The sequence below is a fragment of the Polypterus senegalus genome, chromosome 3, assembly GCF_016835505.1.
Source record: "Polypterus senegalus isolate Bchr_013 chromosome 3, ASM1683550v1, whole genome shotgun sequence".
In the NCBI taxonomy this organism is placed as follows: domain Eukaryota; kingdom Metazoa; phylum Chordata; class Cladistia; order Polypteriformes; family Polypteridae; genus Polypterus; species Polypterus senegalus.
Window position 1 is genome coordinate 251,680,255 of NC_053156.1, and position 72,089 is coordinate 251,752,343.

Consider the following 72,089-nt stretch of genomic DNA (forward strand, 5'->3'; position numbering starts at 1 on the left):
GGAATCTTTCTTCTAGCAACAAAACCTTGTGACATGGCAAGTAGGCCACAAAATGATGGCACACAAATTAAAAAAAAAAATAGCGATTCAGTAAATACAAAAGATGAACTTCACAAAATAGTAACTTGCCCTAAAAATTACATACAAATCTAATCAGATACAAAATACCAATAATTTCTAAATCTCTAATATTTAAAATCACAAAAACCCATAAAAGAAAACAGGAAAACATTAATTTTAAAGGAAAGAAATCTTGAAAATTTCATGACAGAAAAATAATAAGACATCAAGGACAACTGGCAACAATGTACTATAAAAATAGAGGTCTAGCAGGGCCTGCGTCAGGGGAAACACAAAGAAGCATAATCGAGACAGGCTGGCACTTAAATATTTTGCTGGTTGGGTCAGACACTGGATACATTTTACAGAGACTTATATGGTATATGAATTTAAACTGTGCAGACAGAGCAAGAGAGTATTCTTTGTAGAATGACTTTTAATTTTTTATCTATAAATATTTTCTATTTTCTCCCATTGTTGCTTTAGAAAAAATAAGGGTGAACTTTCTTAGTTAACAGTGGTGTCATCTATAACATTGTCTCTATAGTAGGCATAAATGATAAAGATGAAAACTAAGGTTTTTGCAATTAATAAAGTCTTGAATTTGCAAATAATGGAAACATGTTTTTGTAATAAGTTGCAGGCAGTGTGGCACAGTGAGCAAGTCACTTCACCCACCTGTATTCCAATTTGAAAAAGAAATGTAACCAATTGTCACTTTGGATAAAGGGGTCGGCCAAATAAATGTAAATGGTATTTCTCATAGAGTTGCTTAAATGACACTGAATTGACCTCATTGTATGAGAAGTCTATGAGAATCTTGATAGCATGACTATGCAAAGAAGATCAAATTAAAATTATTCCAGTGAAGGCGGAAACATGATTTTGGTTTAGGTGTATATCAATGCCAAAAAATTTTTTAAAGTGTAGTCCACACTAATACCAGATTCTCTGTGAGCTTTAAACCACTCCGATTTCCTTGCAGGTATCACAGTCTGTGGAAGAAGATGCTACATTTCATTCTCATAATAACCCATAACCCATACCAGTACAGACGAAGCAGTATATGAAAAACTTCAGAATGTCATGTGGTAGACAGGAGGACAGCTGAAAGCTGTGTAGCAACAACGCTTCACTGATCTAGACTGAAAGCAGTGATTACTTCAAGCAGATTTTTTTCTTAGGCCAAATGAATAAAGAGCTCTATCTGAAGTTTGAAAAATACTTTTCTGTATAAAAATGGACTTTCATATTTTCCTAACTAGAAATGAGAACTGGGAGCATGGCAGATTGTATTAAGATCCTATAGTGTAAATGTTCAAAACAGTGCTTCCTGGCAGTGCATTTCCAACAGCTACCATTCTAGCACCAGCTCTGGAAGTCATTACCTCCATACTTGAAGTCAGAAATGTAATAAAAAATTATTTGAGGAAATGTCAGAAATAATGCAATGTTTGAGCAGATGTAAAAGAAACATGAAAAAAGGAAATGGTAGATATGGCACTTTTAGGAGTGTTAAGCAAAATCCCAAAAGTCTATTTTACTATGCAAATAAACACTGGCATACATGAAAATAAGGAAGGCAACACAGAACACTGGCAGACAGGCAAGAGCACTCAAATGACACAGTGTTAGCAGAAATATTTAACAAGGGTTTCACAAAGGCATTTACAAGGGGAGGCTGCAGTCATGCTTCGAAACAGGGCAGCGTAACCCATATCAGACATATCAGGTTCACTAAAGAGCAGGTTTGTATAGAATTTGGGACATTGATAGGGGATAAATTAACAGGGCCTCATGGTTTACTACGTCAAAGGAAACTAGAGAATTTATACTTCATGTACTCCTCTTTAATGGGCCTACAATTGGTCAATTAAAAGATCTGAAGTCACCAGACATTGTAAAATAGAAAAGGACTGTCTAAATAAAAAAGGGTGAAGGGTTTAACCAGCAAATTACATGCCAGTGAGGATAACTTCATTGTTGGTAATTATAATTGAGGAACTGATCAGAGATAAATTGGATATATATCCAACTGCCAACATTTTTACTCAAGAGAACTACTACTCTATTAGCAAATGTCACTTCTACCCAATCTGAGTTTTGATTATTTAACAGGTGCAGTAGATAGGAGATAAATTGTGCTAAATATATATAAAATGGCTCAGCAGCTAAAAAGAAACCAGATATCAGAGTGTAGCGTATTGCATGAAGCATCTTTATTTTTGTATCTGGTAATTGTATGCTTCAAAGATTGGAATTAAATTTAATTTTTTCCCTTCCATTTATAAACATCTTACAAAGACTACTGAACTTAAGATACTGATGTTTACTGATGACACAAACTAGCAGTCTAGGAGGCAATTATAAAGAAGCATCAAACCAGTGAGTTAACAGTGTAACATCAAGACCTATTTGAGAACATTATGGATAATATGTGTGGACAGAATTAATCTCTAATCTCTAATATCTAATCACCTCGACCTGAATGTCAATCACAATCTGCGACAGCTGAGGAGGATCAATGTTAGGAGGAGAGAGTGGCATGAAACTGAGCCATGCGGAATGGTGATCAGATTTTAGAAATTGAAGAATGGGCACATTACAGGGAGCTCCATGAACTTTGGGATTATTAGTGAGAGTTGGTGCTCCCTAAGTGCACAATAGCAGGCTTAACAGTAAGTTGCCGTCTCCCAAGGTCACAACATGAGGAGGCTGATAAGGGTTCTGGTTGCTTCAGGTTCAATGAACTGCCCTGTGAAGGAGTCCTTACACCAACACTGTGGTGTGTGTGCTGTTATTTTTCCATGAACAGGTCATTATAATATTTTATATTAAAGTGTGAAAGTTTATAGATGTACAGATTTAATCTAGAGTAGTCTGATAATTAAAACTAAAAGAAGTGTACAGTTTGAGTTAAGGAGGCCCCACCACTTGCCAGTACTACTATAGACAATCTAATCCAAGATGATGCACCAAGCCACCAGTACTTAAAATAAAGAATAACAAACTGTCAAAGCATAAAAGGCAATTTAGTCACGTGTATAGAAGAGCTTGTTATGCAAAGAAAGTTCCACATTTTGGGATTATAAATCTGCAGAAATAGCAGTGTATAGTTGTATAGTCATGGGGCATGGGGCTCTACTTTAAGGGAGGTTTGTGTGACTCAGGCCTTACCTACCTTGGAGAAAGCAGCCATAATGAAAACAACAGGGAATACAGATAAATAAACAGATGCCCCCAGGATGAAATTTATATACACACACACACATTTAAAAAGAAGGAAAAGAAAACAGTGAGGCATAACACAGGCATCTTGCTGTAGGTATAAGGGAGCCCCAGTAGTGTTTCTTGACGCACTTTTGCTGAATAATTCTTTGGCTGAATTTGGTGGGCTACTCTTGAAGTGATGCTACCAACCCAGCACACTACAGTATACAAGAGTGTAGTAGCCATCGCAGAGTTTTAGAAGGTGAGAAAGATATCACTTCCCACAATTAAGAATGCAGTCTGCTAAGGAAGAAAAGCCTGATCTGCCCTTTCCTATATAGCTCCATTGTGTTATGAGACCAGTCCAACCTGTCATTGTTGTGGACTCCCAAGTACCTGTAGATGTGCACCATTTCTACAATCATTCCCTGAATATTGACAGGACATAGAGGCTCTTTCGTGAATTGAAAACCAATAACCAGTACCCTGTTTTTGCTGATGTTAATGTGCAGGCAATTCTCTTTTGCACCAAGAAAAAAACTACTCCATTTCTGTCTTCTCCATACTCTGTTTTATCCCCTTTATGAGTACACCCTAAGAGTGCAGAATCATCTGAGAATTTTTGCAAGTGACATAACTTATTGTTATATTTATAGGAACTAGTGTTTATCATCATTTATGGTTAAATATGTGGAAGGGCCATTAAGATATCTACTAGCAGGTTATATTACAAAAACAGAGGAATATATGAGTTAAGCCTATAGTTTTGTCTTGCGTTTATTTTCCATTTTTCTTATTTATTCCCACTTCATTTCCTTGTTTTATGTTTACCTTGTGTTTGTTGTTTCCTCTGTGTACCTTGCCTTTTTTCTTGTTTATCTAAGTAGTTTATAACCCTTAGGAGGAGGCCTCACAAAATCCAGCATTGTGCTTCTAAGAAGGAGTGTTCCATTGCTGTAATTTCAGGAAGGGCCATGGCTGTTGTAAGAGCCCCTGAATCTAATGCCTCATCTCCAGGAGTAGTTCCAGTTTTGCTACCTGCATTTGTGGCAAAGAGCACTTGTAATTATTGTTTTTTTACTAGCTGCTTTTTGTACACCTTTTGGTCTTTTGTTCGGTATCTTGAATCCACACTTTGGGAGGGAGTTGATATTAAGAGTATGGTTTTGTCTTGAGTTTATTTTTCATTTTTAGTTATTTATTGTAATTTATTTAGGATTTATTGTCACTCCCTTGACTATTATTCATGTTTAAATTTGTTTTTGTTTTTTTTTTTCCTGGTTCTCTGCGCTATGTCTTGTTTGCTTGCAGAGGTAGAGCCTCTAAATTTACAGCTCTCAGGTTCTGTGGTCATTAGGGCTGCATACACCTAACGGGTTGTGAAGGACAGCCGGGTCCCATGCCCGGCAGGGACGCCCCTGCTGCTTATGTTTCGGGGGAGCCACCATGGGCAGTCCAATACCTCCCCTGGGACACTTGGTGGCAGCCTCACTGGCCGACAGTGATTCCCCAACCACCTGCAGGGTACCATGGGAGATGGAGTCCTCTAGGCCCGGGGTGGCTGCTAGGGGGGGCTATCTGCTTCCAACAGCCCGGTTGGACGAGTCTTCAGCCCCACCCAGAAGTGCAATTAGGACCAGGTGGTCAATCACCTGGAACGCTTCCGGGTGGCCTATAAAAGGGCCCAGCCACCACCACTCAAGGAGGCAGAGTTGAGAGAAAGAAGACTGTTATATATCCGTATTTTCTGTGTGCGTTTTAACACAAACAAATTCCAAAGGGTGATGAACAACAGGAACACTTTATTTTACAAACTGAACCAACCGCAAACGCTATTATCCTTCTCACACACGTGCCTCTCTATTGCTTCTTTCACACACACTGCTCTAAACTCCACACCCCCTTATTTATATTACACATGTGCACATAACCATTCCCTTTACCATATAATAACATTTACAAATGAAGATGTATACATAACACTCCTCCCCCTTAAGTTTAACAGGTAATTTATTTATTTTTTTTAAACACATTCTATATTCTATACACATTCCATCTCAAATTTTACACACAGGTATTATACAGACAGAATACAGGATGAAAACTGTCGCCCCCAGTCCTTAACCCACAGTTCAAGGAATTATTTTGCCCTTATCCTGAGAACTGAATTCCTATCAAAACCTCAATGTATTAAGTCAGCTTCTTAACAACTGAGTCTTTGTGGAGGCCTTCTCTCCCTAAATGGACAGCGCTTCTCTTTTTAAAATGTAGACGAATCTGCTTCTTCCATTTCAGGAATTGGTGCATTCCCTTCATCTAAATGAACACTGTCCAGAGGGGTGTTCTTAGTGTTGTGTACCTTGGAAGCATCTATCATAACTGAGCTGCTTTGGATATTTTGAGTTCCTGAGGTAACTGCTTTTGGTCCATCTAATGAAAGTGGTGAACTTAAAATCATGGGTTCCACGTTTCCACTATTTACCACACTGGCTTCAGCTTTCCGTAGATGATCCAAGTGGACTCGTCTAAGTTATCCATTTACGTTGACTACAAAATTCCTTGGCCCTTGTTTTCTGCAAACATTTCCTCTAATCCATTTTTCTTTCTCCCCTTTCCAGTTTTTTTACCCAAACTGCACCATTCTCTGAGATGTGACGTTCCATACATCTGGAAATGTCATGAATGTGTTTTTCATGGTTTTGTTTATCTGTTATTGTTTGTTCCATGTTTGGCTTTAGCAGGGAGAGTCTAGTTCTAATTTCTCTTTTTAAAAACAGTTCTGCAGGTGAATGACCCGTGACTGAATGATGAGTGCTTCTATACATTATCAGAAAGTTTGCTAAACAGTGTGATAGAGATAAAGATCTGTGTGTCTTGGCACCTTCCAACACATCCTTTTCAAGTGCCCTTTTCAAAATTTGTACACTTTGTTCAGCTGCACCATTTGTAGCTGCATGGTATGGAGGAATCAAAGTGTGTTTAAATGCCATTTGATTGTATAAATCTCCTAAATTCTTCTGATACAAACTTTGGTCCATTGTCCGATACCAGCTCTTCCGGAATTCCATATGTTGCAAATAATATTCTCAAAGTTTCAATTGTCAGGGTTGTTGTTAGCCTAGTCACAGGGAAAACCTCAAGCCACTTAGAATGGCTATCAATAAGGACTAGAATATACTGCTGGTCTTTCTCAGCAAAGTCCACATGAACTCTCTGCCATACTCTAGTAGGCCATTTCCAATAGTGCAAAGGGGTAGGTGGTGGCTGGTTACGTACTGCACAACATGCATCACATTGATTTACTTTTTTTTCAATTTTAACTGTCCATATTTTCGTGCCAAAGCTTTCATTCTGCAAATTCCCAGGTGTGATTCATGCAATTCTTTAAGTAACTGCTCACGATACTTAGGTGGTATAATTACTCTGCGACCCCAAAGTACACATCCTTGCTCAGTTGAGAGTTGATGCCTCCGAATAAAAAAAGGTTGCAACAGCAAATTTTGCACCTTATCTGGCCACCCATTTAAAGTTAAATCAAGCACTTTAGATAATATTGGATCATGTTTGGTTTCTTTTGCAATATCAATAGCTTTTACAGGAAGCTCATTTGTGTTAGACAATGTCCAAATGTCTGCAGTTTCTGCATCTACGTTTTCCCTTTGCTGCTGAGGTAATCTTGACAAAGCATCAGCATTGCTATGTTCTGCAGATTTTCTGTACTGAATGTCATAGTTATATGCAGACAGAATGACAGACCACCTCTGCATTCTAGCAGCAGCTAAGGTAGGTACTGCTATTTTAGGACCTAGAATCGACAACAGAGGTTTGTGGTCGGTGAGCAATGTGAACCTTCGGCCATATAAATATTTGTGAAATTTTTTTACCCCAAAAATCAAAGCTAATGCCTCTTTTTTGATTTGGGCATAGTTTTTCTCACTAGAGCTTAATGTTCTTGATGCAAAGGCTATAGGCCTCTCTTCGCCATTTTCTACATGTGATATCACAGCTCCCACACCATATGGTGAGGCGTCACATGCTAAAAATAAGGGCTTTTGGGTATCATAATGGGCCAGTACTCTACTAGTGGCCAGCATTTCTTTACATTGATTGAAGGCTGCTTTGCACTTTGAAGACCAGTCCCATGTCTTATTTTGTAACAACTCATGAAGTAGCTGTAATACTGTAGACAATCTAGCCAGAAACCTTCCATAATAATTGAGTAGGCCTAAAAATGATCTTAGCTCTCCAATATTTTTGGGTTCAGGAGCTTCAAGGATGGCACTCACCTTTTCTTTTGTTGGGTGCAAGCCATCCTTGTCAATTCGGTGCCCCAAATACTCCACACTTTCTTGCATAAAACTACACTTTGCCTGTTTCACTCTAATTCCATATTGTTCCAGCCTTGACAACACTACATCCAAAATCTGTAAATGCTGCTGCTCTGTTTTAGCAATAATTAGGATGTCATCCAGAAAACATGTGACATGTTCTAATCCTTGTAAAATCTGGTCCATTACCAACTGAAAAATGGCAGGTGCGCTGGAAACTCCATATGACAATCTGTTGTAGCAGTATAAACACTAATGGGTGTTGACCACCAGGTATTGTTTTGACTTCTCATCCAGCTCTAACTGTTGGTAAGCATGCGACAAGTCTAATTTGGTAAACAGCCTACCCCCAGCAAGAGTAGCAAACAAATCTTCTGCTGTAGGCAGTGGGTACTGTTCCTCTTCTATACCTTGATTTACTATAATTTTATAGTCACCACATATTCTGAGTGACTGATCACTTTTTGGTACCACTACGATTGGGGCAGCCCAATCGCTTCTTTCAATTTTAGAAATTATTCCAGCCTCCTCTAATCTATCCAGTTCAAGTTCAACAGCTTGTTTAAGTGAATATGGCACAGGCCTTGCTTTATGGAACTTAGGACTAATATCCGGCTTCATTTTAATTTGTGCTTTGAAATTTTTGATTGTCCCTAGCCCTACTTCAAATATCTTTTTGTGTTTAACCAAAACCTCCTTTAGTGACAGTGGTTCAAGACTTTTAATTTGAAAAAGACTGGCCCAGTCTAATTTAAGAACTTTCAACCAATTTCGCCCCAGCAGCGCTGCCTTACTTCCTTTAGTAACAACTACCGGAAGCACTGCTGACTGCTTCTTGTATTTTACTTCCACATCTGTCTTACGTATCAGCTCAATTCTTTCTCCTGAATATATTCTTAAATCCATAAACATTTCTTCTAGTTGCTTATGTGGCATAAACGTTTTACACCATGTCTCTGATATTATAGAAACAGTGGCTCCAGTATCCACTTGCATTACTATGTTTTTTCCTTCCAGCATCACTTCTACTTGTATTTCTTCAACTTTTTCACAAGCTGTGAACACCGTACAGACTCCTAAGTCACTGTCACTAAGATCAATTTCTTCCTCTTTAGAAAACAGTTTGCTGCACCTTTATTCTCGGTTTTGTTTCTGCACACGCGGGCGCAATGACCTGTTTTAGAGCAGGAGAAGCATTTTTCGTTTTTGAACTTACACGTCTGAGCATCATGCTTGCCCCCACAGCGATAACATTTGTTGTCCTTATTAAAGTCCTCTCCTCCCCTTCCGTAGAAACTTAATACCGTTTTCTTTTTAAATGACATGGGGCGATATTCTTTTTGAGAAGACTGTTGTCCCGAGCGATACACTTTCCGAACCAACTCCGTTTGCAAAGTGAATTTGCAAGCCAGTTCCTTCGAGTTTTTAGCAGCAAGTTCCATAGCCAGCACCGTTTTACAAGCCTTATGAAAAGTTAAGACTACTTGCGAGAAACGTTCTTTCTGTATTTCTTCGCTGTATATGCCACATACTAGCTTATCTCACAGCGCCTTTTCCAGAAAAGTCCTGAAATTACAACTCGCTGAGAACTGTTTCAAGGCCACAACATATTCTGCGATACTTTCCTCTTCGCGCTGGTTTCGTTTATAAAAGCGGAACCGCTCCGCTATAATCAAAGGCTGTGGTTTGTAATGTGCTAACAGCGCTTCTTTCAGCTCCGAGTACATCTTTGTACTTGGAGTAGCTGGCACGAATAAATTCTTTAACAAGCCGTAGGTCTTTGCGCCTATAATAGACAGAAAAGCACAGACCTTCTTATCCTCTGGCATGTCGTTTGCTGTCATCCAGAGCTCCAACCGTTCCAGTTAAGAACTCAAGTCCTCCTTGGATTCTTCGTATTCATATATTTTTCCTATTTGAGCCATTGTTGCTTTTGCGTTGAGTTTGCTGGACCCGTCTAATCGCCAATTTGTTATATATCCGTATTATCTGTATACGTTTTAACACAAACAAATTCCAAAGGGTGATGAACAACAGGAACACTTTATTTTACAAACTGAACCAACCGCAAACGCTATTACCCTTCTCACACACGTGCCTCTCTATTGCTTCTTTCACACACACTGCTCTAAACTCCACACCCCCTTATTTATATTACACATGCGCAAATAACTATTTCCTTTACCATATAATAACATTTACAAATGAAGATGTATACATAACAGAGACGAAGCTTGAGGAGGAGTGGCGGTAAAGGAACAGTGTTTTGATTGGGGTTTGTTGTGCTTTTGGACTGTGTATTGCCTGTGAGTCATGGGGAAGACATGCGCCCACGGGTGAAGATACATAAAAACCTTTAGTTATTTCATACGTGCCTCAGTGTCCATCTGTGTCAGGTCAGGCGCAATAAAGCGCCTTTGTTACAGGGTATTTAAAGAACTTTACTGTGGCATGGTTCTCGTAACTGTGTTTCTCAGCTCCATTCTGTGTTTCCCTGCTGTAGGTCTTGTGGCTTTTGACAATTTTGATTAAGCATTTTTCTGGCTCTTTATTTTAATCTTTTAGTTTTCGATTGCAGACTCTTGGCTTTTTGGCTATTTTTTTAAGTTAATTTCAGTTTAAGTGCTCAGTTTTTCTTCTCTTCTTATTTTTACATTTTTGAATTTTTCTTGTTTATTTAATAAATCAATACAATTAGTGTATGGGTAAGTTGTTTAAGTGTTTTTTGGGTTCAAAGCACTATAAGACTATAAAATGCATTGACAAGACTGTGCAGTACATTAAGTTACTGCACTATCCTTGCTGATTAAGGAAATGCAATGTCAAAAATGAAAATAATATTTTAAAGACTGCAGGCTCGAAAAAGTAAAAAGGAGAGGGAACCTAAGTTATGTAAACAATATCAACTGCCCTGTACTGTCCTTCATAAAACAAGGACATACATTTTATCCTTCCAGTTAAATCTGAGGAATCACAAATTATAGATACAAAGATTACAGAACATTTTCACTCAGGGGATTACCAACTTCTGGACACATCTTTTGTACAGTCTATAAAGAGGGTAGACAGTCTGAATAATTACAGAGTGAGAAGCAGGACATAGAACCAACTCATAGTGCTAAGCTAGGGTCAAAACAAAAAGTCAAAAAAGAGAAACTTCAAAGCCAAGTCATAAACCAAAATTCACAGTAAAAAAACAGAGCTTTGTTTCAAAATACCAATAACCAAAGTTCAAAAATAAGAATTATGCTAATTTTGGTCCAATCTAGGATACTAGTAAATATTTTAGGGTGATCTTTATACCTGCACATCAAGTATGAGACAAGTGGCACGGTCTCAGTGCTTCATGGGAAAACTCCATGGAAACATTTGGCACAACCCAATAAATAGCCATGCAGTCCTCAAAACAAAAATAGTGTTGAAAAAGAAGCTAAAAATGTAAAACTTCTAAACTGAAGCTTTAAACAGAATTCAGATTTCAGAATGTGATTCATTGAGTGTTAAAACCATTAAAGCAATGCCAAGCTTAACACTGCTGCTTCAGGGACACCCATAAAAACACCCTCAATGCATAACAGCAAGCTTTTACTTTTAATGTTTTGTTTAACAAATAGTTGGAAAAGGACTTGATTCCTTTCCAGCTCGGTTAATTGAAGGTACTGAATATCTATTGTCTAACAGTCTTTTTTGGTGTATTATTTTGATGTTATTGAAACATAATCACTCATCTACCAATTTATGACTCGAAGAATTGACAATTGTCCAATCTTCCTCCTCTGCTTTACAGTATATTTCATATGCTCTAGCAATGTGATGGCTACACTATCTTCAAAAAACAATCTTTGCCCATGCACAGTGACCACTTGAGCCATACTTTGTTTCATCAACAGTAGGGAGAGTCCTATCACTTTTTGTCTTGTCACACATGGGCGATTAGGAAGCAGTCAAAGAGCCTTAAGGTGAGTAAAACATTGCGAGATAAGGGGTTGTCACGTGGTACTTACCCGAACTCTTTTCTCTCATCAACAGAAAACAAGAAGAAAAATAATACCGCAACTTCTGGGTTCCAAAATGCCCGTGATGACGTCACTTCTGGCCACCACCGATGACGTCACTTCCGGCCCCCACAAATCACCTCACTTCCGGCTCAGCAGAAAAACGTTGTTTCCAGATCCTGTGGCAACATCACCACATTGCCAACCGTTTCCTGTCACATGTGTTTTGCTTCCTATATAACCGCCATTTTGAAAACAGTAAATTGTTCATTGTACTTTTTCAAGAGCTTTGAATCATTGCATTTTCTTATTGTCTGACGACAATATACGGAGACGGTCCCCAAATCTTTATTTTTGTACTTTGTGACGTTTATTTGACCACAATTGGCGTAGTCGGCAGGATTGTTGTTCCAATATGTCTGAGGAACAGGACCTAAATACAGTTCTCTCCACCATAATGGGAGATCTACAAACTTTAAAAATTGAAATGGGAGAGACGAGGACCCAGTTAGCAGAATCGGAGGCTCGTGCTGCAGCAAGAATACAGATGGAGATCGCTCAGTCACCACCCATTGCTCTGACAACTTTAACGGAATCGGATGACATTGAAAACATTTTTTGATCTTAGAACATACCGCTAAGCGGAACGCATGGCTGAGGTCGGAGTGGGCGTACCAACTGGCTCCCTACCTGAAAGGAATGGCACAGAGGGCTTATTATGATTTAACCGAGGAGCAGGCTGCTGATTATGACGCTCTAAAAACAGAAGTATTCAAGCGCTACAGCATATCCCCGGAGCAGCAGGCAAGAGAATGGAGGGATTGGCAGTTTGACCCAGAGAGGCCACTAAGAACCCAGGGCTTCGAAGCCTGGGGAAAGGTCTGTCGTTGGCTACGGCCCGACATAAATGATTCCCATTATATGGCCGAGCTACTTGCGTGTGAGACCTTTGTGCACGCCCTCCCTGAACATACTGCCCAGCAGGTCCGGAAGCATACCTTCGAGGATATGGATACTCTAATAAAGATCACGGAGCATCATTAGGTGGCTTGCAAATAGGGGCGATCAGAGCGGTTCTCTCGCCGAACCCAACAGGTACGTGGGGCAGCTCCTGAGCCCCCCCGACAAGCTCCCGAACCTGCCGTCCGTAGAAGGGACAGACCAGCTAATCCCCGCTGTTTCAAGTGTGGGGAGATTGGACATCTGTCCCCGAAACTGTACATATGAGCCCATGGATTGTTCGTTGGTGAAGGGAGAAAGGTTTTGTGCCACAGTGAATAACCCTTTGTTTCTTCCTTATACAGGTTCAGTTATTATAAATGGCAGAAAGGTATGGGCTGTGTTTGATTCTGGGAGTAACATTTCTATCGTTGCTGCCCGTTTCGTTTTACCGCATTGGTGGACTAAGATCAAAACTAGTCTTAAATGTATTCACGGGGATATCCGGTATTATAACACAGCCAGATGTGTAGTGACAGTAAATAGTATCCTGATGAGCATGGCTATGGCTGTATTACCGGATCCTCCGTTTCCAGTCATACTTGGTAGAGATTGGAGTGAAATTCCCAGTGGTAAAAACGTAACTGTACTGAAGAAACATGTAGGCTTAGTAATGGAAAATATTGATCCGACTGCCTTCATGCCATGTCCCACAGTAGCACGGGCTGATACTAGCACCCAATGTGAAAAAATTAATGTCCCATCGCCCTCTGCGGGAGCTAATACAGTTAACGTGGAGGACGTGGAGGCAGAAGCCCCTCCCTTTGATGTCACGCAACACCTTCATCATTTAAAAGAGTACAGTGGAACTATGATTCCTTAAAATTTGCCAGGAATGCTAGTGTCCACCGAGGGTTATACAACTTTGGATCCCATGCCACCTACGCCGTTCTTTATTATTAAAAATGAATTATTATATAGAGTGGCAGATCACGGGGGTTAAGTGCGAGCATCGTTGTTAATCCCATGCACTTTTCGGTGAAAAGTGTGTGAATTAGCACATGCTCACCTTCTAGGAGCCCATTTAGGCTCCGAAAAAACTTTAGAGAGGATAAAACTCAGATTTTATTGGCCGGGAATAAATGAAGAGGTATGGCGATTTTGCACTTCTTGTCCGGAGTGTCAACTTCGCCAGATTCCAAGAAGGACTCGAGCTCCTCTTGTTCCCCTTCCCCTTATTGATATTCCATTTGAAAGAGTCGGAATCGATCTCGTAGGACCCTTGGAACCCTTGTTAAAAGGATTTAAATATATTTTGGTATTAGTTCATTATGCCACTCGCTTTCCAGAAGCTGTTCCATTGCGCTCAGTTAATACTAAAAACAATGCACGGGAGTTAGTAGGGATATTCGTCATGTTGGGATCCCCAAAGAAGTTTTAACAGACCAACGGACTCCTTTCACGTCGGAGACATTCAGGGAAATCGCTAAATTACTCCGTATAAAACATCTGAAAACGTCAGTCTATCATTCCCAAACTGATGGGCTGGTAAAACGTTTTAATCAAACCTTAAAACAGATGTTACGTAAAGTAGTTACTGAGGATGGAAGAAATTGGGATCAGTTACTTCCCCTTGTTTTGTTTGCTTACCGGGAAGTCCCTCAGGCCTCTAAAGGATTCTCTCCTTTTGAATTATTGTATGGGAGACAACCCAGAGGGCTTTTGGATATGTTAAAAGAAGGATGGCTCCAGGAGGCAAAGAAAGTGGAAGTGGAGTTGGAAATTAGACAAATGCTGGATCTAGGGGTTATTGAAGAAAGTTATAGCCCTTGGTCTAGTCCAATTGTCTTAGTTTCTAAACCTGATGGCTCGTGGAGGTTCTGCAATGACTTCCGACGACTTAATCAGGTCTCTAAATTCGATGCGTATCCCATGCCGCGAGTGGATGATTTACTTGATCGGTTAGGGAACGCTCGATTCCTAACTACTCTTGTCTATTCTTCTCTTAACGGACTCCACTAAAGAAAAAAACGCTTTTAGTACACCCAGTGGACATTGGCAATACAGGGTCCTTCCTTTTGGTTTGCACGGGGCACCAGCTACTTTTCAACATCTGGTAGATACACTGCTACGGCCCCACAATTCCTATAGTGCCTACTTGGATGATGTCGTCATTTATTCCGGCACATGGAAGGATCATGTATCACAGGTTAAAACAGTGCTCTCCACACTAGCGTCAGCAGGGCTTTGTATTAATCTGAAGAAATGTTTCTTCGGTTTAAGAGAAGCCAAATATTTAGGCTACGTGGTGGGTGGGGGTATTGTTAAACCGCAATGTAATAAAATTGATGCCATCGTGAATTGACCCCGCCCAATGAATAAGCGGCAGGTACAGGTTTTTTTAGGGTTGGCGGGTTACTATCGCCGTTTTGTACCGCATTTCTCTGAAATTGCTTCACCCTTATCTAATCTAACAAAGAAAAGTGTGCCATTAAAAGTGGTATGAAACGATTCGGTTGACAAAGCATTCTGTAGCTTAAAGTTGACCCTTACGTCAGCACCTGTATTAAAATCTCCTGATTTTTCTGCTCCTTTTATTCTCCAGACCGACGCATCAGCTGTAGGATTTGGTGCTGTGCTGAGCCAATGCGTCGACGGTGCTGAACACCCCGTTATGTACCTTAGCCGGAAGTTGTTGGAACGGGAGACCAAGTATGTTGCGGTGGAGCGAAAAGCCTTGGCGATAAAATGGGCTATCACATCTTTAAGGTACTAACTATTGGGACGTGAGTTTACTCTGGTGGCGGATCATGTCGCTCTGCAGTGGATGTCCCTTCATCATGAGTCGAACCCGCGCATCACTAGGCGGTTCTTGGAGTTACAACCTTATCGTTTTAGGGTCATTTATCGTAGAGGTTCCTTGCAAGCCAACGCAGATGCTCTCTCTCGTGTCCACGACCTCGCGATGTAGGTCGCCCGACCTGAGGGGTCTGGGCTGAGGGGGGGGTCATGTCACACATGGGCGATTAGGAGGCAGTCAAAGAGCCTAAAGGTGAGTAAAACATCGTGAGATAAGGGGTTGCCACGTGGTACTTACCTGAACTCTTTTCTCTCATCAACAGAAAACAAGAAGAAAAATAATACCGCAACTTCCGGGTTTCAAAATGGCTGCGATGACGTCCTTCCGGCCCCCACAAAACACCTCACTACCGGCTCAGCAGAAAAACGTTGTTTCCAGATCCTGTTGCCACATCACCACATTGCCAACCATTTCCTGTCACATGTGTTTTGCTTCCTATATAATCGCCATTTTGAAAACAGTAAATTGTTCATTGTACTTTTTCAAGGCTTTGAATCATTGCATTTTCTTATTGTCTGACGACAATATACAGAGACAGTCCCCAAATCTTTATTTTTGTACTTTGTGACGTTTATTTGACCACAGTCTTTATACCATCCATTTCCCATACCCACTCTGTCCAATTCAGAGTTGCAGATACAGTAGATGTATATCAGGTATATAAAAGCCCTGGATATTTGTGCGTTCTTTCTCAGATATATTGTTTATCATTAAATTAAAATTAAATTGCAACAATAAGAATGTTATTTTGTCTTTCCCCTTTCAATTCACATACATTCCAATAATGTATCAAATAATATTAGGATACAAACATGACAATTTCTGTCATTTTTTTAGTATAACAGTAGTCTATCATTCACAAGTACTTTTAATCATTACCTTTTTGAAAGGCGTGCTTACCACAACAGGATACATTACAATTACATATAGTACATATCTCTTTACAACTGGAACACAGGAAGGTTAAACAATTTCCTCAAGATCAGACAAAGATAGGAGTGGAACTGAAATTCTCTTGCTTTTTAATGGCCTCAGTGCTAGTGGTCAAAATATATAGACTTTAGGTTTTTGCATTTTTCACATAGAGGATATGGAAATGCCTATTTTACCCTGATAATGGAAATGGCTATGCAGATCCATAGCATGGCCCGAATTATGAAAGTGCAGTAGTAATGCAATTTCTTTTCTACAGCTTCCAAGATAGCCAACCATAGTTGTTTATTTCATCTAGACAAAGTTAGATCATTGTTTTCAAAAGTTAACTAAGCTTCAGCAATTAAGGGGAATTTCAACAATTGCCACATGTAAATTGTGAAAAAGGTTTCTTTGGCCCAAGATGGTAATATTGAGTTATGTAGTTTAGATGAGACACTGTTGTATATCAACTCTATTACAGTGTCATCATTTAAACCTATGTTATAAAATGCAACTTTTTGTTGTTAACTCTGTCAGATTTGCCAGCTGTAGTCACTGATATTGTCACTGCACCATTTTAAATTACACAACCTGAAGTTTTTACTAACTGAGCATGGATCATCCGGTGCAGTTTTTCTGGAAGCCAAAAGCGTGTTATTTGAAGGGTTAACAGATGCATCGAGTTCAGCTGCAATCTTGGTCATTTACTTCTTTTTACCATTCTGTTATGGTATATAATACATAATCAATCAGGCAGACAAGCTTCTTTTCTGTTTGTGAGGTCCACAGCCTCTGTGTTGCCTGATGGAGCTGGCATTTTGTGAAGGGTTAATAACTGCGGTTAGAGTCTCTACACTTTTTTTTTAAACATTCTGTTTTAATATGTAAAACATGAGGCGTCAGACAGACAAGCTTTTCTTCTATTTGTGAGGTGGAAAACACATGTGTTTCTTATTCCTTGTTGCTACATTCTGTGTATTGTACTTCTAGATGAGCATTCATTGGTTGCTTACTCTCCTGCACACCATCCTTACCACTGAAGACACAATAAAACCTGTTTGATTTTAACCTTGCGAGTCTCAGACTACTTGGAGTGTTTTGTTGGGACTGAGCCGATGACTGCCTTCAGTTCACTAAAATTATGTAAGTGAAGGCTACGAGTGAAAAGTTGTGTAATGTTATATTAGCTTTAGGGTTAGGTGGTTGCCTAGGGTGGCACAATTTGGGGGTGTCATTTAATACATACCCTGACTAAAAACTCTCTGAATAGGTATAGCAGTATGACTCATATTAACCCTATAATCTTGTTTTATATTATTTTCTTTTTTCTTCTTCAGGTAAAAGCAAAGGCACCGTCTATGGGGACTCTGCTCCATATACAGCCCCATAATTCACCCATCCATCCATCTTCGAAACCCATTTATTCATGGTGGGGTAAATGGGAAGCTGGAACCTATGCCAGCAACCTCAGACACAAGGCAGGAACAATACCCAAACAAGGCATCAGCCAATCGCAGAGTAAACACACACACACATACATTAAAGGACAATTTAGTAACACCTGTTCACAACCTGAATGTCTTAGGACTGCAGGAGGAAACTGGAGCACCTGGAGGAAACTCAAGCAGACAAATGGAGAACATGCTATGTGAAACCTCCATGTTGCAAGGCAGCATTGCTACTTTTGCATCACCAGGCCACCACCATTAATAATGAACAAGTAAATAGGGAGATAGTGTAGTACAGTGGTTAAGGCTTTGAACTTTAAATCATGAGGTTGTGTGTTCACATCTTGCCAATGACACTGTGTGACCCTAAGCAAGTCACTTCACCTGCCTGTACTCCAACTGGGAAAAGAAAAGTAGCCAATCATATCTCAAATGTTGTAAGCCAATTTGGATAAAGATGTTGGCCAAATAAATAAATAAATGTAAATTAAATTTAGATCTCTGAAATAAACTGATTAGAATAATGTTACTACAAAATTCAAATAAATCAGTGTATAATGATTAGCATTACACATTTTCTCATGATTTCTATTAACTGTTTCCTCAAAAACATAACAAAAAAAGGCAAAATCAACATCCAATTAGTGAACGACATTAGATATTGATTATGGAGAACTACCTAGCAAGTGTACATGAAGAGTACAATCAATCAAGACATACTGTAGATAGGGATGAACAACGGAAGATAGGATTTGTGTTAACGCAAGTTTTAATGTGGTTATGCTTTGAATTAAATCCACCTTTAGGAATGCAGTCAAAGCCGAGAGTCACAATTCTGTTGTCAGGTTCATCATTTAATTTTATTTTGCTGCATCAGTGTCACATATGCAAAGACAGTTTGAAGATTATTACTATTATCACTATTGATTGTTGTTGCTGAATTATTTGCACACACACACACCTCATCCCCATTTATGATGAGTCTTTTGGTGCACATGGGTATGACGTTTGTAGTTTTACTTTTGCTTTAGTACTTTTTCCCTGTCTGCAGGTTTGTTCCTTATATACAGCATATGTACTTATGTATAATTCTCATAAATCATAATTTTGTATTAAAGTGTAAAATCTCAACAATATTAAATTTACAAAACTCATAGCAAGAGTCACACAACTGACCTAGGGTGGTCAGGGGCTGCATTTACAGCTTTGGCTAGGGCAGCAAAAATGCCAGAGCCAGGCTCAGCTTTCTTCTTCAACATTCAGCATTGGAGATGTATAATATACAGTGGGATGCAAAAGTTTGGGCAACCTTGTTAATAGTCATTATTTTCCTGTAGAAATCGTTGGTTGTTACAATAAAAAATGTCAGTTAAATACATCATATAGGAGACACACACAGTGATATTTGAGAAGTGAAATGAAGTTTATTGGATTTACAGAAAGTGTGCAATAATTGTTCAAACAAAATCAGGCAGGTGCATAAATTTGGGCACCACAAAAAAGAAATGAAATCAATATTTAGTAGATCCGCCTTTTGCAGAAATTACAGCCTCTAAACACTTCCTGTAGGTTCCAATGAGAGTCTGGATTGTGGTTGAAGGTATTTTGGACCATTCCTCTTTACAAAACATCTCTAGTTCATTCAGGTTTGATGGCTTCCGAGCAGGGACAGCTCTCTTTAACTCACACCACAGATTTTCAATTATATTCAGGTCTGGGGACTGAGATGGCCATTCCAGAATGTGGTACTTGTTCCTCTGCATGAATGCCTTAGTGGATTTTGAGCAGTGTTCGGGTCGTTGTGTTGTTGAAAGATTAAGCTCCGGCGCAGCATCAGTTTTGTCACTGATTCCTGGACATTGGTCTCCAGAAGCTGCGGATGCAGAGTGGAATCCATGCGTCACTCAACTTTGACAAGATTCCCAGTCCCTGCACTGGCCACACAGCCCCACAGCATGATGGAACCACCACCATATTTTACTGTAGGAAGCAGGTGTTTTTCTTGGAATGCTGTGTTCTTTTTCCTCCATGCATAACGCCCCTTTTAATGCCCAAATAACTCAATTTTAGTTTCATCAGTCCACAGCACCTTATTCCAAAATGAAGCTGGCTTGTCCAAATGTGCTTGAGCATACCTCAAGCGGCTCTGTTTGTGCTGTGGATGGAGAAAAGGCTTCCTCTGCATCACTCTCGCATACAGCATCTCCTTGTGTAAAGTGCGCCAAATGGTTGAACGATGCACAGTGACTCCATCTGCTGCAAGATGATGTTGTAGGTCTTTGGTGCTGGTCTGTGGGTAGACTCTGACTGTTCTCACCATTCGTCGCTTCTGTCTATCCGAAATCTTTCTTGGTCTGCCACTTTGAGCCTTAACTTGAACTGAGCCTGTGGTCTTCCATTTCCTCAGTATGTTCCTAACTGTGGAAACAGACAGCTTAAATCTCTGGGACAGCTTTCTGTATCCTTCCCCTAAACCATGATGGTGAACAACCTTTGTCTTCAGGTCATTTAAGAGTTGTTTTGTGACCCCCATGTTGCTACTCTTCAGAGAAAATTAAAGGAGGAGGGAAACTTACAATTGACCCCCTTAAATACTCTTTCTCGTTATAGGATTCACCTGTGTATGTAGGTCAGGGGTCACTGAGCTTACCAAGCCAATTTCAGTTCCAATAATTAGTTCTAAAAGTTTTGGAATCAATAAAATGACAACGGTGCCCAAATGTATGCACCTGCCTGATTTTGTTTGAACAATTATTGCACACTTTCTGTAAATCCAATAAACTTCATTTCACTTCTCAAATATCACTGTGTGTGTCTCCTATATGATATATTTAACTGACATTTTTTATCGTAACAACCAACGATTTATACAGGAAAATAATGACTATTAACAAGGTTGCCCAAACTTTTGCATCCCACTGTAGATGCACAAAATTGCCAAACAATCACCTGCATTATATTCGCAGGCAATTCGTTTAGCTCTTTTTATAGCTTGTAACAGTATATAGCTGAGATAGTGTGAAAGAAAAAGGACGTTATGGCATCTTTTATTTGTTTGCTGTGCAAGGTAATCAAATGTAGAATTTTAATGTAAAGAGAAACTATTGCCCTCAACCTGTGATATAAATAAAAGTACAGAAAAAAGTCAGTTATCTGTTTGAAAAATGTTTATAGTCAGGACCTTCTGGCTTTCTTCTCCTCAGTTGTAATCAGTGTCCATGACTTCACCAGCAAAGAAACACTGGACAAAACTGGAATCCATGGCAGAGTAGCATGAGCTACTGCTAAGTAATAAGAATATGAGTGTTCCCATCAAGTTTGCCAAAATGAACATGGAGTATCATCAAGCATTCTGGAACACTGTTTTATAATAAAGTAAGTAAACTTACTGAAACTTTTGGTACATGTTAGCCCAGTTCTGTCTGGAGAAAAGCTGATATTGTTATTACATAACTGCTTAAAATGAAAAATCATGAGTAACGTTGGAAGAATTATGGTTTATGGATGATTTCCTATAGCAGGATCTGCCAAGGAAAAAAACTACATTTTAGTTTCAGATTGAGACAATATGAGGCAAAACATCCATAAGCTGTTTGGTTGAGCCATTTAGGTACAATAATTTGGAAGACAAAAACAAGTCTACATCAGAATGGCTGAATGAAAAGCAGAGTATAAACCTCACTTATATGCAATGACAGAACATGAACAAAGCAGTTCATGGTTGAAAATTCATAAATGCCAGTGATATGAAGCATTTCTGTAAGACGACATGGGTGAAAACCTCAGCAGCACTGTGACAAACTAATAAATAACTACAGGAAATGTCTTTCTCAGCTGTTGCTACTAAAAATATAACAAAATTGTGTTGTGTCCAAAGAAGCAATTACTTTTTCATCCTGGGTATTGAATAACTTTTGTTGGTAAAAACTGATCATATAAGCATTCATTTTTTTTTTGCTGTTTGTTGATTCAGTGTCATTTTTGTTTATAATTAGATGGTAAATGAAGATCTGACCAACATTTACCACGACAAACAAATTATATTACATTGTCAAGGCACATTATATAATAAATTGCAAATTTTTAATTGTTTAATTCCTGATACAATGCATCATCAGGTAGAGTCACAGGAGACCAAAAAAAGATACATCTAGGTAACCACTGAATTAAAGAACCCACATAACTCAATTTTAAATTTTCAGGGACTGACACCACCGGGAACAAAGTTGAAACCAGCCCTGGATGGGATACTAGTCTATCATAATTCATATTTGAAAACATACCTTCACACCCAAAAGAAAGTTGACCTTGAACTTGATTTCTTTAGGATGTGGGAAGAAAACAAGAAGAATCTGTAAACTGCACATAGACAATGACAGGGCTGGAACTTATATCTTATTTCTGGAACAATAGCTCTTGCTTGATGAAACTGTGTAAATGAGAACTAAAACAAGTTCGAAAATGTACACATGGTATAACATTTAGGTGTGTTCGAGGGTTGTGCAGGTACCGTGAATGAATTTAATAGGTAGATTCTAGAACCTTCTCAATCCAGTTTACAGTTAAGTGCACCAAAGTTTATTTCTCCTGGTTGGGCAAAGGACTGAAAAGCAGAAATTGACAAGAAGGACTACTCTTACTCAAACACACATACACACCCCTTATATTAATGCACAGTGACAATATGTCAGTTAACACAACCTAAATAAAAACACAACAACTTTTGTAGTTAATTCCTTCTTTACTTGAGCATGCCCGGCTTTAGTAATTTTCATGAAATGAGACTTGTGATGCTATTTAGTTATGACAGAAGGTAGGGAAAAATGTAAGTGAAAGGCAAACTTTATTACAGCGACTGAACCTTGTGGATATCAGGTGAATATGGTACTCTGCAGGTAAATTATAAGGTGACTACATTTTTAGTGTTTCAAACCAGGACAGCTGTGTTCCCACTCATAAAGTCCATCCTCATTTGTTTAATGCTTTCTTTATCACATCAGAGAGTGATCAGGGCACAGGGGAAAACACTTTCGCAAATAAACACACATGATTCCACACAGTGCTTGAAATATAAACAAATAAATGGTGATGCTCTGTATTTGTGTGCTTTTGTTCCTCCTTGCAATACTGTTCAAATTTAACACAAGATGTTAATTAAGCCAGGTTCCTCCTTGGAGTTTTGTGAATGCTGTTCTAGAAATATTCTGATGATGTATGCTTAAATGGAGCAATGTTTCTGTCACTGAAAAACACTATTAGGTGGGTATCCTGTTAAAACTGGGACATTGTGATAGTATTCAGTCATTTATCAGGATATATAGCCTGGAACTGGGACTGTTGCCGTCACCGAGACATCTTGTAAATTATAGTGTCAGTGAAACAGTGTCTTATTATAAACTGCAGATAATAGAGGTGTGATGTTGGTTTAGTGTAAGGTTAATACTGAGCAAATGTTTCTTTACTTTGTGCATAACTGTTTATATGCCCTGGAGTACTTCATTCATATCCAGATGACTTTTTTTGTTTTTCTTATTTGCATTTTATACATTTACAGTTGGTGGATCATTTAATGTATGTGTTATGACTTCAAGCATCAGAAAGAGTAAATTCCTGGTTCAATGGTTCTCTTCCATTTATGCTCAATCAGCTAGAAAGAATACATAAAGCAGAAACAATCTGCAGAGGTTTCCCCACGTCAACATAGTTGCACTTATTGATGCAGGATTGCCCACCTGCCTGCCTGCTCAAGCAGCTTCTGACAGCAAGTAACTTGCTGCCTGCGCATGCAGTCTTTGGTGTTTCATTAACTTAGTAGTGGCTATGGGAGGTGAAAAAAGGGAAAACATACAAGTGTTATCACTATCAGGATAAAATTGAAACAGTAAAGCAAATCATAGTTGAAGTAGCACAAAATGTTTTTCTGTTTTAAGATACAGTATGAGTTTGCAGATTCATCAATGCTTTTCAATGGGAAATTTTGAAATTTCTAAACTTTGAACAGCATGATCATTTCAAGACATCTCAATTAGAAATTGAACTGTCTTGAAAAGTTTTCTTTGAGTATAAGTGTGCCACATTTTTAAAAAAAAGATGGTGACACGAGTTATTTCATGCTGAAAGACGAACAGGGTTATTACAATAGGTGCTTCATGCATTATATGTAAACACATCCATAAAATAGTCACTGAAAAAAATCAACTATTACCTTCAAAAAATGTGTTAAATACACAGCAAGGTGTATAGTTGATAAAATATTAAAATATTACAACAATTTTGACTAATGTGTAAAAATTATATTCTATACTTAATTATAAGGAGTAAAGGCACACTCAAAAATACAAAAACATTTGAATGCTACTAGACATAACTCTGAAAGTTATCTCCAGTTGTGAAATTTATGGTTAAAGGCATTTAACAAGTAATTATGTTACTTTTGTTAATTTCAGAAGGCTTCATTTTGTGCAATTTTCTAGCTATAGCGGTTATTTTAGGCTACTGCCTCTGTATCTCCTAAAGTTCAGGTCCCCTAGTTCACAGAGTATGTGTGATATCATGGCTTATTTTAACAGTCACGGGAATCTCCTGGAGAAATCCTGAAAGTGGTAAAATTGTATTATTGTTAGCTCCTGTAAGTGTAATGGCTAATGTGTTCATAGTATATAAAAATCATAGCATAAAGAAATAGAAGACATTGATAATGAGTAAGAATATCCGAGAATAATCATATTTTAAAAAAGACACAGTAGCTAGCTAAGATAGTTAAAAAAAAACAACAAATATTTTCATCCATCCATCCATCCATTTTCTAACCCGCTGAATCCGAATAGGGTCACGGGGGTCTGCCGGAGCCAATCCCAGCCAACACAGGGCACAAGGCAGGAACCAATCCTGGGCAGGGTGCCAACCCACCGCAGCAAATATTTTCAAAAATGTATTACTCAGAAACTATTATATAAACATGTAGTATGCACAAAGTTGTTGAGCTTCCCTTAATTTTTCAAGATTTTTGCACTTGGAAAAGAAAGAACACATCACAGCTGCAGTGTCAACCATTGATGGTGATATGCGACAAAGGGAATGGGATAAATTACACTGCACAACTGATATATGTTGTGTAATGTAAGCTGCACATATTGAGCATTTGTAAAGTGAAGAAATAACTATGTGAAGTCCTTTACAAATTGCTTTAGACTACTTTAACATGATACTTACTGAGTAATTTGTTTTTTGAAATTTCCTTACCTGTCAAACGCAAGTAATAGGACAGTTTAAAAATATTTGCTATCTCTTGTTCTACATGTACTTTCAGCACCTTTGCTCTATATTTGCATGTGTCTGGATCTCTGTTCAGCAGTGCTCCCTTTCTTGAGCATACTTCCGTAAAGCCTGCTTCTCAGACTCTGTCATTATTTTCAAGGTGCCTTTCCACATTTGAAAGCAACTCTCTCAGTTTGCACCTTTATTTAAGTTTGTGTGTTTCACACTCACACTTACTCTTTTGCCACATCACCAAAGCTAAACTGACCAAACAGATTGCTCTGAGGGACTGGGCACACAGACCTTAGTATGCAGTAGATCCCAGCATGCAAAAAAAAAAATCTCTGAAACCTAGATTAACATTTTATAGGTTTATTGTTCAGATTGAAAATAACTCTGATTAACTCCAGACATTTTATCAAATATTCAACGATCATTGAGTAAATAAGAGTAAGTTACAACATTTTTCTTTAGTATTTTCAGTAATTTATTGGAGCACAATCAGCATACTTTCAACCGTGAAAATAGAGTGCCCTCCTGGGTGCACTCATTACCCAGATTAAAGGCAAGATAACTCAGATGGATCAAAATACACCAAGCAAGGATGCACAAAACAGAGTGAAAAGTTCAAACCAAAAGGATCGAAAGAAACTCCTGCAACCAATTGTTGCCCTCTGATTAGGAAACTTACCTACCTCCAAAGTAATGCAATAAGTACTCTTCTACATTCAACCTCCTGTCACTCTTTCACCTCTGGCCTATCTTCCTTTTGCCAGTGAGCCTTTTCCCTGACTCTCCTCCAGGCGCCTACACTTATCAAGTCATTGATATGGATTGGCTTTAACCTCATACTAGGGTCTGGGGTGGCCTTCTTGGCTATACAAACAATAAGCTAGCTCTCCCGTCCACTGACTGGAGATGTCCCTACACCAGAGCTCAGGCAGAAATTGTACTTCATAAAAAGCCAACATGCTACCCATTGGACACAAAACTATGTTGTTCCTTCTATATTAACTGCTGATTTGTCCTGTATGAGTAAGTGTGGATGTGTGTGTCCTGCGATGAGATGGTATCAGCTCCTGCTTTACATACAATGTAGCTGTTAAAGGCTCTGGCAACCTTTTTACCCAGCACTGGAATAACTGGGGTCATAAAATAAATGCTAGATACACCTCTCAGGAGTATTGGGATGCGTTATCACTGATGATTCTGAGGTCATCAGGGGTTTCAGGTCTCTCAACATCAGACCACACTCAGGTGGCCCAGCTGAAGTTGGTCAAAAACTGGCTTACACAACAGGCTCGCCCTCTTTATCCAAAGCCACATAGTGGCTATCTCTATGGCTTCAGTAATGGAATGCATACAAACCCCCTCCAACCCACCTTGATTGGCAAACAATGAACCTGCTAACCATGACTCCTACAATTTTCCACTAACTCCTGATATTTAGTGAGTTTCCTGCCATGTGCCTCTTCCATTTGTTCTTCCCCTGGCACTGTCAGTTCCCACATGGTCACCTGCTTAGTGGAATCAGAGAAGATAATTAAGTCTGGGCAGAAAGATTTACTGTGTTAGACAAGTGCTTTATTTCTTTAATTCAGTCTGAACCCTATACATATTCTACACTGCAATGCATATACTACTGTATACACTGAAACATTCTACATGTTGAAATGCATGCACTGTGTATTTGACAGTAAATTTTGTTGAAACACACTTTTGATGAGCATAAAAGTTATTAATTTTCCAGGTACTAGTAATTAAGTAACTGTTAAAAAACAAAAGTACATATGTATCATCTTATGAAAAAAAAAATTACAATAAATGTGTTAAATTTTGCAAAAAAAAAAAAAGGAAAAACACCTTTTCTCTAAAAAAATATATACAGTATAGGTGGAGTGGTGGCTCTGAGGCTAGAGATCTGGGCTGGCAATTGAAAAGGTTGCCAGTTCTAATCCTGTAAACACCAGAAGTGACTCTACTCCGCCCTTGAGAAAGGCCCTTTTCCTACAATTGCTTAATCCTGGGCCTGATGTTAATAAAATAAAAAATGTAATGTTTTTTGTTGAAATAGATTGTTACACGTTACTAATCCCAACTGGAGGAGTGTGGAAAACACCAGAATGGCCACGTGTGTGTTTGCCTACTTTTTCAGCACTAGCAAGAAATGAAATGGTGACCAGCAACTTTTGACTTTGCCTACTTTCCAACAACCAATGCCTTTTCATGAGTCTTTAATAAGATCATCACTGGAGTTGTAAAACATATGTTATGATGTTCTGGAAAAAAAAACCTTGATCCTTAAATAGTGTACAACGGCAACACTACAGGTGCTTACACCCTTTTATCTACTCATCAACTATTAAATAGAGCTTTCACACTAAAGGAATACTCCACACACAAATGATATTTTTACTATGTAACTAACCCAATGTGTTTTCATGTAGAAAGTACGTAACAAAGATTCTAACTGAATGGGACTCAATAATGACCAACTCTGGAAAATGGTAAACAATGTGAAAAATGTAACTCCTGTTGCATACTCAAAATGGCCATTATCCATTTGTATGCTTAAAATGCATGCATTGTTTTGCTAAAATATTTTTAGTACTTACTTCTGGAATACTCAGTGTACAATGAAACAGGAAAGATGTATTTCCATAATACTACAGTGCTTTTTAATTGGAGGCAGAATCCTTCACCAATGAACTGCACAGAAGCTCTGGACAACTGAAGTGAATTTATAATCAGGATGTATGGCTAGTCTCCTTGACAATAGCTATTATGCTACCTAAAACTAAACTTTATTTATTTATGTAGTCTTGGTGACCCTCTGATCCCTTTTTTATAAAACAAGCTTAGACTGGCCACTGTAACTATTGCCTATGACCTTCTGCTTCTTTTGTCTGCTTGGACTTTTTTTCCAGCCTGTCATGCCTTTGCCAGCACCTTGCCCCAGGTATACTGTCAGTTATTAATATTAAATAAGAATATGGAGTATCAATGTACTTATTAAAGTACCAAGCTACAAACTACTACACACACAAACATAGATTCTATTGAGTATGCTTTCTACAAATGCATATGAATGCAGAAAATTATTCATTCTGCATTCCTTATGACTCATTGAATATGTCATGGAATTAGTTCTGCAGCACTGGATAGCATGTTTAAATGCCAGAAAAGCTTTTGTTTTTGAATAGCAAAGTTATAAATCTAATAGTCACCCTCAGCACCCCTGTACTTCCCACTGCCATCTGCTGTTCATTGGACATTTATATCTTTTCACTGTAAACTGAAATTAAATAAAACTAATTAAACATCTACCATACACGGCTAATATTTAACTTTAAAAGGAAACTGAAGAAAAGCAAGGAGCACCCAAACTGGTGAGACTGTAAAATTGTAGTATACAGTTCTGGAATATTTACAACATTTGAACACTGTGCAGTATGCTGTGGGGCGATTTCATAAGCATTAACAGTGCTGCCTGTGTGCTTGGCTGCTTTCTCTTTCTGCGTGGCAGCATTCCAATACATATTGCTCAATCCAGCGCCCTGTACTCACCTCATGAAACAAGAGCTACCAATAAGAAAAGGCTGTTAAATGCTCTTGTGGAAAACCAGTTCACATACCACCCATACTGTATCCATCCACAGCTGTAGCCACTTCATTATCTCAGTTATTGAGAAACTGCTGGTTCGATTATGCCATTTCTTTTGTACCTAGGCATTTTTAAATCCAGTCGAATCCCACAGGATTGCGAATAAAAATGTAAAAGAAATGTTTTATCAATGACTATTCAAATTATATTACGTAAGCTTTTGCATATGTAGGATTTTCATTTACTAACAACGTGTACGTTAAAATAATAGAATGTGTAGCTTTAAATGCAATGCCTTTAACGGAGACTTTAAATTACAAAAAAAATGACATTGAAGTGCCATAGCTAAAATATTGAACTGCTCTTAATCTGTTTTTTCTCTGCCAAGCTTTATACCACCCATACTTTTGGCAGATGTTCTAAATTAGTACACTAAGTAAAGCACGGATATTGTTAAAAAGAATAAAGGTCTGCCTTGCAGACTAACAGACTTCACTACAAGGTGGTCTGAAGAGTTCAACAAATTTAAAGTGCCTCTTAGGAAATGTTCTGCGAAATCATTGTAAAGCCATCGTGACTTTTCTACAAAGACCTATAACGTAGTAAGCTCAAAGCACAGTTTTTTTTTTTTTTTTTACCGTTTCTATATTAGAGATATATGCTTTCTTTTAATGTTGGAATGATACAATTTTTACAAGTGTCCGAGTAACTGAGTATACGTGATTTTTGTATCTGAATAAAATACACGTAAATATGCTATATGTCTGTAACAAATTGATATAGTCCATAAAATAGACAGATAGATAATCTGTCCAGTTCAGAGTTACGTTTTAGGTTTTTACACATATATGTCCAATAACTGGTGAGTAGTAAAATGTTTAAAACTGCGATGATTTAAATGACTGCACTACTTTAAGACCATAAAAAATGAATGGATGAACGGATTTGTACATCACACCGTAACGCGAGTGTAATTCATGTAGCATTCTTCATCCGTAAATATCTAGTCCAAGCGTCTAGAGGGATATAGTGCTGAAGACATACACTGCAGATCGTTTTTTTTTTTCTTTTTCAGAAAACCAGCGGTTCGTGGTCAACCCAGCTTGCTAATTCTGCATGCAACATTGGTAACAGACTGCAAACACAGGCAGCCGCTCCACTTCCAGTCTCCACTTTCGCGGATGGATATCACCTACTTAGGAGGAAAGCAAAACGTAATAAAAACCGTGCGAATACAACCAACCTTAATGTGGATTAGAGGCCGGGTTTCCTATGACGTTAATAATGACTGACGTACCCCTTAGCCAATGAACGCCAAATTGGGAGTCTGCGCTAGCGGAGGGCTCGGCCTTGCGAGTATCAGGTTGGTTCGCGGAGAGGAGGTTTGTGTAGTCAGCTCTTGCACAGGGATTCAACGAGAATGTGTTGCTGACATAAGAGAGTAGAGTTTCCCTAGCCACGTAAGTACTATTAATACACCACAGGAGATGATGTCTTGCTGAAACTAGGGATCGGCCCGGGAAAAAGGCCATCCCTTCCTACCAGCTACGCATACATCGGCTTTCGAATCTGGTCTCAAAGGAAAACCCAGAGGGAAAAAAAGAATTTGCACTTCAGTACCTGATTTTTATTATCAAACTAACAGAAGGACTCGGACGTTTTTGCATCGTTTTTAGCCTTGCTGGATATATATGCATTCTGTCATCTGGAAGGCCAAAACCAGCAGGAAATCTGAAACCATTGATCTAATATTATCCTCGTTTGCACTTTCTTGGCACTGCGGCGCCAACGGTTCCAACGAATTCATTAATGTTCCATTGCGGCTTAGGTTTCTGCACTTGCTTTTCTCATTCTGATTTAGTTCATGTACCTTTTTTGTCCTTTTTAATATATTGGAAAGCATGAATAACATTTTTCAATAGTAACGACCAAAAGCAGTACTGAATGACCTTTTTTTCCTTTTCGCCAGTCAAATAATTTAGGAGTTTGCTTTTCAGGGAAAGGATCCAGACGCCATCTAGAGTTGGAAACCTGATTCTTTGCCCCTTCCATTAACTCCCTCTCTTTTTTTAATAGAAGTTCGGTAATGCATTACCTGACTTTCCTTTTTTCCCCGATCTGTGAAACAGATCATTTTTTTCCGTGCAAGCCTCATCTCAACGTGAACCAATTTTAAAAAGAAAGAACCTTAACATTTGGAGTGGCAGCTTTCATATTTCTTCAAGACAATAGATACTTGGCGCACTGTTCTTTTCATTCCACTTTGAACATTTTTTTGTCTATACTAATGTGCCAACAACAACCAGTGCTTTTATAAGTGTATATCTGCAGTAGATCTGCATTTGTACGGTGCTTCTCTATAAACAGACCATCCAACTGTGAACCAGTAGACGTGGACTTATAAATTTGGATCACTGAGGCCACTGCAAGGCCGAACACGATCTTCGGTATTATATCCTTTCCACCCAATCCGGACAGAAGTATCATTTTGTTTTTGGCCTATCTTATACTCATGAACATACAGAGATCAAACCCCATTAACATAACGCGTTATGGGAGATCGAGACACAAAAATCACGATTTCGAGGAGCTCTCGTGTTTAAGGACAAGTGAATCGAGTCAGAGTTTTAGTCCGAATTTGGGATCACCTAGTCCTCCGGAAACGCCAAACTCCTCGCACTGTATCTCGTGCATTGGGAAATATCTATTACTTGAACCGCTGGAAGGGGACCACGTTTTCAGGGCCGCGCACTTACACAGCGGCGACGAGTTAGTTTGCAAGGTAAGCCATTATTCATTGTGTTTCAGTTGTTGGTTGCACCTTTTTAGAAGTGGGGCGTCCTGCAGGTGTGTTAAGTACAATACTTTTGTGTACATTCTTTTGTGCAACTCCTTTAAATTGTCACCTTAAATATATAGGCACAATTGTTCATCTTGCAAAATGTCAGCTTTATTATTATTTTTTTTTTTACTTCTGAAATGCTAGCTACTGTCTGCCCTGCTTATTGTTCAGCGCTGAGTGAGAACGTCACGCAACGATGCTTTGTTTAAGCTCGCTCTACTTGCACAGGCTTTAATAGCCTGCCCGGCTTTAGAAGAAGGGTAGAAACTAACTTCGCTTGTAACCTTAACGCGATGACGTGTGAAAAATAGATTGAATATAAATGCATTTAGGTCAAGCCGACTGTACCTAAGAACTTTATTGACCTCCTTAGACGGTTATTTTTTATTTCAAAGAATCCCCCCTCATCTTCGATCGCCTTGACAACGGAACAGAACAATGGGTGCACTACTGTAACGACGCGCCGTTTCGGAATCGTTGTGCTCGTGGCACCGGAAAAGGGTTTCCACTCGGCTGCACCCTACACCCCTTAACCCGTTTCATTTGGGCTTCTGGACTTAATAACGCGCCACGTCAGGACATGCTTGAATGAAGTTCATTCTGCGTGAATCCTAGAAGTGTTTTACAGGTCTGCTGTGCGTCCCCCCCCCCAACCCCCCGGTCCCGCAAGTTACCCCACGGGCACCTTCGCAGGCAGCCTTGGCACATGAAAATAGCTCATGCAATGCAACCATAAATACAACATCGGGGTTGGAAGTAGTTTTCATTTTGAATCTGGTATAAGTATACTGAAATGTCGAATTGGAATTGCCTCTTCGCTAATCAGTTTTCAACAACAGAATCGCGCTTGCTGTGCACACAACATGCTCCTTAAACAAAGGGACTACAGTGCATCCAAATAAGAAACATCAAATGTCGAACAGAGGAAAAATTTAACTGCTCCCGTTCCCTTGCTTTTCTATGCATTAACTGTACTAAGCAAATTATAGGGTATTTTAGTTCAATTCAAGTGTTTGTTTTTCCCCCAAAAATCTCCAAAAAGAATTTTGTTGAAATAATTACACACTTCATCCGTAAAGGTTTACATCCTAATTGATAACGCATTCTTCACCTAAAGAAGCCCTTGAGAGCATGGTTGCAATTAACAGCTGTGGTTGCTTTGTTCTGCCGCAGCAGGGGTTCTCTGTGCACCTCCATTTATTGTAATACACTGAGTTTAGTGAGACAAACATGCAGCCCATTTACTCTTGGGTATCGCTCATATTGTACCTTTTTAATTCATTGTAAAAATAACCCAACGTTGTCCATCTACAGCAGCAAGCAAGACACTGCTTGTCTTGCAGAATCTGATTTGGCATGAGTCATACACCATAATTTTTTCAGGATTAGGGCTGAATTTCTCTTGCATTATTCATACAGTGCTGATTTTCAGCCCAGAGGTTCCTTGCAGCTAATTTAATACCAGCTAAAGAGAGAAAGCAGGTTTTAAATAGCTTCTTACGTAAGTTTTTTTTTTTTCCTTCCTCTTTGATTTGTTGTGTGTCACTGTGTTTTGCAATATGCTTAATGAATAACTTCTCCTGCTTCTTGTAATGAAAAGCTAATTTTTTTTTTCTCAATGGTTCTCTTCCTTTCTGTCTAGGTATTTGATATTGCGCGATACCAAGAATCGTTAGCAGCTTATTTTTGTCTGTCCTCGCACGAAAACATAAACCAAATTACAGAGATTCTTCTTGGAGAATCAAGGGCCTATGTGTTCTTTGAGAAGAGTCATGGGGACATGCATTCGTTTGTTCGAACCTGCAAGAAGCTGCGAGAGGAGGAAGCTGCCAGACTCTTCCATCAGATAGCATCTGCTGTTGCCCATTGCCATGACAGTGGACTGGTACTGAGAGATCTGAAATTGAGAAAGTTTGTTTTTAAGAATGAAGACAGGTAGGTGTTTTCTTTTTTTCACCTAATTGTGATAAGAGTGATATGTACAGTAACATTTGAGTGTTAGAGCTGAATCTTTTAGCAGCCTTGTGATGAAAATATTGTTCATTTTTGGAAATCCGTTTTATTGACATGCCTGCGTAACAAAGTGTTCTTGAGAAACAGATTCTCTGTATAAAGATATAAAACACAAAAGATTGTAACATGTACAGTATATCACCTGTGTTAGTTGATTTGTCTCAAAAGCTACATCTTTCCATTTTTCTGTACATGTATAAAGATACATTTAAGTAAATAGTTGGTGCAAATTATCAAGCCTGAAAAATAAAAGAATACCTTAATTAAACCAGTAACATCCTGCTAGACTAAAGAGGTATTCTTTGACATTGTGACTTTAGGGTTTACAAGGTTAACATGGCATGAAAGAACTGGCATAGTGCCAGATCAGAAAAGAATGAAGTTAATCATTTATTCATTTTGCACCAGCTAACACAAGATGGCATTGACAAAATGCAAACTGGAAAGTTTTTGATTAGAAAATGTGCTTCTTCAGACAGCAAATGCCATAAATGTGAAAGACGTTCACTTGTCAGTGGAAGCAGCCACAGCTTTCTTCCTCATTTTTAAAAGGTGTATCCAATGGCAGCATGTAAAACCCATCCTAAAAGACACACGTGGTGCTGTTCTGCAAATCTTCTAAATCCATTTTAATTAAATTGACTTTGTAAGTGTGTCTGGATAAAGTTTTCTGCTAGGTAATTTTGAACAACTTGGCAGTCATCACTATACAACAGAACATTTAGTTGTTTGGTCTGTGACTTGCAAGTTGCTAGTTTTTTGATCAGTTTTGTCAGCATTGGCTCTGTTCCCTGCCTGACTCTAGATAGGATTAGGCAGTTTTGGTGATGGATGGATGGATGAATGAATGAACTGCCAAAGGCATTGTTTTAGCCTCTGGCAATACCACAAGGAAACACCCGTGTGTATTGTGTTTGAACAATCGGCATTGATATTGCCAGCTCACCTAACACAAACTTCTCATAGTCCCACAGTATGAAACAGACAGAACAAGACAAAAATTGTGGAATGTATATATGAAATGTGAAATTTTCTTTTGCATAACGTATAAATCAACTTTAAGTAGTGCCTTTGGGCAAGAGTTCATATATTAACACCCATGTATCATCTGGCTCTTGAAATGAAGGCTTCCACATCATCTTAAAGTTTGTCATTCCAGCTTTTATTGTGTGTGTATATATTACACACACACACACACACACACACACACAGAAAGGCAGTGCCAATACCTATATAAAATAGTCAACTTTAAGTACTACAGTTAAAGGTGTATATGTGCATAAAAATTGGCTTATGTGCTCGTTACAAAGGGTTTAGCAATCTTGCTGCCTGTGGAAAGAAGCTATTGCACATTCTGGTTGTTCTTGATTCTATGGAGTGATGGCAAGAGATCGAACAGTCCATGAGAGGGGTGTAAGGAGGTTTGCACAGCGCAGAGGGCTTACTTCTTGCATTTATCCTTAAAAATGTACTTATTGGAGGGGAGAGAGACCCCAATAACCCTCTCAGCAATCCTCACCACACATTCCAGAATCTTATTATAAAATGTACTGCATTTTCCATATCAGGATGTAATACTGCTCGTCAGCTGTCAATAGTGCCCCGGTAGAAGATGGTGAGGATGGGAGAAGGGATTCTCTCTTGCTTCATCCTCCTAAGGAAGTGCTACCCCTGCTGAGTTTTCTTGTCCTGGTGTGTGGTATTGAAAGCCCAGGAGAGATCCTCAGTGATGTAGACACATTTGAATTTTGTGCTGCTGACCCTCTCCATGGGAAAGCCTCTAATATGCAGTAGGTCATGTATGTTCAGCCTGTGTTCTGAAGTCCAGTATCAAATCTTTGTCTTGTTGACATTAAGAGGTGGATTGTTGTCCCCACACTAGCTCATTAACTGTTCCACCTCTGCTTAGTAAGATGTTTCCTCTTAATTACTGATGAGTCCGACTATTGTTGTATTTGGTACTACAGTTATGTGTTAGCAGAGTAAAGAGCAATGGAATGATGGGCCCCTAAGCTCAGTTTGATGGTGTGTGATGTCTTATTGACGGCACGTACTGCCTGTTGTCTTTCCGACTAGAATTCCAAGATCCAGGTACAAAGTGAGGTGTTCATTCCAAGCATAGAAAGTTTCCCTGTTAACTTCTATGGGATAATTTGTGCAACAACCCTACATTTATAAAGAAATGATAGTTTCTCATTGTACAGAAGGTTGTGTGTTTCATTGATGACAACTAAAATTAGAGAGAAATGATTCTTAGATGTGATGTGAAAATTAAATGTGATGCACAGTGATGTCCAGAATAACACAGTGTTGATTGGAAACATTTGAAATGTTCAGTTTCTTTTCAAGGGTAATGCATATTCAGATATATTCATAATTTGGATCTGAATGTAACACATTTAAAGCTTATGTAGCACATGCCCACTGTGGGAAAACCTGTAACTGTATGCTGTGACTTTAGACTGGTATTATGAGTGGCTGTGATTGTCTATGGGTAACAATTTTCCTGTGGTCAGCACTAGAAACTACAGTAAAGTTTGTGCTCTGTTTTTAGCTGCTTCCATCTAAATGCTGAGCTATGCTGCTGAATCCTATCTGCATACCAAACTGTGGGCAGTCTATATGCCTTGTTATCAACTGATAGGAATTCCTTAAAGTGGCTTCTGTCTGTTGTGCTCAAAGCACTTGATAAACTGTACTGTATAAGACCAGGCCTTCCAGCATTATAACCAATTGTAGTCTTGTTCTGAAGGTCAAAAGGTACAGTATGAAGGTCAAAAATGATTATTGTTGAACATTTCAGATATGAAGATGTTGCTAAATTATAGCCTGTTTTAAAATATCTTGGTTGCAGGGCCTATTTATCATTCAATAATGAAAAAGTAGTTACCACAGAGAATATACTTGAGGAATACATGAGATAAATTATTTTCAAAATTGGACCTATCTATATCTTAAAAAGAGAACAAGGGTTTTTTTCGACTGAAACTCTGCTCTGCACTTTTGTTTCCTTTAACATGCCTCTGTTTTTCATAATGAAAGAAATGCCAATTATTTAATGTACTCCTATTTTTCCTAGAATGTGATTCTTTGAAGCAGGAACTCATTTCCTGGAAGTTTAAATAAGGCAGCAATTAACTGTTCAGATGTCCATATGTTTCAGTGGACCCAGCGGCAACTTATCAGGTCCATCTGAAGGTCTGAATTTGTGATTCCATTTTAACATGCTGCTTGTATATAGAATTGTATAGAAGTGTAGCTGAAGTTTCAGTGTATGTTTGTCTGAATTTTTTTCCACAATTCTGTTTTGGGCATTGTGACACATCAAAATTTTAGAAGTAATCTGTATTCATATCTTGGTATCTTTTTTTATAAACTGTGATCAATTAGTAAAAATCGGTCACTATAAATTTGTAATTTGTTGGCAGATCACCCAGGAAGTGGTTCAGAATAATTTCTTGGAATGTTCACATCTCTGTTTTCCATTAAAATTCTGTTGTATGTTTACAAGTGAGGGTGAAGACACAGTTAACCTATGTAATATGTGCTGTGCTAGTGTGTGTGTGTTTGTGTTGTTTTTATAAAACATGTTTTACTTTATAAGTGTGTATGGCCTGAATATCTAAACTTGAAGGGGACCAAAGTATTTGGTTGTATTTAGGCAGAGGTTATTTTTAGGGTAGTTTAAAATTCCATTTATATTGTATTACATCAGGGGTATTTGCATAAATAACTTTCAAAAGTGCATATTCGTGCTCCTAAAATACAAATGATTATAACCTTCAGTGAGTGTTCTTTACAGGAATATGGCACAGATCCCAAACAGAATGTTTGTTTATTTGTTATTGTGTAAGCATGTGTTATCAAGTAAACATTTTAATGGATACAAGTAACAATGGAAATTGCTAATTCTGTACTAACTCCAGGGACCAAAACAAGGCTGACTACATGGTCCAGGCATATTTTAATTACAAATAAGAACTGTAAAGGAAATATTATATGTATATTGCTTATAATAAATCAGTAAATATAAGCTGCATATACAGTATTTGCTGGCGAAATTGAGCTGATGTACATTGTCATCTGCCTTGAGGTTACATTTTTTTCCTCTCTTTGGCATTGTTTCACGCTGTGACAGGTACCCATTTCTTATCCCTTCTTTAGTGTTTGCCCATTTGCAGAGCTTCATTATACAAATTGTTCTTCTACTTATACTGCAATAACTCTTATTAGTGGTGATTATTTCTGAATTGCCTTTTAAAAAATTCTTACAAATTGAAGGGAAGTTTTTGGTGAAGCCTGTCGTGAAGTTTTCATATTATTGTACACTTTTTTTTTTTTTCCCCCATAATTGTGAATTTTTCCAAAAGTAATTTGAATATTTAAAATTTTAGCTATGTATAACATACTTTTATGGTCAAATTTTCTGTCAGTTAAAGACTACATTACATATACAGATAAACTTGAGAAAAAAATTGCCAAATGCTACCTGTATGTGTATATATCCATGTACCATAACTTTAACTCATTTAACTGTATTGTACTGTTGGCATGGCATTTACTTTTCAATGTTGAAGGTTAATTATTTGCAATCATACTTAAACATAAACATTAATACAGGAAGGTTAAAATGTAATTGTTTGAGAACATGATCCTTTTTCTTTCTGTTTTCTGTTGGTTAGTTAATACTTTTGAGAATGTATAGGTATTTGCAATTAAAAGTTCAGATGGAAGACAGAATCCGGATCATGTTGGGGTTAAACAAGTTTCAGAATAAGAAATACATTTAAAGTTTAACTTTTATGCACAAGCCTGCTAGACCGGGTATATGTACTGTATAATTTGTCCTCTCCGAGAAAGAGCTATGTCAGTTGCTTTCTGTACATCCTTTAAAATGTGAAGTGAATGACTGACTTTTTTTTTATCTCAGAAGCAGCGTCTGACAAGTCAATACAGATGTATTGATTTTAAAATACAAGTATATATAGAGTTTGGAGAGTTAAGAAGGTATCTGATGTACTGTAGTTGTCACGCTCCTGTCATTCTGGCAGATTACCAACAGGACCTCAAATCAGCATTTATCACCAGTAAGCCGTTTTAGTTGATCCTCATTTAGGGTGGTGCGTCTATTTTAAGCTGTGTATCACCATCCAGGGCAGACTGTGAGTAGCATACATATAGTTATTGTTAGAAATTAAGTTCCAGAGTGGCTTTGGCTCATTTAAAATGAAAAGCAAAGCTGTTAATGGTGGGATGAGGGACAAAGTAATGGAAAATGTGAAGGATTATATTTGAGGTGTGAGATTTTCAAGAAACAAAAATAAACGAGAAATACAAGTTGTGAGTAGCAGCTCTAAAAGTGGGCAGGGTGCATGCTGAGGGCTAGGGAATTAATTATCTCATTCACATGGCAGTCTTATGCCCTTACAGACCAAATTGATACTTGTCATTTAAAAAAAAAAGCATCAAAATGATGATTGTAAAGGTTATGTATTCCTTATGTAAATAAAATCTGGATGTCAGTTTTAGCATTTTTCTACTGTGAAAACAATGTTAGAATTAAATTTGTCTTTGCTTAGTGGCCCTCATTCTTGCTGCCAGTAGAATAGTATGCCAACAAGCATTTTTTCTCACTGACTCAGCAAAGGTAGGTATTGGTGATGTTATGTAAGAACAATGGAAGAAATTTTTCTTTGTGTACAATAGGCCTGCATCATTCCAGACTAATTTTATTTATTTATGAAGTAACCAATTTGTACAAAGTTTTAATGCAAAATGTTTGATCCATGTGAACAATTTTACGATGCACCTGAAACGATATACATTTTAGAGTGAATAAAAAATAAAGGTAGCCAAAAAAGAAAAAGGTTCAGAATTCCCTGTTACACTTGTTTCTGGAATGCATAAGAGGAACACATGAAAGTAGTTTTATGTAAAGCCTATCACATATGTTCATTCTCTGCTATGTTGTTTATACCATGACTACCTCTGCTTGTTGTCCTGTAAGCTTGAGTTTTTTCTTTTTCTTTCTTTCTTTCTTTTTTTTTTTTTTTGAGTTTGCATTCTATGCATATCTATACAGTGTCTTTGTGTTTAGTAATGATTATATTACCTCCAGCACAAAGTTTACATGTGGTTTGCAATATCATCAAAAGGATATTACCTCATCCTCTCTTTTCTAATCCCTTTTATTGCTGGCTATGTTCAGGTAATGTTGTAATACCTGTTTAACGCTGCCGTTTTAGCTAGACTGCTATGCTTGGAAAGATATATGGCCAACACATTTGGCACAGTGATGAAAATTGTGAATTAATCTGGTAATTGTAAACTGGTCCAGGTCTTTTGCATTACATACCAGATGTTCTGTTAAGCAAGCCCAAGTTTGCTTATCAAATTCCCACCTCTCAAAGTTGAATGAGAAGAACAGTTTCACAAGTTTGTCCTGGGGTACGCCACTAATTCCATCGAAGTAACAAATGGGTTTGAATTCATATTAAAATTGGTGATTATGACAGAAGCCAGATTTAATGTCTGTGTTCACCTAGGTGTTCAAAGATTTCTTCCATCGGCAACCTATTGCAAGTGTTATGAATGGCAAAAAACACTTACATATGTAAGATTCCGGTTGTATACAGTCAGCTGATGTTTGATGGCTATCATCCCTTGGGGGCTTAGGTTAAATAATACATAATTTTCATAAATATTTGCTAAACGACATCACATTTGCCCTATACAATACAAATAATAACAACAGGATACCTTTGGTAGCATCCAAGATCTGGTAATACAGTTAAAAAGGGTGATTAAATATAGTACAGCGATGGCATTTTTGTATTAGCAATGAAAAGTAGTATACTGCTGATAGCTTACAAGAATGGGATCAAACCTTTAAACTGACAATTTTCCATTATGTCTTTTGATGCCTTTTTTTGTAAGCCTGTAAATTCTCTCTGCAGATTTGACTGTTAAAACAAAGTGTTTGCCTCTAGTGCTTTTCTGCACCATGCACTGTTTCCTAGATAGGGGATTTTAGTGGAAAAATAGGTCTGGGCTTATATCTGTTTTTCGTTTGTTTCCAAACCCCCGCCCCTGCCCCCAAAGAGATTTGCATTTTATTTAATGAAAAGGCATCCTTTTTGAAATGTAATAACTCAGTGGGATAAGTTGGGGAATTTAATGTCAAATTAAATATCTGGAAATAATGGTGTAAAATAGACAACAAACCCTGTTTACAAATATAGCATTCAGCATAGTCTAAAGTTAATCACAAACACTAAGCTAATCTCAGTAAATGGTGTTGAAATAGAAACTATTTAAAATGCACTTAAATAACTTCCCTGTACTTCCGAAGCACATCCTTCATAGCTGCCCTGTGCAGACAATAAAGACAATAGAGCTGAAATAGAAAAGTATACTACTAGGTGCAAGACCACACACACACACACACACACACACACACTGGAGTAAACTGTTATGCTTCAGTTCTAACTTATATGTTGGAAGATATTTTATTTATGTATTTATTTTTCTTTATATGACATTTTCTTGTTAAAATTAGCCTAACCTATAACTACATTGTGAATAATTGTTTGTTCTGTATTTTTTTTTTCTCTTCTTTTTTTAAATGTTAATTTTTTGTTTTTTTTTAAATAGGTAGGCATGTATTTTTATGTGTCCATGCAGTGCTGTCGAAAGGATTTCAAAATGAGCTGTGGCTCCATGTGCCCATTTAATGATCTAAACCGGTTTTTAAAAAAATGAATGAACATTTCCAGTGTGCTATCTACACTATTTTTAAAACAAGTTAATTTTGCAAATGTCTATTACTGCTTGAAGTGGTGTAGTGTAGTAGTGTATTATTCACATATGACTACAAAACCCCATTTTCATTACTGCAGTGTCTTTATAGTAAACTCACTTAGCTCATATCTGATTAATCATCCTTAATTAGTAATTTATGTGTAAATATTAATTGGTTATTAGAAAGTTGTTTGTAATTGCATTAGCTCAACTGAAACCTGTTATACTGTTTAATAGATTAAGCAATTTGTCTTTCCTTGGGTTGTAAGGTACTGGCATTCCTAAAGGTCAATTTTGGGTTCAAAACTGAACAAAAAAAAAAAAAACTGCTTCTTCAAGAAACCTGTCCATTGATGTTTTGCTAAATAAAGGTAATTCTGCAAGACTGATTGACAGTTGTGGAAATCTTCATTTTTTTGCCATGAGAGAAGAGGGCAAACTAGATCTAACCAAGATAGAAAAATACCATAAGTACCAGATGCACAACTACACAAGAGGATAAGTATGCCAGAGTCTGTAGTTTGAGAAACTGGCTCTTCAAAGTTTCCTCTAATAAGCAGTTAGAATTTAAACATGATTATTTACGGATAAGCAAAGAAAGCTCACCATTAGGACACTGGAGTACGGGCTGCTAAAAATGGGGCTTTATAGCCCTATGCAAATAAATTAAAATCACTCTTCTCACACAGTATTATCCATTTTCAACATTAGTGATGTGTTTGTTATTTTAAATCACTTTAGTGGTATCCTGATTTTAAAAAACTTAAAAATGTCTGAATGATTGCAAACTTTTGAATTCCAGTGTATACATTTGAGCCTGTTTAGAGTTTTGCCTTTTCATGTCACATTTGTGTTATCCAAAAAATATCATTAATATAAGAGTGAAAATTAGGATAACTCTGTCTATTTTATTTATTTATTTTAAAGACTTAAGCCACTTTTGAGTTATTCACTAAGTTCCTAATTGTCAGATTGGTAAGGTAAATGTTTCAGCAGGTGATTTTAGAAGGAAGATGTCGATTTTACTTTGCTGGATGCTCATTGATATCTTGAACTATTGATCAGTTCCAGCAAAGGGAACCCCCTTCATGGTTTATGTATGAAAGCAAGTATATACAGTATGTATGAAATGGTTTGCATATTGGGAGAATGTGACCAGGGTACACTTCCAAGCTGTAGAGGTTTGAAACAGTAGCCATCTACTTTAGTAAGTGTGCCTGATGGATGAAGTAATCCACTAGCTGACCATAAACTTTATAATCAAGTATCTGACATCTTACTCCATTAAGAGGATGTTCAGAACTTTCCATTGCACTGCAGACTGTGCATAATGAAATAGTTTATTTTAAAAATGAATGTATGTAATTGTAATTGCCTTTTAAACAGTAATCTTATCCATCCTTGCTCTGCTTAGTTAGTTGTGTGTATTAGACTTTCTACACATAATCATTTCCAGTAAATAAAGTACTGTTTGTACTAAATTGTGTAGTTTTTATAAGGAAGCAGGAGACATGTTTTGGTAATAGAAAATCAACTACGGTATGCAGACTGATGGCCATGGGACTGAAGAAATATTGAGCTCCTTTTTTATCAGTTGTCCTAAACGTCCCTTCACACCCTATGAAGTTTTACTTAATTTTTATTTATATAATTTTAGCAAGTCAAGGATGGCTGCAGGACACTCTAGTGACTGCTAATTATATAGTTTGACTATGTTAAAGGGAATGTCCGATTGGTCTTCAGCTCATCTCAGCAAAATTAAACAGGTTTAATTTTGACTAAAGTTGTAGGGGTGGCCTCCTTTTGATTGAGAATTAACAACTTATGAGTGCTCAGCTGGAAGTACAATACATAAAATGCAGTCATTAGCAAAGAAGAAAAACGTGGTTTGGACAGACAAGCCCCAGTTTTCTTTGAGACCCAAAGACTTGTTTGTCATAGCTCCACATAAAGGAAATGTATGAGTAGGGTCTGCAGTTCAATTTATTCTAACTATAAAACATATACACAGTCACCAGCTCTGGAAAATACAGTAGCAGCTCAGTTGGATTTCAGATTGTCGCAAGCTCAAAATGTTTTGGAAATTTGAAAGTGCTGTGAAGTCATGAGACGGCTGAGCTAAGTCATGTAGTCTGGCATCTTCAAGGTGATGAGATTCATCTACTAAAGTCCTTAATTTTGACATGCTCTCTGACTAGATGTTGTGTAATGTGCCCCTAGCCTGATGTTCTGCTAGGCTGTAAAGACAGCTGACTTAATTTGTAATCAGAAAAACAATGAGAATTCAAATGCCTTGAGTAGGGTTTCACTTTACAACTGTAGCTGAGAAAAATTTAGTGCCAGGAAAAATGTCAGTTTTGAGTAGTCCTGATCAGATTAGTCCCATTTTCTCAACAGTCTGTAAATTTAATAAGGTAAAACTTACAGTGACCTATTGGAGTAAGTCTTTACTGCTAACAGGCCATTAGAACTGTAAACCACCGGTCACTGGAAATTATGGCTGTTGTATGTTTTAGAGACTTCAGAATTATGTTTTCCAAAACAGAAGACCCTACACTAAGCAACAAAAGTCAGAAGAAAAAGGTGGAGAATATGCCTGCCTTTTATACATGGAATAAATGCTTGTACTTTTTTTCTACCCCATCCCCATCCCCCCAGTTTCCTCTTTTGTGGGATGAAGATGCATTTCCTGACTAAGGCCAGTTATTGCTGTACTTTGATTGCTCTTCTGTGGTCTGATTTAGTAATGCTGGGAAAGTATTTAAAAACAGAATAACTTCCTTTTATTGTGAATTATTATTTAGCATGTTTAGAAAGATTAGTGGTGCTTTTTCTCTAATTGTGTAATATGAAAGACCTTTGACTTGTTTCATTTATTTTCCTACTGTTAAGATAATCTGAATACACTGTAGCATACAGTGAATTGACACAGATTAAATTGTGCACAGTTAGTTATATGTCTTTTCAGCAAAATATTTTTCCTGTGTTGTAATATATTTGGAAAGATGACACTGTTGATAAACTTACGATTGGAGATGTAAGGAAGGGAGTTTGGACTGGCTTGATCATTAACTGGTCTTTGAACTGAAAATTTTGTATCAAAATAAAAAAGCCACTTTAGTCTATTGGGAAAATAAATTATGCAAACTAGAATTTACACTGTAATAAAGGATGTCCAACATAGCAATAGCTCAGATTAGTTTTGAATCTGTAGAGTTGGGAGGTAATTTCTTCTGTCAGTTTAGGGACCTGCATCTGCCAAAATGTTTTTTCACTTAATGTTTTTACATTATGCAGACCAACATCCTAATGAGCACTAGATGAGTATCAGTTGACCTTTCTTTAGAGAAACAGGTGTCCGAGTTGCCCACCACTTTATAAGTTCAACAAGTGGGAAACTTCTGTAGAAGGTAATTTACAGTAGCACTGGTGATAATGGTGATCTCACAATCAGGGAATGATGGTCATGGATCTTTGCCAGTCCACAGACAACAGGAAAGGGAGAGAGAGAGAGAGGACAGTTACAATTTAGAAATGCTGGAAATAGTATTATCGATTAGATATACTCATTACAAAATATAATGACTAAAGTATCAAAAGGTCTTTATTTTTTTCAACACCCTATTTACAACAGATTTTTCAAGGCATGACCTTAAAAGTTGATCTTTTCACTTTTTAAAATTTTTCTGAATTTAATAAAAGAAAAAATGTTTTGAAATACTGGAGTGAGTTTCCAAGGTTTCCTGGAGCTGGCATCATCCTTGAACCCATCGATAGTCCTAGACCAAGATTAACTAGGGCAGCAGCCGGAGATGGTGCAAAATAGTGCATTGTGATTTTTATTTCAAACAGTGTCCCAATTCAAAGTGCAGTGTAGCTTATTCACAAACAAATAATCCGTAAAACCCAATGCTTTGTGAGGAAGTTTAAATCAACTAATAATTTATCATTAAATAGGTAAAACCAAAGATATTGTCAAAATCATCTTTAAAATTCTTTGGCCAGTGCGCTGTCTCTCTCATATTCTAATCTCTCCACACTCAGCAGTCTTCTGGGTGTGCTTAATGGGATGAGTCTCTGACAAAAGTGGTCTTTTCCGGCTCCTGCCTTGGTCATGCTCCCTCTGAGGATGAGCCTGACACTGTCATCCCTATACCTAGGCTTACAGTGGATTCCTAGGAACAACTCCAAACCTACCCCAGCCCAATCCCTTGCCATCCACCAGGACACACTGAGCTTGGCTACATGTTCCCTATTGCTTCCATCTGCATCTGCTGGATGTGTAGGAGCCTCAAATCGCTCCTGCTTTCCGCAGCTCATCAGGAGCACTCGGGGGCCCCAACTGGTCTTGCCATCATGCTTTCTCTCTCTCTCACTTTTTCTTCACCCATTTTCCTGGATTTTTCATTCTTTTAATCTATTCTACTCGGGCTCCTTTTATCCCTGTGAGTGCAGGTGCCTTTATTATGACCCACGGAGTGTCAAATTTGGAAACTGGCTGAACTGATTGTACCTGTACGTGAATACACAGTCAGCCAGTCTCCCAAGTAAACACCCCAGTGATGCACTGATTTGCAGCAGTACACCCCACACCTGTCAAGCCTGAGTGCACTGGTATTTAAGCTAAAACTGACAACATCATGGACTCCTGAATACTTTTTGCTATATGGGGATCTTTTTATAAATGTCCCTGTTTTGTAGGTGTAAAGTATAACAATGCAAATGTCTCTGTATTTATCAGTTTCTAATTGTAGTGATGAGAATGTGAATATAAACTTGTTTTTTTAGCATGGACTTTCATTTAGTTTGTAACTAAATTTGGTGTTCAACATAATGGGGGGTGGAGGGTTGGATTTACTAAGTCCATTGTTAATTGACCGAATTCCTGAAATTCCATCTTTTTTCATATCCTTCTGTCCTCTCCATCTGGCTCTGTTACGCTCACCACCTGCACATCTTCTCTAACCACATCCATAAACCTTCTCTTAGGCCGTCCTCTTTTCCTCTTGCCTGGCAGCTCTATCTTTAACACCCTTTTCCCAATATACCCAGCATCTCTCCCTGCACATGTCTAAACCAATGCAATTTCGTCTCACTGACTGTCTCCTAACCATCCAACCTGAGCTGACCCTTTAATGTTCTCATTTCTAATCCTATCCATCTTCGTTACACCTGATGCAAATTTTTGCTTCTTTAACTCTGCCACCTCCAGCTCTGTCTCCCGTTTTCTGGTCAATGCCACTGTCTCTAGCACATATGACATAGCTTCTCTCACTACCGTCCTCTAAACCTTCCCTTTCACTCTTGCTGGTACTCATCTGTCACAAATCACCCCTGACACTCTTCTTTACCCACTCCACCCTGCCTGCACACTCTTCTTCACCTCTCTTCCACACTCCCCGCTACTCTGTACTGTTGATCCCAGGCATTTAAGGTCATCCGCCTTCACCAACTTTTCTCCCTTCATTCTCACCACTCCTCTGACCTCCCTTTCATTTACACACATGTATTCTGTCTTGATTATTGTTTATTAAAGAAATTAGTTTAGCTTGGTCTCACAATTTTCCTTTTTTGTTTTCTTTTCCTAGAAATCTCATTAAGTTGGAAAGCCTAGAGGATGCATACATATTGGAGGGAGAAGATGACTCTCTTGCAGATAAACATGGTTGTCCAGCTTATGTGAGCCCAGAGATCCTAAACACAAATGGCAGCTATTCTGGCAAGGCAGCTGATGTGTGGAGTTTGGGTGTTATGCTCTACACAATGCTTGTTGGACGTTACCCCTTCCATGATGTGGAGCCAAGTTCTCTGTTCAGCAAAATTCGCCGTGGGCAGTTTAGCATTCCAGAAACTCTAACTCCTAAGGCCAAATGCCTTATCCGCAGCATCCTTCGTCGAGAGCCAGCGGAAAGGTTAACATCACGGGAAATCTTGGACCATCCTTGGTTTTCCTCTGACGTCCATGCCTCCAGTTCAGGCTATGGTGCGAATGACAAAGATGCTTCTGATCAGCTGGTGCCTGATGTTAATATGGAAGAAGAGTTGGACACATTTTTCAGCTGAGCAGCACATCCGCCACTGAAAGCATCTTGATGATGCTATGGATTTAGACTTGAGACATGAAGGAGTCCATCTATACCCATTTAATGCACCCTAAATCAACATAGCTTGTTGGCAAGTCAGAGTGATGGTTCCTGAATAAGCTCTTAAATTGCTTCAAATCATGTGAAATGCAGATAAAATGTAGCAAACTTGAAGAGCTGTTTTCAAGTTAGATTGATGCTAGGTGGGAAATTGCAAAATAATATTAAAGGGCAGTATGGAGCATTGCAGCTTCTCATCTCATGGAACCAAGGAGGGCATCTATAGGGTACACCTACCAGTCAATATTGCATATTATCACTCCAAGTTCATGCCCCTTTTTGCTTTCTGTTTTAAACCTGCCCTATTCAAATACTCTCCCTGAAAACCTTAAAATATTTGACAAGAAAATTAATGGAACTTTGCCCTTTGTCTCTGCACACATTTGGCATTGTACTGTTAGACTTCTTTATTGTATCCCTTCTGTTATTCAGGTAATGAACAATCACTAACAGAGTAATCTTTTTCACTTTATTTATTAATGTTAAACAGATCATTGTTTTTCATAAAATGCATTAGCACAAAAAAAAAAACATTGAGATGATATGCGGGTGCTAATAAATTAAGAAAAAAGTAATACATCAGAATTTCTGAGTTTTTTTATTTTTATTTTATAAGCCTTTATATACCCTGTATAATACCACCTTATTTCTTCAGACCATCTCATAATGTTCCTGTTGAAATTTTATTTTTCCCATGAAAGCCTAAGTGGTTACTCTTTTACACTTTTTTTTTTTTCTTCATTCATCTTTGTTGCAGTAAGTTACTATAATGTAAATTTCTATTTTTTCAGTTTGCCTGCAGGACTTTTAGTATAAAATATACAGGGTTTTGAAATACTTTCTTCCAGACTTACAGCCATGCACTTATTTTTTATTTTATTTTATTTTATTTTTTTGTATAGGTGAAAATTGCTGTTGGGCTCTGACTTGATTCACATGTCAATGCAAGTTAACAATCAGTAAAATTATTTAATTATGCATATTCTAAATTGTTGGCATCAATACAAATGTAAAGTTTAATTTAACACACATATATAAATATATATATAAATATATATATTTTTAAATACAGGTAGTAAATAACATACAATTTATTTAATATTTTATTTTTTAGGCTTTCCAGCTGTGATGTTAAGCTTGTTTGGCCATGTAAGACATGGAACTCTGTAAAAGGCACAGAGTCAAAGCTTGCATTAAATTACAGATTGCCTAAGAGATACATGGGCAACCTCATCTGTTGGTGTATTTTTTTTTTCTACCCATTTGTAGCAAATTAAACTTCCCTTTTCTGTTGGTATTTGTACTATGTTTATTTGTAATGCACCTGACAAATGATTTCTGATAATACAGACTCTGCAGACTGAAGACAGAAAGTACATTTTTCTTCATAAAACATATTTTGATGGTGTACATAACAGCATGCTGATTTTATGGTTCATACTGAATGACTGCGTTTTACTTTTAATGAATGTGAATTTCATTATCGATTTCATATTGACCAGTGTTTTTCTAACAATAGCAGTCAACTGTGTAAGAATTCCGTAGCAGCTGTAATAAACCATCAGAATATATTTTTATCACTACATGTTTTGTTGTTTGTTGTGGCATACACCACAATTCTGTTTTAACAATAGCACTGCAAATGTGCTTTTTATTTTATTTTATTATGATTAATTTTTTTTTTTTTTTAATATAAATCAGAGGCCAGTAACACTCCTGTTGCATTGCTTATGACAATGTGTTATGCACTCCACAAAACTCTTCTACTTTTCTGTATTTCCAACCCTGAATATTTTTTAACCATTTGTGGGTGGGGGTTGAAATGAGTCATAGGTATAACTAACTCTGTTTTCCAGTACCTCATTTTTTTTTTTAATTTTATTTTTTCTTATTACTGCCTGTACAAGTTCTGTGAAATGGTCATGTTATGGGTAGGTACATGTGGACTCTTGTAGTATGTAAATGTTACTTGAATTTGTGCTTATTATAATGTGTGGCATGTGCATACAGCTACTTAGCATTTGCCCTTTGAATGATATTCCCTGCTCAGCAGGAAAGCTTAACAAAAAAAAAAAAAAAGGGTTAAATTCTCAGTGGATTTAAGATGAGAATAAGCATAGTTGCAAATTACTTGCCTTTTTTAATTTTTTTTTTTTTTTTTTTTTATATATGGTAAAGATTAAGGAGTTAATAACATGCTCTGAAGATGGTGCTGAGTTGGTGCTAATGTTGAGATGGACTACTTTTTTTCTTTTTTTTTTTTTCCTTTTTCTTTTTTTTTTTTTGTTTTTCTTTCTTTTTTGCGAAGGGAATGTTTTAGAGAAAGTGATGTGCATGGTGCGGTTTAACTGCCTCTGGTGTTTTTGATTGTAATGTATTTGGTTTGATGTTTTGTCCAATCTCTTCAGTAAATAAATTGTGAAACAAAATGTTTGAAAATGCTTCAGAGTTATCTTTAGTGTTTTTTTCTCTATTAAGAGCAGTCTTTTTTTTTTTTTAAATTATCAGTAGGTCATTATACTAGCACCTACAATAATGATCCTATATATAGTTGCACCACGAAAAGGACAGTATTTCTATATTTGAATCTTTAACACCAGTCAGATAAGTGTATTCAAATGCTGTTGGTTCTGTAACTTTATGGTGAAATGTATCTTGTCATATTGCAGATGAACTATTCCACATGATTTTTGTAGCTGAAATTGAGTAAAGAGTATCAGTAAATTTCTGCTGTGAATAACCAATCTGTTTAGATAGCTGAGATCTCAGATTTATAAAAGACACCAACAACATGTTGTGGGACTTGATGTATTCATTATTACAATGAAGGCCTGTTTTTTCTTGTCAGTTAAAAAGTAAGGTTTTATGCGCTTTCTTATCAGTAATTAAGCCACTTACTGAACATACATTTTTTAGAAGCTTTTCATGAAGCCCATTAGACAGAAAATGCTGGAGGAAGCCCTTGGAGAGATGTCGGGTCATGGAGCTCATGATCGTGGCCACTCTGGGACAGTTTAGTGTAGCAGGTTAGACTTAAAGTTGTGTGGGGAGCCCTACAGAGAAAATGAAGATGTGCAATGTCCATAGGGAAGACGGTCCTCCGAGAGTTATGAGCCAACAACACAACGTGCCATGCAGTGCACAGGAAATTAAACAACTGTCGTCATTGAACAGTCAGAGTTTCTCATGTTTTTTTCCAGTCGACTGCATTAATTAATTTATAATCATTTTCTTTTAGGAATATGGCTAAAATATATACACAAATGATAAGTTGCACAGAAATGACACATGCAAGGTTAAAGAAAAGAGAAATTGTTCTTACACAATGGCAATAATCTGAGATTAAGATTTTTTTGGTCTTGGTAGGCCTATATAATTTGTTAAATTCTGTTGTTAAGAATTCATACCTCAGATTCCTAAAATAAAACTTGTTTAACCTCTTAATGATAAAAGATTTAGTGGTAGGGAAAAAACGAACATCTGTGCAGCTTTTCATAGCTTTTCTTTGGAATATGCCAAATTTGGATAATTCTTAAAGGTTAGAGGATTTGAGATTTATGATGTGTATATATAAAAAAAAAAAACTTAAATATAAAGAATACATAATATTAGTTTATTATAACTGCATATTTCAAGCACAATTTTATGATACAATTTCAAGATTACTTTGTACATTGAAATATTACAGTTTAGTAAATTTATTTTTATTTTCATTTCTGTTGGGCCAGAATTAATTTAAAATGGTATACATTTTTATTAAGACACCAGAGTTGGAGATGATTTAGCAAATATGGGAGAGAAATCAATTTTCATGCAATGTAACTTTATTTTGTGCTGCCTAGGAGAATAGGGTCTTTATCTATTTAGAGTTGAGTGGTGACATCTTCAGATGTTTCGAGGTCAGCCAATTCAGTGTTTATAGTTAAAAACATTAAGACTATTGGTCATTGTCAGTAGGTTCTTAAACATGGTTATCATTTATAATGTGTTGTTTACCACGGTTTGATCATCTCTGCTATACACACTGGATTTCATTCCAGCAAATCTATCCATCCTGGAGTAATTCCAGCCTTTATGACTTTGTTAATGACAAAGTGTAATTTATTTTTGTAAGAAAGGTAGCCTTTTTATCTGCTGGTGCCCGACTCCCTAAATGGGTGGCTCAATGTAATGTTCTTGTTGCTTTTACAATCCATCGTTGGTAACCTCTTATCATTTAGGAACAAAGATTGTACCAACTCTAGAGAGCACGAATCTATAACAAAGGCACCCTTTTATTTGTTTTCCTTAAAATATTTTATTTTTATAAATATAGCAAGCAACTAACAGGAACTTCTACTTCTCTATTTATTGAAGATCAACCAGCTGCTTTAATACTTGCTTTGAAAGAAATCACAGCTGCTTTAATACCTACTGTAAAAAAAAATCTGAGGTTCATTGTAAGTTATTTCTGCAAATTAAACAGTAGTATTTGTTAAGTTACTTAGGAAAAAAAGAGAAATAATTGGAACTGCCAACATTGATACATTTAATGTAGAAATAGTTCAAACACTGATTTAAACTAGGTGTTCATTTGCAACCTGGGTGAATTATTGGTTAGGTTAAATCAAAACGGGTAATTTGGTGCTGCGGAGTCATAATAGAAAATAATTTTTATTAAAACAATGGAACCATTTATTTAGAGAGTATATTTTCATATGTGAATGCAGCTTTCAGTGCTTTACAATAGTAGCAGATTAATAAACATGTTACAGAAATGTAAAACTAAACAATTATTTATAAAATTATTATACCAACTTCCTTTGTAAAAACTATGTAAAATTATTGATGTGAATAGAAAAAAACACCAGCTAAGATAACAATTAAGTTATAAAAAAATTACAGGAAAATGCATGCATTTGTGTTGAGCCATTTATTTATCAAAATGCAAAAAACAAAAATGCTTGCAATACTTTTTAAAAGAGATGTAACATTTAAAATATGTAGCCATAGTGGACTCTGTGACAGAGTTAATGCAGCGATTCATTATTGTGATGAAGTCTACCTACAGTTTGTTAGGAGAATCCTTCCCATACCATTGTTTTGACAGAGAACACTACCATCCCATGGTGATTTGACAGAAAAAACTCATCTAAAGGAATGTTGTCCTTTAAAGTCGTCAAAGGGAAAAAAAGAAAAAAACATACCAACTATTTATGTATGTACCGGAGGTTTGGTGCTAAGACATACCAGCTCTAGACTAGAAATTATTTGGCCAAGTACTGGACAGTCGATTATTTATTAAATTCAAAGTCTGGATGATAGCAGGTACAAAGCAAAGTTCAAGCTTTGATGGGATGCTAGTCGATTACAAGGCCCACTCATACGCATACACACAGTGGAAGAACTTAGTGTTCAAGGCCTACTGACGAGCATGTTGTTGAACTGAGAGAGGAAAATGGAGTGGAGCCCAATGTAGGGGACCCTTACAGGGTTTCAATTGTGTAATCACAAGTCAAACTTTAGAGCATGCCACTGGGTTGTGAAGAGAATCTAGATTTCATATGCTAACTTGGGAAGAACATGAAAACTGCATAGAAGGACACCTCATCGTAGGGGAACCAAAGGATTTTGAAGCACTATAGTTATTATAGGTCATATTGTCACCACTGAGTGTATACTTTCTGAATAACTCTCTCGGCATGGTGCTTTTTAATGAAATTGTAATGATGTACTAAAAAATAAAAGCACATATTTTTTAGAATAATATATGCAGACATTGTATATCTGGCAAGGATATGAGATCTATACTGTGTATGTATGCTTGGCAGTATGGTGGCACATTAGGTAGCACTGTTACCTCACTCGACCATTACCCTTAGATTTATTCCCATAATGGTCTTTGTGGCGTTTTCAAATTCTCCACATATTTGTGTGGGTTCTTCACCCATTTCCTCAAGGACATGCATGATAGGCTAATTGGTGATCCTAAACTGACCCAGCCTGAGTGTAGGTGAGTTTATGCAATGAAAATGAAATAAAGTGGGTTTGAGGATTTATATGTATGTAAAATTGTCTTCTCGCCACATTATCACGGAAATAAAGACCTCCTAAGCCTCAACTGGGAACAAAATTTGCAGCAATCAGGAAGTCCAACAACATGATCAAATATCACAATCACCATGGGTGCACACTTAATTTTTCTTCTACTGTCTGACTCTGTGCACTTAGTGCAGTCTATATCTAAAAAGGCTTACTCTTCAAAATAGGCATTTGTGGAGACAACAGTTGAAGTTTTGAACGGTGCAACCCAAAGATGCTTTGGGGGCAACCATTTCATATTAAAACAGCTTTCATTTCTATAGCACATTTTCAAAGTCCTACTGGTACAAACTGCAACTGTGCAGCAATTGGCTGAGGTCATGTAAATATGTTAAACTGGCTTTTTCATCTGGGGAAATCCCAGAGCCAGCACCATATGTGGAAGTTAATCTTATTTTTTATTAACAATCTTACTCAGTATCCTGCATATGCTCCCACCTTTTTCCTGCCATGTATCAATGAGCCAATTCAGATTATCATCATCTAGTACATTGGAAATGGCCCCACATCTGACTAGAACTGCAACTGACTATTAAGCTTAGCTTTTGGGCAGCAAGCATGAATGGTAGACTGGTCAGACTCAGAAGTAAGGAAATATGTGGGACACACATCCATCAGTTGCTCATCAATAAAGACCACTTCGGCCTTTTCTATATCCCAGCCTAGATCCCAATGTCCCATTCTGTGGTAATTATTACTAAGGACTAATAAATATCACATTGCTCAGTTTCTGTCACCTCTCCTTAGAACACTTTGCCTATGGTAACTCTACTTGTTATCTCGCTGTAGATCTCTACCAAAGGAATGTAACAATATAGCTCTACGATTACTGAGTCACACAAGTCCATCCATCACGCCAAGATCCCATCTTAGACGGGAGACCATCTATATTACTGAGTTAATATTGCCAAGAAATTTACATTGCACAGGTTGCAGTGTGCAAAGTAGGACCCATCCCTGGTCATAACACCATTCCATCCTAGGGCATACTGATGTACTAAACCCGAATATGATGCTTTAAAATTCTTATAGTGACAGAAGGAGTTATATGGAAAGCTAGTGAATAACTTTGCTGAGTAGGGCTGATTGAATCTTCTGCAGTACAAAGCTGCTGGTTGTGTTTTTTTTTTTTACCAACTGCCATATACGTCATGTAGTAATCTCCTGTTAGTTTTTTTGTCATTTTAGAATGTCAATTACAAATAGAGTAAGAACATATTCTTTTATTAAACTGTTCATTTGGAGTGTATTCAGCACAGCTATTGTGTGCCAGCTTGCTGTAACACTGCAGTTTCTCCTTGAGATCAATGAGGTATCTATCTGTTGTAGAAGACAACTTGGCAAGGGCCAGGATGACAATACACATCAGTCAGCAGATGATATGAAACAAATGGTGAGAGGTACAAATGATATTTTATTATAGAAGGATTGCCATGGTGTTTAAGCTCAAGGCTATGTTAGAATTGCAGGGACACAAGAAACCTGTTGGGGAAGCTCCAGTTTAGTGTCTTTGGACCAAATGCTGACCATCCCCTAAACCGGAAATGGTTCTGGAGAAGCAGAAGAGACTCTTGTAGTTATGGGCCGAGTCTTTAAATGCCTTTCTGGCCAGAGGATCGTTGAGCTTGGGAGAGAATATTGGTAAGGGTTCAACCCTAGGAACAGTGACAAGTAGGTGTTTGAATTGAAAAGGGAGTTTGAGATGGAAAGTGTAAAAGGTATTCCCATTTTGTTTGTGACTACCCCCTCCTCCTATCTATCTATCTATCTATCTATCTATCTATCTATCTATCTATCTATCTATCTATCTATCTATCTATCTATCTATCTATCATATCACATATTAAGTCATCTCTTGTTTTTGTTGAGGGATTATTTTGAGTTTTGATGGCAAATTAATTCAGTTTTAATTGTATTCTTATTTACAAAGAGAGGAGGTCTCATTTACTTTTTAATAAAATTAACATCACTTGTTACAGAATTATGAATAATTCTGAATAAATAAGAATTAAAAGAAGAAACAGCAGCTCATTTTTCATACATCGCTTATTTCATGCAATTGTTGTTACATTCATAAACTGCACACTACTTTTAATTTGATTTTTTTCCCAGAACAACACTTCATACATCAGCAGTCTCACATTTCTTTTTTTCTTATTTTTCTCTTTTGTCTGCTTTAACAAAGCTGTTTTATTATCATGCCACTGAGCAAATGGTCTAAAATTAGCTGCCATGAGAGTAGAAGTACTTGTGCTACATGAGGAGCTCTTATGCAGATGCAGCCCGAGTTATTTTGACTTGTTTAGTAATGATTTTATTCTGATTTATATTTTGTTTTAACAAAAGGAATTTGACCAAGACTACATTGTCTGCATTTTCTAGAGGCACCTCATCAGCTTACAATAATTTTACTTGTTAGATTATCATGGTTTGCAAACAGAACCAGAATAGATGACCATTTTTTAAATATTTCTTTATTCTGTAACTGTGGTTACCAACACCGCTGACTCACATCTCCTGGAATCTAAGTTCAGTTATAGGGTTAGGGGTTTGTCTGTACTGCGTTTGCACAATCGCTCTGTTTTCCTGTGGGTTTCCTTCAGGTGCTCTGGTTTCCTTCCACCTAGCAAAGATATGCAGTTTAGACTAACATCCTGCATGGCTCAAACTGTTAAAAGCGTTTTGTAATGTGCAGGTTAATTAATCATAAATTACCAAAAATAAAAAAAGAATATGCCTTATTCATTTTTTAATATCTAATGTACACTTCTCTCTGTTGATTTTTTTGAACTAATTTCTGATCTTATACATACACACTTCTTCAGTCTGGCCTGTGTTGAGCTCTCCAACTTGTCCAAGTTTTTCTCTTTTCTAAAACAATTTGTTTGACATAACTCGTACCCGCCTTGTGTACTGGACAAAACCTTTAGGAGGATTTTTTTTATAAATCAATAATCTGCTCCTAAAATCATCAAAAAATTCTTCCACATTTTTTTCTCTGAGTAATTATAAAGCATGGTACCAAACAATTACATACTATATAGCCAAGGTCACCAGAAGCAGATATCTACTAGTCTTACAGTCCAGGGACGTGTGGTCAGGGGAGGCAGGGAAGGCAGAGCCTCAACTGTCATCATGAAAAGTAAAAAAACTAATAATGATAACATAAAATAAATGTGTCCACTGGTCTGTGCTATAAATTTGTTTTCTTTATGATTCCAATAATTTTTATCATTTTTATAGTCAAAATTGCTGAATTTGCGCATTTCCTGTTCAAATACAGGGGTGAAATACAAGTTGCAGCAGCGACGAGGCTCACCTCACCTCGGACTGCGCTCTCCCTCACACACGGGTTCATGCATGCAATTGGTGAGTGCCTGTTGCTGTCTCTCTGTATGTCACCAATATAATGTTTGCAGACATGTTTATTATTCACCATGACTTACCACAGTCTGGCTAATATCTTTAATGAATGTGTGTGACATATTTAGTCTTGCTGATCGGACATAAAACCGCAGTGAAAAGGCACAAGTTGAGGCAGACAGTACCGTGCCACCCCGAAGGGGGCACATGTAAGCCTAACAGATGCCGCTTGCTGCTGTCCTTCTACACAGAGGCTCTGGGTGCCAATAATTTAGTGATATTAGAAAGTCAAGTGCACTGCAGTGGTCCATTTTTTTTATGTTTTGTTCCAACTGACAGCCGAAATGGAAGATTAAGTGTTTTAAAACTAAAAGAAAATAAGGAAGACTTTACAAGAAAGTGACAGAGATTTTCGTGGAGAAGGATTGGCCTTGCAAATAAAGGTAAGACTATAAATGTTTTTCAGTTTTATAAAAAATGGGATCAGACAAAGAAAAAAAAAACAATCCAATATTTAAAAACTAAATTTGACCTTAAATAAAATATCCTTTTGTTTTTCTTGTAATCCATTTGTTGAACAGTCTGTATTAAAATTGATTAAAGCATCACAATTAAAAGCTTTTAAAAACAATTAAATATTTCAGTTAAGGTCAAAATTGAAATCCGTTTGTTTTTTGTACACCACTCTGTACTTTCATTTGTACTGAATGAGTATGAATTGTGGAATTGCAACAGCAAATGTAGAGCACATGGAAGGTGCAGAGTAAATGCGCTCTCTCTGCTCTCTGTCACTGCTATAAATGTAACATTCTTTCTTAGCCAAATATGTACCTTACCTATGTGTGTGTAAAGAATGCTGATGAGATATGAAACATAACCAGTAGTCAATGTGCATGCTGCCATTTGAATAGTGAATAAGCCTCTCTTTGGGGTTCATATATTTGTAAATCTCACTCTGAAGGAGTCCGTGCCTCACCAGCCATGAACCTCACCGCACGTCACTGTTACTGTCAGCTGCTACCTTGTTAAAGTTTTTAGTGTCCCATGTACACTGATGAAGTGAGAATATTTCTTCTAAACATTTTCAGAACTATCAGGAACACTTTCCCAAATCTGACCACCATTCACACACTACTACAGTATAAGACACAATTACATGGCTGTTTGTTTATTACATTACCAAAAGTCAAACAATTTGCATATTGAATTTGGATATTGAAATCAACCGTGCTCATGCACAACATTTCATTTCCTATTGTTAGTCTATTCCCATGGTTTTATTGTTATTCACATGGACTTCTCTAGGTTTGTTTACCATGAGTAGAAAGGTTTTCTGTTTTATCTTGTTAATGTGAAATGTATTATTATTTGCTTCACAAAACACCGTATGATGGTGTTATCTAATAAATAGCATTGTAAGGAGGAAGTTACAAATAGTAACTTGTCAGTTTATATGAAAGGTGAAACAGCCTCAGTGGCACAATGCTATACAGCTGCTGCCTAAAAGCTTAAAGGGTATTCTTGGTAATATTTGCTCTGGTGACAATTGGGTCCCTACATATGGCAAGCTGTCGTTTATTCTAGTTTATTGCTGTTAGCTTTAATATGTCTTCAGCTGCTTTCTGATTATGTAGAAGAAAATAACACTGCATGTCTAGAAGTAAGTATTTTGTTTAGGACTCAGTCTAAGAAAAAGATTCAGTAGGAGCAGATTTTTATTTATTATTTTTATTTAAATTTTACTTTAATTAAAAATGTTGTTTTCCGTAAAAGTGTGGAAATAATAGATATAGTAGAATATTACAATATTCTTTATGGTGATATATCATCAATACACTGATGAAACTGCATCAGAATATTTTTGTATCTTATATTTTTTCTAAGGTCTTGTATAAGTATGAGAAACAAAGTGGCAATTGTAGCATTTGTGAGGCTTCCTCTATTAAAAGGGAAAAACATTTGTCTTCCTTTCTCATTAGCACATGCATTGAATAATGCAGTCCAGCAAAATGTTCCACAAATATTACAACTTTAGCTGAGATTCACAAATGCTCTCTCCACATTTTAGTTAAGTACTTAGTCATTATGGCTTTCACCATGTTAAGCAAAGAAAGAACTTTAATATGAAGTACATGGTCATATGCAAGTTCTTTTTTGCTCTCATCCAGAGTTGGTAAAAGATAAGAGGACAGCTCATGGTTTTTTGGTCCATTTGGTTAATTAATAACAAATGTTTGATAGTATTTAAATTGTGTTTAAAACATTTTTCTTACCTATTTTTTCTACACTGTGCTGTGCTGGGCTGGTAACATCACTTCAAGAAAGACCCACTGAATCGCCAAGCTAATTAAAAGGGCAGGGTCAGTTATGGGACCCCCTGGAACAAAACTGAATGCCATTATGAACAATGCTGCACATCCACTCAGTGAGGGCTTTCAGCCAATGAATTACTCAGCAGAAGTGTGTCAAGAAACATTACTGGGGCTCCTTTATACCAACAACAATATGTGTAGATAATGCTTCACTATGACTGTGACTGCCAAGTAAGAATTTTCTTTTCTTACATTTTCTCACTTTTTAGTCATTGTCTATCTATCTATCTATCTATCTATCTATCTATCTATCTATCTATCTATCTATCTATCTATCTTTTTAAAGAGCTTCTGTAAAATTATAAATTTCCTCTTGGGGACAAATAAAATTCTATCTATGAAAGATTCGTAATTTATTATAAATAATTCTTCATGATAACATACATGTACTGTATGATGCCCCAAGGATTATATACAAACAAGTGTATATATTAAAACAGTAGGTTAAGATTTTAATTACTGGTTCACAAGCCTACTACAAACATAAGGGCTTACCTAGAACAAAGATTAGATTATGTAGGAATGTTTGTGTTATGTACCATAACTGAGTGGGCATCCATGCAGGAAGTAAATAACTAAGTCTTTTGTGCAGCCATTATTTAGATTATCATTCAGTAGAGCTGAGTATCTTACACACAGGAGTGAAATATAAGGTCATATAATTTAGGTAGTTCCGAGGCAACATGTAAATGGAAATAGAAACAGGCTAAGCACCCTTCACTGCTCCTATTGTGGAGATTGCAGAGATGCTTGACCTCTATTTCTATTAATAAAAAATAAAACTGTGGGCTTGATTAAGTAAGTAATATTAATTTTACTTTTATCAGACTGACATTTTTGCTATAAGGATATAATTTCCACTTTAAATTAAATTAAAAGGCAATATTGCACTATAAAACAGAACTAAATCACAATAATTAATATATATCAAAACATGAAAATATCACAATATTATCATATTGTGACTCAGATATAGGGATATTATCATATCATGGGATCCAAAAGTATTATGTCTACCCAGAAATCTTCACATGATTTATTCACTTTAACAAGGATTACTGAGTTTTTCTGACCTTTCTTTATTTTTTTCTTTCTTAGGTATTTCTTTTTGGTTCTTTGACACAGTTGACCTTAACACTTGTTTGACTTAAGAACTATTTTGCACTTATTAACATGTGTTGCTAATGGATGTGTTGCTACCTCTCTGACCTCATGCAGACTGTCGTGGTGGAGTATTGAAGCTCCCTGCAGCCTCTTGCTTGTCAGATTTCTCAAGGTTCTGTGCATGGTCCAGCTTTATTTCTTATCTACAATACATGTTGCCTCAGAACTGCCTAAATTCACAAGTATGCTCTTATATTTCATTCCTGCATACAAGATACTTGGTTGCACAATAACATGAACTGGTTGCACAAAGGACTTAGACTAGCTTACTGACTGAATTAATGTCCACTAACTTTCTAAACCTTGATAGAAGTTAAATAGGACTGCTTTGTGTAGGATTTCCAACTCGGCTCTAAAACCTTTTATCACCGAGTGTCACAGGTTTTAAAATTATTCTTGACAGTGCACAAGGTTTTTAAAAACAGTATTTCTGTAGTTAAGTCATTTTTTTACCATATACAGAACACTGTCAAAATCCAACACTTCTTCTTTTTCTTCTTCTCTGAACCAGAACTACTCTGTTAAACCTTTATCATTTATTGACTGGATAATTTAATTTATGATGGTCTTCCCCCTGGTAACTGCAACAACTTCAAAAAGCAATTATCAGGGTTCTGACATATGTTGAACACAATAAACTTGTCTCCCCTAATCTGGCTCAACTACAATAACTAAATGTATGAGTACCAGGTTCTGCCTAAACGTCTCCTACCGGTTTACAAAGGTGTTCATTCCAACATCACAGATTACCTGTTACTATTACTTGTATCGTAATAACCTGTCAAACAACTGAGATCCTTTGATGCTGACCTCCACATAATTCCAAAGTGCCATTTTGCAAATAGTGAACTATCGTACCGCACTAAGGTTTTGACTCTCTTGAACTATTTTCTCGAGTCTGTTTGTAAAGCCTTATTGGTGGACTTAATATAATCTCACTTAATTCAATTCAATTTAATACATTTCACTTTTTGTTTGTATAGTGCTCTTCAATGAATTCAGGCACAGAGCACTGTAACAAGTTCACAGGTAAAGATTATTAATTACATAATGTATACACATAAAGGTACAGAATTGTTTAAACACATTGGAAGACAAAGCAGTCCCAGAGTGATTAAAATAAATGGAACAAAACAATATCTGTCCATTAACATTAGCATTGAGCTGTGGCCAACTAACAACAGAGAAAATGAAAGCAACAACTCCAGTCTGCTGTATCATTGGAGAAAATAAACCTCTGGATATCTGAGCATCCACCACCAGTTAAAACAGAAAGTTGTAGACGATGTCAAACACGGTCACTGTCCTGCACCCACACCCTCCTGGGTATTCTGCAGTTAAATCTCTGCTAGGTCACCTAATATGAAGACACATTTTTTTCTGTCCTTTGATTCCAAGACTCCCAGGGTCTCAGATGTCTTTCCACGGGCAGGAAAGCAGCTTGGAAGCAGAGCAGTAGAACCATGTGCCATAGCAGAACACTAAGAATAGAAGCAGATTAGAGGTGGGTTAGTAACAGTTCATATTCATGTATTATTATAATTTTTATACAAATGATTAACAAACCGAGATGCAATATGAACAGGTAAATATCAGTTCCTATCACGGTATGCTAGACTAAGGTAGTGAGTCTTCAGCCCGCATTTAAATACTGAGACCAAAGGAGCATCTCTTAAATAAGCAGGTGGATTGTTCACTACCTTTTGCGGCCCAGTAATGCCTGTTTGCATGTCTATTCCTTTTAATTCTACTTTGCTGTAACTATATTTTAAAATTTATGGTTTGTAATAACTGTCCAAATCCTAGTATGCTGTGTTTTTCTACTCTGGTGTTCTTTCCTTTTATACACTTTAGCCAGAAACTCTATCATGTAATTGAATGGTCTTATATTTGATTTTTATTCAGAAATGTATCCTTGTCATTCAGTCATTTGCCAACCCGCTATATCCTAACACAGGGTCACAGGGGTCTTCTGGAGCCAATCCCAGCCAGCACAGGGCGCAAGGCAGGAACAAATCCCTGGGCAGGGCGCACCCTAGGCACACACACTCACACACCAAGCACACACTAGGGACAATTTAGGATTGCCAATGCACCCATCCTGCATGTCTTTGGACTGTGGGAGGAAACCCATGCAGAGACGGGGAGAACATGCAAACTCCATGCAGGGAGGACCCAGGAAGTGAACCCAGGTCTCCTTACTGAGAGGCAGCAGCGCTACCACCCAATGTATCCTTGTTTGAAGTGTAAATCACTTTGCAAAGGTCTACTCTATGAAGAGCACAATTATTTTGTCATGGACTTGGTTGCACTCACCACAATCCTCCTCAGTCCACACTGTGGTAACTGCCAGCTGTAAATCAGCAATGTCTGGATTACAAAGGCCCTCAGAAGCTCCTTTTTTACGTCATGGGCAATAGAGGATATCCTACACACCTGCATGCAGGTACAGCCTGAAAACACTGAAAGCAGAGCACTCCCTGGTGACTTCAGCTTGGCTTTCTGTGTCTCACTTTTACTTGGCCCCATTTTTTTTTTTTGCTCAGCACCAATGCAACCAGTACAACAATTTGAAGTAAAGATTGATTAACTGATAATTTTCTGCTCACTAATGATCATCCATCTTGCCATTCTTTTTCTAAACCAATCTTTTCTATCACTTGGCTGAGGGGATTCAAGCGGTTGAGTAAGGGACACTTTTGCACAAATACTCACACACATTTAAATGGAAAATCAGGTTAGAGCCAAGAATTCCCATGCTTGTTGCACAAGTGATCTCAAAATTGGAAGTATCATTTAAAAAGCTTCTCCTCAGTAGTATTTATTATTATTTTTACTTGTGTCTATCCTATAGCAGGTAGCTATATTTGATTCAAAGGAGTTCAATGGCATAATGTATAGCACAGCTTTTTCACAACTCCAAAGTCCATCGTTCAAGTAACAGCTTCATGTTTTTCAGCGTTTGTGACGGTTTTTCTAGGGTGTCTCCTCATCAAATTCCAAAACCATGTATTGTAAATTAATTGCCAACTTTAAATTGGACTCATTTGAGTGAATATGAGTGTGTGCTTGGACATGCCATACAACAGACTGGCATGCCATACAATGCTTCTAACTCTACCAGTATTAAGTTTGACCTTCTGCTGCACTGAACTGGTTTAGGCAAGTCTGATAATGGATGAATGGCCATTTTTTACTTTTTAATATTTTAATACTGCTTCTAACTAATCTCCTTTTTTACCTTCTAATTCTCATTATGTATTAAGAAAGTTACTACAATATGTGATTTGTACTTTTTGTTATATAGGTTGAAATATTGCATTTCTGCTTTTTAATGTCTTTTTGTTTCCCTTTTTTCTGAATAGTTGACTTTCTTTAATACCCATACATCTATATTTATTAAGTAATGAAAGTTTTGTGGTCCCTAGAAATAGGCAGAACAATTCCTCCTATAAAACAAATTAATTTAGCCCTTAAATTTTAGTTTATAGAGCACAACAGTGGTGTAGTGGTTAACATTGCTACAACACCTTGGGCTTGAATCCAATTCTCAGTCGCTGGATGTGTATTGTTTGCACATTATCGCACTCCCTATGTGAATTCGCCGGGTATTTTGGTTTTTCCACGCACTTCCTCAAAGACATCTGTACCCTGAAGTTCTGTGCCCTCTGATCCAATTTCTAACTTGTATTTAAGAATGGATGAGTAGTAATTTCCTCAAGCTAAACAAAGAAAAAACATAAACTCTAGTTTTCAGCAAAAATGTAAAAAATGAGGGTCTTAAAAATAAACTTGTTCATTTGGAATTAAAAGTCAAGGCGGAAGTCAACAATTTAAGGCTATTATAGGCTCTGACCTTAACTTCAGATTGCACATTGCCCATATTGCTAGAACCTCATTTTTTCATTTAAGGAACATTGCAAAAGCTATACCTCTCATAACACTGCAAGATACTGGCAAATTAATTCACACTTTTGTTTTTCGCCGACTAGAACATTGTATTGTATACCTAACTGGACTTCCTAAAAAAAAAACATCAATCAGTTGCAGATAGTTAAGAATCCAGCAGCAAGAAAGTAACAGCAGTAAAATAAAATCTGAGTATGTGTGACAGTGCAGGTCATGCTCCATGTTCCCTCTTCTCTTCCGGGAGCTCTTAATAACAACTCCGTCAGTAATGTAACCGGATGAGCTGTGTAAATGGGGATGAAACATTCTTGGAGTATGGGGAAGGAAGGCAACAGGATAGAAGTAAGGTCAGCAGCACCTGCTGACAGGGCGACTCCACTATTGCAGCCCTGTATGGGAGATGCAGCTAAACAGACAAGGCACAGTTTTTATAATGGACATTTCCAGCCTGTTGATTTTAACCTCGTTTTAAAGGATTAGTTATTGATTTTTACCTCCATCTTTATTTCATTGTTTTCATAGATTATTTATTTGTGAATTTTTGAAGCACTACACTATGGACACTGTTTTGGTTTTGTTTTTGTTTTAATAAAAGCACCTTTGCAATTTGTACCTTCCCTTTGCTCCAAGAGTGTTTTGTCCCCATTTGTACAGCTCATCCAGTTACATTACCAACAGTGTTAGGTTAGAGAGGTTCCCAAAAATGGAAGAGGGAGCATGGAGCAGGACCCACATCATCACAACATGTCGCACCAGTTTTAGCATTGTTACAATCCTTTAAAATTGATTTTAAAACACTATTAATGCTTCAAAACACTCTCAGAAATCTTGCTCCTTATTACATTCTGGAGAGCAGTCATAATCTTAGATCCTCAAACATTAGTTTCCAAGGGTATAAAATAAATGATTAGCCATCTTTTTATTATTATGCACCAAAAACCTGTAATACTTTACTGACAGAGGTACGCCAATATAATACCCTGGAACATTTTAGGAAACTCCAAAATTTATTTTTAAGTTTGGCCTTTTCATAAATGCATTTTAGTTCCACTTCTAATAGATTATCGGGTGCATTGAAATACTATATACTTCTAGGATTTGCAAACATTATTAACCCTAGTTTTCTTTTGTGCTTTCCTCTGGCGGCTTTTTGTGCCTCCACCACCTAAACGTCGTACTCTGCAGCCATCTGTGATGTTGAAATGAATGTGGACACTCCAACTGTTGATGAGACCCACTGCATTCAATTTTCTAAGACAAACTACTTAAACCACAGTTTATGCAGAAAAAGCAGAGGGGTCTTTTAACCCCTGCAGGTTTCTTTTTCCTCCAGCATTTCTCCAACGGAGTTTTTTTTTTTTCTGCTGTCCTTGGCCATCAGACCATAGCATCAGACCTAGAGTATAATCAGAAGAATCTTAAAAATGAATCTGTAATTAAGGCCTTTACAACAACAACAACACCAACATTTATTTATATAGCACATTTTCATATAGCTCAAAGTGCTTTACATGATTAAGAAAGAGAGAAAAGACAAAATAAATAAGAAAATAAAATTAATTTTCTAATTAACATAGAATAAAAGTAAGGTCCAAAGGCCAGGGATGACAGAAAAAGCAAAAAAAAAACTCCAAATGGCTGGAGGAAAAAAAGTAAAATCTGCAGGGGTACCGAGGCAGCAAGACTACCCAGCCCCCTCTAGGCATTCTACCTAACATAAATGACCTCACAATCAGTCCTCATGGTATGCAGGGTTCACATGGAAGAACTTGATGATGACGGTCATGTGGACTTTACGTTATCTACTATTTGTATATCTGTTGTGAGGAACAAAAGGGCAGGACACGATAAAGCTTTGGGGTCTACCAGATATTCCCCATTAAGTAGCAGCAGGGCAACTAAAAATAAAGAAAAAGATAATGAACAAAAATGGGACTTCCCAAGGTATTTCAACTAATCTCTTGCTTCTACAGGCTAATATGGCTCCAGCAGGTCCAAAATGAATGCCCATTTCCAGTCATTGTGCTGGTAAGATGAAGTTGGGACTGGAAGGGGGCAGGTGCCAAGGGTTCCCAGAAGTGCTGTCATAGCTCTTCAGAGCACTCCATCTCCATTCTCAGTCTGGAAAAGGAAAAGAGGTTAGTGTACGTGATCACTATAACCCATCCCCATTATAGATTATCTTTTTGCAGCCCTTAACATATTTCTTCAATGCACGTGTGTGACACTGTATTATTTAAATAAATATTGATTTATTCTTATTTTCTATTTTTGCCATTTCATTTATTCATACATACACTTACTTATTTCAAATTTTTTTACCTTTTTGTAAGACACATTGAGCTACATGCCTTGTATGAAAATGTGTTATAGAGATAAATGTTACTATGGTTGTTAACTGCTAATTCCCGTTTGACCCTGAATTTCCTTTGGACTTGCAACCACAGTAACAGTACAGTAGAGGTTTCATGTACATATGAGACAGTGACCCTATCATTTTATTTACCTTATAGATGGCTACCTGGTTTGTTATTTGCTGGGAGAACAAAGTGATTTAATCTAATATGGTTTGATTTTGGCCTAGTTCTGAACATTGCCCGTCTGGCAATGTACTACATCATTTACAGAAATATGGTGACCTTCTTTGAAATTATATTTGTGTCAAATAGATATTCTCGTTAAAGCCCCTCCTTTGTTTCCTGACATTGATTCTGTGTAGCTTCAAGGTTCTTAATCTCTACATCTCAAAAAAAAAACCAACAACAATATACTTGTGGTTTTTAATTATCCCCTCAACTACATTCTATTAAGTAAAATAACTAAGTGGAAAAGAATTGAGGTTTTTACCATTGGTACATTAGACCTACCAATCATGGATGAAGAGAACACCCTTCTCATCAGTTTCTTGCACAGATAACACATTATACACTGACATGGATGATTAACTTAAAAAGACCTTTCTTGACTTTTTTGTGCAATCCCTGACTAAAAACATATAACCATTTATCACTGTGTCATCTTCCTTGGCCATGATACCAAAAGTTACACAAACTGAGCACATTTGTGAAGCATGAAGGTAAGTTGGTAAAAAAAAAATTACTTAATTAGTTAAGATCACTATTCTTATATGTTTTTTACATTTGATAATTTAAATTTTGTACTTAGCTTTTAACTTTTTATGTCTGTTTGATTTGCATTTGTAGTATTTGTTGTGAACTGGTAATTTTGTTGTCTCCAGTGGTTAATTAATTGATTGCTTAATTCTGTGTAGAAGTGAAATGCAAAAACCCAATATAAAATGCAAGAATACCAAGCTAAAACAACATAGAGCTAAACTGAATTTTGGGACTGGAAGTAGTAAGACCATAATCAGTGGGCTCTCACTCTACACTCTGAATGGACCTCTGAACTGGAGATACTCTCCTGAGTATAGAAAGTGGTAGGAACCACGTGGCAGTGATATGTGTTGAGCAGTGGTGGATCCAGGAGGAAAAATATACTAAGAATATGTGCATAGCTGTCAAATAGTTAATGAAGAAGGTAGCTCATGGATAACATTGTGAAGAAGGTGTCACTTTAGTGATGTGTTCTTTATTTTCAATAAGCAACATGCAAAGATCTCAAAGCATCCAAGGGACATTTAAAAGCCAGAATAAGTGCAGGACAATGTCATGGATTCCATGTTTTTTACTGAATAACACCAAGCTGACTTGGGGGGGTTTCAAGCGACAGTAAGATGTGCATTTTGCAAGTTGCTCTATACTTGAGTTACCCTTCAGTGTTCTGGCTCCAGTTTATTTTTAGCATTTTGAATTAAGAGTGTGATCATTTTAGTTATTTATGAAATGAATAGCCTCTTTTTATTTCATTTTAACTCCATCTACCCATTGCATTGCAGATTTATTAATAACATTCCCTGCTTTATAGTTAATGCTATCTAATACCTGGGAAGGTTAAACTTTAGGAATTCAGACACTGTGGCTTAAATTACATGAAAATCTTATTTAGTTTGATATGAATAAAAATGTTTTCTTTCACTGCATTCTGGGGGTCTACACATAATATCATGGCTTGTTTTACTTTTATTTTATTAATAATTAGAAATAATTGTTATAAAGAAATTAAAGTTTTTAGCACAATTTTATTTGTTATTTGTTAATGCATTTTAAATGATTAAATGCACAAACATGAAAGTTTTGGGAAAATAAAATGACTGTTACAAAAATGTTAATTGGTTGAAGGTAATCTTTCAGTGATGGAGATATTTGTCTATTCTAGGCATTTTTCATTTTAAGATGTGTGGCTGATATTATTTCTATTTAGATCCAGTACACACTGCAAGGTTACTTCACATCGTGGTTGCCTAACACTGCTGAAATCTTAGTTTTTTTTTAATCTCTGAGATATAAGGATCCCACAGTTATTAACCCAGATGTTTCTAATTACTCTTAAAATTACTTTTATTTTTTCTGAACATGCCTATTTTAAACTTTTCCATTCAGCATGTCCCAATTTAAATTGAAATGTGAGTGTAACCCATTTTCTTTATGCAATACCATTTATTTATTTAACACATTTCTGAACAGCTTAAGGTGTTGAACAGACATGTAGTGTGATTTTTTTTTGACTGACACTTCATTTATGTTATTATGTTAGCTGCTTGTACAGTAATCTTTACATTCCTGACACACCTTGGGGATATTAAAATATGTCTGCAAGGCATCCTTTTTCAATATTATATCTAAACATAAAGCATAATACAAGCATAAAAAAGCTCTACATACTCAAAAAATATTAGAATTTTGTATGGACTATTTTATTTGCATTGCCTCATTAGGCTAGTAGAAGTGGATGTAACATCGGAAGTTCATTTATTGTGATTGACAAGGCAGCTGCAATAATGTTCACTGTGTAGCCTCTTTTCACTAAATGACTGGGTTGTGAAATTTTTATAAACAAGGATTAATTTAAGACCTTAATAAAACTGACACAGTCAGTATTGTATATTTTTATAGAATTTTCTGCATTCTAACATTTAAGAATTTCAGCCAGTTATTTTCAGAAGCAACATTTTGTAACAGGGGGTCATGGTGATTGTGAGGTTCTCTCACAGTATCAGGCATGAGGTAGGAATGCGTCCTTAATGGGACAACAGTCCATCATAGGCCTCACTCAGTTTGCATTATTCACTTGCTGTTCAAATTGTTCTTTATGCAGTTTTCAGCTATTGCAAAATGCAGCTGCAAAAAATTATTACATGATTCAGAAAACACAAACACATAACTCCAATTCTCAAGTCATTTCTCAGGCTCCCAGCTTAGGGTTGATTTTAAAGTCAACCTTTAAACTTTTAAAACCTTAAATGACCAAGACTCTGCTTACTTGTCTGAGCATATCATTACTTACAAACCAGAACACACATTGCAATCTCAAGATTCTGGCCTACTTAAGATTCCAAGGATTAATAAAATAATAGGGGGAGTTCCAGCTTTCAGTTACAAGCCCCCAAAAGTTGTGGAATGGTCTGCCTGCTACTGTAAGAGATGCCCCTTCAGTCACATCTTTTAAATCCAGCCTGAAGATGTACCATTTTAGCCTAGGAAACCTTGACTAGAGCTGTTGATTAGCTATGCATACCACATTTCTGTGTGTTATTCATTTGTACAGAAATATAAGTATCACCATATTTTAAACTGTTACTAACCCTCTTCTATTCTTTTTTTCTTCTCGGTATCTGGATGTGGTACTTGATGCCACTACTGTACTGCCAGGCTGCTCAGCTGCATATAGAAAAGTTACCATAACATGAAGGAGCATTGGACTCATCTGATGGAAAGATTGTCTCATCAGATTGGATGGCCAATGCAGACTTCACAAAAGAAAACCCAGAAGGTGGTAGGCTGAGGTCTCCAGGACTATGACTTTATTTTTGACTTTCATTTTTACAATTTTAATCCCTCCCATTGTCAACTGACTTTAGTTCATCAATTAACTAATGGGTAAGTATTATTGTTTAATCGGTTTCTACCCCATTGTTTGTGTGTTTTAACAAATCTGCATTTATATGTGAAGCAGTTCTTTATTTAGTAGTAGGTGTAGTTGTAAATTATGCTACAGTTGTATTTTAACTGAAAATTGTTCACAGTACTCTGCACCTACACTCAGTGAAGAGTGTTATACAAAAACAAGTTGTATTGTATTGTGTTGTACTCTATCATACACTCACAGTGGCCCATTTAGAATCTCCTATTAATTTAAAATTCATGTCTGTGAATGACAAAGATCCAATATATATGTGGGGAGAACATTCATTGTAATGGGAAACATGCAAACTTCAATTCAGAACAGACAGGTAATGATTGAACTGAACCCATATTCCCACATCTATGAAGAAGCAGTCCTAATCATTGTACGAGGGACGTTCAAAAAGTTTCTGCACTTTAGTATTTTCGTTTGAAATAGTGAAGGCAGGAGGAGTAGTAATTGGGCATTAAAAAGTTGGTATGATGCTGGGAAAATTGCATTGAAAATTAAGGTGACAATGTAGAAAAGTGATGTAATTTGTTTTTGAAATTCTTAATAAACAAAGTTTAAAAAAGTGCGTAAAATTTTTGAACGTCCCTTGTACTGTGGCACCTTTTTCAAAAAGCATAAACCAAAATACATGCATTGAAAAATCATTGATAAATCATCATAAATCATAACCATAAATACGTTTTAAACATTTATAATGAAATGCTACAGTAGAAAAACAAAATAAAATTGTGTTAATTCTTAGTCTGAGGACATTGTAAAAGATGATATAATATATATAAATATAAATTAACTCAATAAAATGGAAAAATCTAATTTCCATATATGTTTCCAGAAAAACAAGTATTTTATGAATGCATGGCTTTGCTGTACTATGGGTAAGCGGGACGTGGTATCTGCAAAATACTCAGAAGGGAAAGATCCATTGATTTACCTAGGATGCTACTGAAAGCTGATAATCTATGAATGAGAGACATTAAATTACACTATTAATCCAAAAAATTGATTTTCCTATGAATATCACTTCATATAGTGCAAACATGAGTATGTCAGTATTTAGGCAAAAACAATCATCTGTCCACTTACATAACATGTTTGTTCCATCACAGAGTAACAGTAAAATGAGCCTATCCTGACCAGACAAAAAACACAGGAAGCAACCCTAGATGGTTGCTCACTCATATACACCCACACACCTAATTTACAGTCATGTATTTATCTAATGTGGCGCCTTTGTAGTTTTGGCAGGAAAATGGTGCACCCACATGAATCCTACCCAGCTGTTAGCACACCCTAGACAGTGACTGAACCCAGCTCCTTGGAGTTGTAAGAAAGTGTCCTTGTAAGTGTGACACTTCAGCTGAAAACAGTAGAAAAATACTAAGACTTCATTCCTAACATTATAGAATTATGTATTTAATTACTCTAGAAAGCAGGATGACTTTTTATGTAGCAATTTAGAAAAGATAAAGTATTGGCTTTGTGTTATTCTCTAAAAGAAAAAGCTGATTTAGAAGATTAATGGATGGATGGATGGATGAATGAAGGCTATGTGAGACTAAACAAATATCTAATCATCCCTTTCACTTCTTGAAACTCCAATATTGTACTCCTATACATTATTTAATATAAATAATATAGGGTGATTTATTTGAAAAAATAATCAGTGTGATTGCCTGTAACTTACCTAGACAGTTTGTTTTTTCAGGCAAGCAATTCAACTGGGAAGAGAAAAGAAAACTGCTCTGAGGTA

At 37.0% G+C, this 72,089-nt stretch overlaps 1 protein-coding gene across 2 annotated transcripts; it reads left to right on the forward strand.

The window, feature by feature from the left end:
- Positions 1-29,944: 29,944 nt before the first annotated feature.
- trib2 (tribbles pseudokinase 2) lies at positions 29,945-49,493 on the forward strand. Of its 2 annotated transcripts, none has more exons than XM_039748926.1 (3): positions 29,945-31,398; positions 33,101-33,393; positions 46,860-49,493. In XM_039748926.1, the coding sequence occupies exons 1-3, from the start codon at positions 31,129-31,131 to the stop codon at positions 47,332-47,334; spliced, it is 1,038 nt and encodes a 345-aa protein (XP_039604860.1). In that variant the 5' UTR covers positions 29,945-31,128; the 3' UTR covers positions 47,335-49,493. The 2 variants fall into 2 exon arrangements, with proteins under 2 accessions (XP_039604860.1, XP_039604861.1); XM_039748927.1 differs by having other exon boundaries at positions 29,946-30,076.
- Positions 49,494-72,089: the final 22,596 nt, after the last annotated feature.

Bases quoted from the DNA above. Each gene is read 5' to 3' on its own strand.
- trib2 (XM_039748926.1), top strand. From the start codon at position 31,129: ATGAACATACAGAGATCAAACCCCATTAACATAACGCGTTATGGGAGA. The intron at 31,399-33,100 runs GTAAGCCATTAT...CTTTCTGTCTAG, and splicing joins GCGACGAGTTAGTTTGCAAG to GTATTTGATATTGCGCGATA. The intron at 33,394-46,859 runs GTAGGTGTTTTC...TTCTTTTCCTAG, and splicing joins GTTTTTAAGAATGAAGACAG to AAATCTCATTAAGTTGGAAA.